This window comes from Copidosoma floridanum, unplaced genomic scaffold, assembly GCF_036245765.1.
Source record: "Copidosoma floridanum isolate Cflo_tuat_1 unplaced genomic scaffold, Cflo_Japanese_pri ptg000016l, whole genome shotgun sequence".
Classification (NCBI taxonomy): domain Eukaryota; kingdom Metazoa; phylum Arthropoda; class Insecta; order Hymenoptera; family Encyrtidae; genus Copidosoma; species Copidosoma floridanum.
The window spans coordinates 2,729,133-2,801,221 of NW_028321893.1; the positions used below are offsets into that span (position 1 = coordinate 2,729,133).

Consider the following 72,089-nt stretch of genomic DNA (forward strand, 5'->3'; position numbering starts at 1 on the left):
AACTTGTTTTCTTTTATTTATTTAATCAATAAACGAAGCAGCCAGTAAGCGCCCCAGGTGTGTGGGGATTGGTGCTTGTGATATTATATTTATTTTATTAATAAACGAAGCAACCAAAAAGTGCCCTGGGTTGTGTGTAAATTACCGCTTGTGTTATTTGATTTATTTTAAATAATTAAAGCGGCCAGTAAGCGCCTCAAGTTGTGCAGGGATTGGCGCTTGTGTTATTTAATTTATTATATTAATTGAAAAAGCAACCAAAAAGTACCCCGAATTGTGTGAGGATTGGCGCTTGTGTTATTTCATTTATTTAATTAATAAATAAAGCAACCAAGAAGTGACCTAAGTTGTGTGTGGATTATTGCTTGTGTTATTTAATTTATTTTAAATAATTAAAGCGGCCAGTAAGCGCCATGAGTTGTGTGGGGATTAGTGCTTGTGTTTTTGTATTTATTTAATTATTAAACGAACAAATTAAAAAGTGCCTCGGGTTGTGTAGTGATTGGCGCAGGTGTTATTTTATTTATTTAATCAATAAACAATGTCGCCAGAAAGCGCCCTGAATTGTGTGGGGATTGGTGCTTGTGATATTTTATTTATTCAATTAATAAACAAAGCGGCCAGTAAGCGCCCTGGGTTGTGTGGGGATTGGAGCTTGTGATATTTTATTTATTTTATTAATAAACGAAGCAACCAAAAAGTGCCTTGGGTTGTGTGTAGATTGCCGCTTGTGTTATTTTAATTATTTAAATAATAAACAAAGCGGCCAGTAAGCACTTTGGGTTGTGTGGGCATTGGTGCTTGTGTTATTTTATTAATTTCATAAATAATTCAAGCATCCAGAAAGCGCCCCGGGTTGTGTAGGGATTAGCGCTCGTGTTATTTTATTTATTTAATTAATAAACAAAGGGGCCAGTAAGCACCCTGAATTGAGTGGGGATTGGCGGTTGTAATATTTTATATATTTAATTAATAAACAAAGCGGCCAGTGAGAGCCACAGGTTGTGTTGGGATTGGCGCTTGTGTTATTTAATTAATTATAATAATTAAAAAAGCAACAAAAAAGTGCCCAAGGTTATGTGGTGATTGGCACTTGTGTTATTTTATTTATTTCATTAGTAAACAAAGCTGTCAGTAAGCGCCCCGAGTTTTGTTGGGATTATCGCTTGTGTTATTTAATTCATTTTAAATAATCAAAGCTGCTAGTAAGCGCCCCAAGTTGTGTGGGAATTGGCGCTTGTGTAAGTTTATTTATTTAATTAATAATCAAAGCGTTCAGTGAGCGCCACGGGTTGTGTAGGAATTGGCGCTTGTGATATTTTATTTATTTTATCAATAAACAAAGCAGCCAGTAAAAACCCTGAGTTTTGTTTGGATTATCGCTTGTGTTATTTAATTTACTTTAAATAATTAAAGCGGTCAGTAAGCGCCCTGAGTTGTGTGGGGATTGGTGCTTGTGTTAGTTTATTTATTTAATTAATAAACAAAGCAGCCAGTAAGCGCCACGGGTTGTGTTGGGATTGGCGCTTGTGTTATTAAATTTTTTATATTAATTGAAAAAGCAACTAAAAAGTGCATCCCCACACACCCGGGGCGCTTACTGGCTGCTTCGTTTATTGATTAAATAAATAAAATATCACAAGCGCCAATCTCCACACAAGTAGGGGCGCTTTCTGGCCACTTTGTTTATTGATTAAATAAATAAAATAACACAAGCGCCAATCACTACACAACCCGAGGCACTTTTTAATTGCTTCGTTTATTGATTAAATAAATAAAATAACACAAACGCCAATCTTAACACAACTCAAAGCGCTTACTTGCCGCTTTGTTTATTGATTAAATAAATAAAAGAAAACAAGCTCCAATCACTACACAACTGGTGTCACTTTTTGGGTCCTTTGTTTTTTACTTACATAAATAAAATAACACAACTCCGAGTTGTTTGGGGATTGGTGCTTGTGTTATTTTATTATCTTCATTAATAATTAAAGCATCCAGAAAGCACCCCAAGTTGTGTGGGGATTAGCGCTCGTGTTATTTTATTTATTTAATGAATAAACAAAGGGGCCAGTAAGCGCCCCCCAATTAAGTGGGGATTGGCGGTTGTGATATTTTATATATTTAATTAATAAACAAAGCGGCCATTGAGAGCCACAGGTTGTGTTAAGATTGGCGCTTGTGTTATTTAATTTATTATAATAAATAAAAAAGCAACTAAAAAGTGCCCTAGGTTATGTGGTGATTGGCGCTTCTGATATTTTATTTATTTAATTAATAAACAAAAAAACCAAAAAGTGCCCCAGGTTATGTGGGTATTGGCACTTGTGTTATTTCATTTATTTAATCAATAAACAAAGCAACTAAAACGTGCCCTGGGTTGTGTGTAAATTACCGCTTGTGTTATTTAATTTATTTTAAATAATTAAAGCGGCCAGTAAGCGCTCCGAGTTGTTTGGGGATTTGTGCTTGTGTTATTCTATTATCTGCATCAATAATTAAAGCATCCAGAAAGCACCCCAAGTTGTGTGGGGATTAGCACTCGTGTTATTTTATTTATTTAATGAATAAACAAAGGGGCCAGTAAGCGCCCCCAATTGAGTGGGAATTGGCGGTTGTGATATTTTATATATTTAATTAATAAACAAAGCGGCCATTGAGAGCCACAGGTTGTGTTGGGATTGGCGCTTGTGTTATTTAATTTATTATAATAAATAAAAAAGCAACTAAAAAGTGCCCTAGGTTATGTGGTGATTGGCGCTTCTGATATTTTATTTATTTAATTAATAAACAAAAAAACCAAAAAGAGCCCCAGGTTATGTGGGTATTGGCACTTGTGTTATTTTATTTATTTTATTAGTAAACAAAGCTACCAAAAAGTGCCCTGGGTTGCGTGTGGATTACCGCTTGTGTTATTTAATTTATTTTAAATAGTTAAAGCAGCCAGTAAGCGCCTCAAGTTGTGTGGGATTGGCGCTTGTGTTAGTTTATTAATTAAATTAATAAACAAAGTTGCCAGTGAGCGCCACGGGTTGTGTTGGGATTGGCCCTTGTGATATTTTATTTATTTTATTGATTAAAAAAGCAACCAAAAAGTGCCCCGGGTTATGTGGTGATTGGCGCTTGTGATATTTTATTTATTTAATTAATAAACAAAAAAACCAAAAAGTGCCCTAGGTTATGTGGTAATTGGCGCTTGTGTTATTTTATTTATTTCATTAGAAAACAAAGCTGTCAGTAAGCGCCCCGAGTTTTGTTGGGATTGGAGCTTGTGTTATTTTATTTATTTAATTAATATACAAAGCTACCAAAAAGTGCCCTGGGTTGCATGTGGATTACCGCTTGTGTTATTTAATTTATTTTAAATGATTAAAGCAGCCAGTAAGTGCCTCAAGTTGTGTGGGGATTGGCGCTTGTGTTATTTAATTTATTATATTTATTGAGAAAGCAACCAAAAAATGCCCCGGGTTGTGTGGGGATTGGCGCTTGTGATATTTTATTTATTTAATTAGTAAACAAAGCAACAAAAAAGTGCCCCGAGTTTTGTTGGGATTGGCACTTGTGTTATTTCATTTATTTATTTAATAAACAAAGCAATCAAAAAGTGCCCCGGGTTAAGTGTAGATTACCGCTTGTGTTATTTAATTTATTTTAAATAATTAAAGTGGCCAGTGAGCGCCCCGAAATGTGTGGGGATTGGCGCTTGTGTTATTTAATTTATTTATTTAATTACATAGCAACCAAAAAGTGCCCTGGGTTGTGTGTGGATTATCGCTTGTGTTATTTAATTTATTTTAAATAATCAAAGCGGCCAGTAAGTGCCCTGAGTTGTGTGGGGATTCGTGCTTGTGTTAGTTTATTTATTTAATTAATAAACATAGCAGCCAGTAAGCGCCACGGGTTGTGTTGGGATTGGCGCTTGTGTTATTAAATTTTTTATATTAATTGAAGAAGCAACTAAAAAGTGCCCCGGGTTGTGTGGTGATTGGTGCTTGTGTTATTTTATTTATGTAATAAAAAAACAAAGGACCCAAAAAGGAACACCAGTTGTGTAGTAATTGGAACTTGTTTTCTTTTATTTATTTAATCAATAAACAAAGCGGCAAGTAAGCGCTTAGAGTCGTGTGGGGATTGGCGTTTGTGTTATTTTATTTATTTAATCAATAAACGAAGCAATTAAAAAGTGCCTCGGGTTGTGTAGTGATTGGCGCTTGTGTTATTTTATTTATTTAATCAATAAACAAAGTGGCCAGAAAGTGCCCCTACTTGTGTGGAGATTGGCGCTTGTGATATTTTATTTATTTAATCAATAAACGAAGCAGCCAGTAAGCGCCCCAGGTGTGTGGGGATTGGTGCTTGTGATATTATATTTATTTTATTAATAAACGAAGCAACCAAAAAGTGCCCTGGGTTGTGTGTGGATTGCCGCTTGTGTTATTTTATTTATTTTAATAATAAACAAAGCGGCCAGTAAGCGCTTCGGGTTGTGTGGGCATTGGTGCTTGTGTTATTTTATTCTCTTCATCAATAATTAAAGCATCCAGAAAGCACTCCAAGTTGTGTGGGGATTAGCGCTCGTGTTATTTTATTTATTTAATGAATAAACAAAGGGGCCAGTAAGCGCTTCCAATTAAGTGGGGATTGGCGGTTGTGATATTTTATATATTTAATTAATAAACAAAGCGGCCATTGAGAGCCACAGGTTGTGTTGGGATTGGCGCTTGTGTTATTTAATTTATTATAATAAATAAAAAAGCAACTAAAAAGTGCCCTAGGTTATGTGGTGATTGGCGCTTGTGATATTTTATTTATTTAATTAATAAACAAAAAAACCAAAAAGTGCCCCAGGTTATGTGGGTATTGGCACTTGTGTTATTTTATTTATTTCATTAGTAAACAAAGCTACCAAAAAGTGCCCTGGGTTGCGTGTGGATTACCGCTTGTGTTATTTAATTTATTTTAAATAATTAAAGCAGCCATTAAGCGCCCCAAGTTGTGTGGGATTGGCGCTTGTGTTAGTTTATTAATTGAATTAATAAACAAAGTGGCCAGTGAGTGCCACGGGTTGTGTTGGGATTGGCGCTTGTGATATTTTATTTATTTTATTAATTAAAAAAGCAACCAAAAAGTGCCCCGGGTTATGTGGTGATTGGCGCTTGTGATATTTTATTTATTTAATTAATAAACAAGAAAACCAAAAAGTGCCCGAGGTTATGTGGTAATTGGCGCTTGTGTTATTTTATTTATTTCATTAGAAAACAAAGCTGTCAGTAAGCGCCCCGAGTTTTGTTAAGATTTGAGCTTGTGTTATTTCATTTATTTAATTATTAAACAAAGCTACCAAAAAGTGCCCTGGGTTGCATGTGGATTACCGCTTGTGTTATTTGATTTATTTCAAATGATTAAAGCAGCCAGTAAGCGCCTCAAGATGTGTTGGGATTGGCGCTTGTGTTATTTTATTTATCTATTTAATAAACAAAGCAATCAAAAAGTGCCCCGGGTTAAGTGTAGATTACCGCTTGTGTTATTTAATGTATTTTAAATAATTAAAGTGGCCAGTGAGCGCCCCGAGTTGTGTGGGGATTGGCGCTTGTGTTTTTGTATTTATTTAATTATTAAACGAACAAATTAAAAAGTGCCTCGGGTTGTGTAGTGATTGGCGCAGGTGTTATTTTATTTATTTAATCAATAAACAAAGTGGCCAGAAAGCGCCCTGAATTGTATGGGGATTGGCGCTTGTGATATTTTATTTATTCAATTAATAAACAAAGCGGCCAGTAAGCGCCCCGAGTTTTGTTGGGATTGGCACTTGTGTTATTTCATTTATTTATTTAATAAACAAAGCAATCAAAAAGTGCCCCGGGTTAAGTGTAGATTACCGCTTGTGTTATTTAATTTATTTTAAATAATTAAAGTGGCCAGTGAGCGCCCCGAGTTGTGTGGGGATTGGCGCTTGTGTTATTTAATTTATTTATTTAATTACATAGCAACCAAAAAGTGCCCTGGGTTGTGTGTGGATTATCGCTTGTGTTATTTAATTTATTTTAAATAATTAAAGCGGCCAGTAAGCGCCCTGAGTTGTGTGGGGATTGGTGCTTGTGTTAGTTTATTTATTTAATTAATAAACATAGCAGCCAGTAAGCGCCACGGGTTGTGTTGGGATTGGCGCTTGTGTTATTAAATTTTTTATATTAATTGAAAAAGCAACTAAAAAGTGCCCCGGGTTGTGTGGTGATTGGTGCTTGTGTTATTTTATTTATGTAATAAAAAAACAAAGGACCTAAAAAGTGACACCAGTTGTGTAGTAATTGGAACTTGTTTTCTTTTATTTATTTAATCAATAAACAAAGCGGCCAGTAAGCGCCCTGGGTTGTGTGGGGATTGGAGCTTGTGATATTTTATTTATTTTATTAATAAACGAAGCAACCAAAAAGTGCCCTGGGTTGTGTGTGGATTGCCGCTTGTGTTATTTTATTTATTTAAATAATAAACAAAGCGGCCAGTAAGCACTTTGGGTTGAGTGGGCATTGGTGCTTGTGTTATTTTATTAATTTCATCAATAATTAAAGCATCCAGAAAGCGCCCCGGGTTGTGTGGGGATTAACGCTCGTGTTATTTTATTTATTTAATTAATAAACAAAGGGGCCAGTAAGCACCCTGAATTGAGTGGGGATGGGCGGTTGTAATATTTTAAATATTTAATTAATAAACAAAGCGGCCAGTGAGAGCCACAGGTTGTGTTGGGATTGGCGCTGGTGTTATTTAATTTATTATAATAAATAAAAAAGCAACTAAAAAGTGCCCTAGGTTATGTGGTGATTGGCGCTTGTGATATTTTATTTATTTAATTAATAAACAAAAAAACCAAAAAGTGCCCCAGGTTATGTGGGTATTGGCACTTGTGTTATTTTATTTATTTCATTAGTAAACAAAGCTACCAAAAAGTGCCCTGGGTTGCGTGTGGATTACCGCTTGTGTTATTTAATTCATTTTAAATAATCAAAGCTGCTAGTAAGCGCCCCAAGTTGTGTGGGAATTGGCGCTTGTGTTAGTTTATTTATTTAATTAATAATCAAAGCGTTTAGTGAGCGCCACGGGTTGTGTAGGAATTGGCGCTTGTGATATTTTATTTATTTTATCAATAAACAAAGCAGCCAGTAAAAACCCCGAGTTTTGTTTGGATTATCGCTTGTGTTATTTAATTTACTTTAAATAATTAAAGCGGTCAGTAAGCGCCCTGAGTTGTGTGGGGATTGGTGCTTGTGTTAGTTTATTTATTTAATTAATAAACAAAGCAGCCAGTAAGCGCCACGGGTTTTGTTGGGATTGGCGCTTGTGTTATTAAATTTTTTATATTAATTGAAAAAGCAACTAAAAAGTGCATCCCCACACACCCGGGGCGCTTACTGGCTGCTTCGTTTATTGATTAAATAAATAAAATATTACAAGCGCCAATCTCCACACAAGTAGGGGCGCTTTCTGGCCACTTTGTTTATTGATTAAATAAATAAAATAACACAAGCGCCAATCACTACACAACCCGAGGCACTTTTTAATTGCTTCGTTTATTGATTAAATAAATAAAATAACACAAACGCCAATCTTCACACAACTCAAAGCGCTTACTTGCTCTTTTGTTTATTAATTAAATAAATAAAAGAAAACAAGCTCCAATCACTACACAACTGGTGTCACTTTTTGGGTCCTTTGTTTTTTAATTACATAAATAGAATAACACAACTCCGAGTTGTTTGGGGATTGGTGCTTGTGTTATTTTATTATCTTTATTAATAATTAAAGCATCCAGAAAGCACCCCAAGTTGTGTGGGGATTAGCGCTCGTGTTATTTTATTTATTTAATGAATAAACAAAGGGGCCAGTAAGCGCCCCCAATTAAGTGGGGATTGGCGGTTGTGATATTTTATATATTTAATTAATAAACAAAGCGGCCATTGAGAGCCACAGGTTGTGTTGGGATTGGCGCTTGTGTTATTTAATTTATTATAATAAATAAAAAAGCAACTAAAAAGTGCCCAAGGTTATGAGGTGATTGGCGCTTCTGATATTTTATTTATTTAATTAATAAACAAAAAAACCAAAAAGTGCCCCAGGTTATGTAAGGATTGGCACTTGTGTTATTTCATTTATTTAATCAATAAACAAAGCAACTAAAACGTGCCCTGGGTTGTGTGTAAATTACCGCTTGTGTTATTTAATTTATTTTAAATAATTAAAGCGGCCAGTAAGCGCTCCGAGTTGTTTGGGGATTGGTGCTTGTGTTATTTTATTATCCTTATCAATAATTAAAGCATCCAGAAAGCACTCCAAGTTGTGTGGGGATTAGCGCTCGTGTTATTTTATTTATTTAATGAATAAACAAAGGGGCCAGTAAGCGCCCCCAATTGAGTGGGGATTGGCGGTTGTGATATTTTATATATTTAATTAATAAACAAAGCGGCCATTAAGAGCCACAGGTTATGTGGGTATTGGCACTTGTGTTATTTTATTTATTTCATTAGTAATCAAAGCTACCAAAAAATGCCCTGGGTTGCGTGTGGATTACCGCTTGTGTTATTTAATTTATTTTAAATATTCAAAGCAGTCAGTAAGCGCCTCAAGTTGTGTGGGATTGGCGCTTGTGTTAGTTTATTAATTAAATTAATAAACAAAGTGGCCAGTGAGCGCTACGGGTTGCGTTGGGATTGGCGCTTGTGTTATTTTATTTATTTAATTAGTAAACAAAGCAACAAAAAAGTGCCCCGAGTTTTGTTGGTATTGGCGCTTGTGTTATTTCATTTATTTATTTAATAAACAAAGCAATCAAAAAGTGCCCCGGGTTAAGTGTAGATTACCGCTTGTGTTATTTAATTTATTTTAAATAATTGAAGTCGCCAGTGAGCGCCCCGAGTTGTGTGGGGATTGGCGCTTGTGTTATTTAATTTATTTATTTAATTACATAGCAACCAAAAAGTTCCTTGGGTTGTGTGTGGATTACCGCTTGTGTTATTGAATTTATTTTAAATAATCAAAGCAGCCAGTAAGCGCCTCAAGTTGTGCAGGGATTGGCGCTTGTGTTATTTAATTTATTATATTAATTAAAAAAGCAACCTAAAAGTACCCTGAATTGTGTGAGGATTGGCGCTTGTGTTATTTTATTAAATTATTTAGTAAACAAAGCAACCAAAAAGTTCCCCGAGTTTTGTTGGGATTGGCGCTTGTGTTATTTCATTTATTTAATTAATAAACAAAGCAACCAAGAAATGACCTAAGTTGTGTGTGGATTATTGCTTGTGTTATTTAATTTATTTTAAATAATTAAAGCGGCCAGTAAGCGCCATGAGTTGTGTGGGGATTAGTGCTTGTGTTTTTGTATTTATTTAATTATTAAACGAACAAATTAAAAAGTGCCTCGGGTTGTGTAGTGATTGGCACAGGTGTTATTTTATTTATATAATCAATAAACAAAGTGGCTAGAAAGCGCCCCGAATTATGTGGGGATTGGCGCTTGTGATATTTTATTTATTCAATTAATAAACAAAGCGGCCAGTAAGCGCCCTGGGTTGTGTGGGGATTGGAGCTTGTGATATTTTATTTATTTTATTAATAAACGAAGCAATCAAAAAGTGCTCTGGGTTGTGTGTGGATTGCCGCTTGTGTTATTTTATTTATTTAAATAATAAACAAAGCGGCCAGTAAGCGCTTCGGGTTGTGTGGGCATAGGTGCTTGTGTTATTTTATTAATTTCATCAATAATTAAAGCATCCAAAAAGCGCTCCGGGTTGTGTGGGGATTAGCGATCGTGTTATTTTATTTATTTAATTAATAAACAAAGGGGCCAGTAAGCACCCTGAATTGAGTGGGGATTGGCGGTTGTAATATTTTATATATTTAATTAATAAACAAAGCGGCCAGTGAGACCCACAGGTTGTGTGGGGATTAGCGATCGTGTTATTTTATTTATTTCATTAGTGAACAAAGCTGTCAGTAAGCGCCCCGAGTTTTGTTGGGATTATCGCTTGTGTTATTTAATTCATTTTAAATAATCAAAGCTGCTAGTAAGCGCCCCAAGTTGTGTAGGAATTGGCGATTGTGTTAGTTTATTTATTTAATTAATAAACAAAGCGTTCAGTGAGCGCCACGGGTTGTGTAGAAATTGGCGATTGTGATATTTTATTTATTTAATCAATAAACAAAGCAGCCAGTAAGAACCCTGGGTTGTGTTGGGATTGGCGCTTGTGATATTTTATTAATTTTATTAATAAACAAAGCAACCAAAAAGTTCCCTGGGTTGTGTGTGGATTGCCGCTTGTGTTATTTTATTTATTTAATCAATAAACAAAGCGGCCAATAAGCGCTCCAAATTGTGTGGGGATTGGCGCTTGTAGTATTTAGTTTATTATATTAATTGAAAAAGCAACCGAAATGTGCCCCGGGTTGTGTGGGGATTGGCGCTTGTGTTATTTTATTATTTTAATTAGTAAACAAAGCAACCAAAAAGAGCTCCGAGTTTTGTTGGGATTACCGCTTGTGTTATTTAATTTATTTTAAATAATAAGAGCAGCCAGTAAGCGCCCCAGATTGTGTAGAAATTCGCGCTTGTGTAAGTTTATTTATTTAATTAATAAACGAAGCGGCCAGTTAGCGCCACAGGTTGTGTGGGGATTGGAGTTTGTGATTTTTTATTTATTTAATCAATAAACAGAGCAGCCAGTAAGCGCCCCGAGTTGTGTGTAGATTGCCGCTTGTGTTATTTTATTGATTTAATCCATAAACAAAGCGGCCAGTAAGCGCTCCGGGTTGTGTGGGGATTGGCGCTTGTGTTATTTTATTATTTTAATTAGTAAACAAAGCAACCAAAAAGAGCTCCGAGTTTTGTTGGGATTACCGCTTGTGTTATTTGATTTATTTTAAATAATAAGAGCAGCCAGTAAGCGCCCCAGATTGTGTAGAAATTCGCGCTTGTGTAAGTTTATTTATTTAATTAATAAACGAAGCGGCCAGTTAGCGCCACAGGTTGTGTGGGGATTGGAGTTTGTGATTTTTTATTTATTTAATCAATAAACAGAGCAGCCAGTAAGCGCCCCGAGTTGTGTGTAGATTGCCGCTTGTGTTATTTTATTAATTTAATCAATAAACAAAGCATCCAGAAAGCGCCCCGGGTTGTGTGGGGATTAACGCTCGTGTTATTTTATTTATTTAATTAATAAACAAAGGGGCCAGTAAGCACCCTGAATTGAGTGGGGATGGGCGGTTGTAATATTTTAAATATTTAATTAATAAACAAAGCGGCCAGTGAGAGCCACAGGTTGTGTTGGGATTGGCGCTGGTGTTATTTAATTTATTATAATAAATAAAAAAGCAACTAAAAAGTGCCCTAGGTTATGTGGTGATTGGCGCTTGTGATATTTTATTTATTTAATTAATAAACAAAAAAACCAAAAAGTGCCCCAGGTTATGTGGGTATTGGCACTTGTGTTATTTTATTTATTTCATTAGTAAACAAAGCTACCAAAAAGTGCCCTGGGTTGCGTGTGGATTACCGCTTGTGTTATTTAATTCATTTTAAATAATCAAAGCTGCTAGTAAGCGCCCCAAGTTGTGTGGGAATTGGCGCTTGTGTTAGTTTATTTATTTAATTAATAATCAAAGCGTTCAGTGAGCGCCACGGGTTGTGTAGGAATTGGCGCTTGTGATATTTTATTTATTTTATCAATAAACAAAGCAGCCAGTAAAAACCCCGAGTTTTGTTTGGATTATCGCTTGTGTTATTTAATTTACTTTAAATAATTAAAGCGGTCAGTAAGCGCCCTGAGTTGTGTGGGGATTGGTGCTTGTGTTAGTTTATTTATTTAATTAATAAACAAAGCAGCCAGTAAATGCCACGGGTTTTGTTGGGATTGGCGCTTGTGTTATTAAATTTTTTATATTAATTGAAAAAGCAACTAAAAAGTGCATCCCCACACACCCGGGGCGCTTACTGGCTGCTTCGTTTATTGATTAAATAAATAAAATATTACAAGCGCCAATCTCCACACAAGTAGGGGCGCTTTCTGGCCACTTTGTTTATTGATTAAATAAATAAAATAACACAAGCGCCAATCACTACACAACCCGAGGCACTTTTTAATTGCTTCGTTTATTGATTAAATAAATAAAATAACACAAACGCCAATCTTCACACAACTCAAAGCGCTTACTTGCTCTTTTGTTTATTAATTAAATAAATAAAAGAAAACAAGCTCCAATCACTACACAACTGGTGTCACTTTTTGGGTCCTTTGTTTTTTAATTACATAAATAAAATAACACAACTCCGAGTTGTTTGGGGATTGGTGCTTGTGTTATTTTATTATCTTTATTAATAATTAAAGCATCCAGAAAGCACCCCAAGTTGTGTGGGGATTAGCGCTCGTGTTATTTTATTTATTTAATGAATAAACAAAGGGGCCAGTAAGCGCCCCCAATTAAGTGGGGATTGGCGGTTGTGATATTTTATATATTTAATTAATAAACAAAGCGGCCATTGAGAGCCAAAGGTTGTGTTGGGATTGGCGCTTGTGTTATTTAATTTATTATAATAAATAAAAAAGCAACTAAAAAGTGCCCAAGGTTATGAGGTGATTGGCGCTTCTGATATTTTATTTATTTAATTAATAAACAAAAAAACCAAAAAGTGCCCCAGGTTATGTAAGGATTGGCACTTGTGTTATTTCATTTATTTAATCAATAAACAAAGCAACTAAAACGTGCCCTGGGTTGTGTGTAAATTACCGCTTGTGTTATTTAATTTATTTTAAATAATTAAAGCGGCCAGTAAGCGCTCCGAGTTGTTTGGGGATTGGTGCTTGTGTTATTTTATTATCCTTATCAATAATTAAAGCATCCAGAAAGCACCCCAAGTTGTGTGGGGATTAGCGCTCGTGTTATTTTATTTATTTAATGAATAAACAAAGGGGCCAGTAAGCGCCCCCAATTGAGTGGGGATTGGCGGTTGTGATATTTTATATATTTAATTAATAAACAAAGCGGCCATTAAGAGCCACAGGTTATGTGGGTATTGGCACTTGTGTTATTTTATTTATTTCATTAGTAATCAAAGCTACCAAAAAGTGCCCTGGGTTGCGTGTGGATTACCGCTTGTGTTATTTAATTTATTTTAAATAATTAAAGCAGTCAGTAAGCGCCTCAAGTTGTGTGGGATTGGCGCTTGTGTTAGTTTATTAATTAAATTAATAAACAAAGTGGCCAGTGAGCGCTACGGGTTGCGTTGGGATTGGCGCTTGTGTTATTTTATTTATTTAATTAGTAAACAAAGCAACAAAAAAGTGCCCCGAGTTTTGTTGGTATTGGCGCTTGTGTTATTTCATTTATTTATTTAATAAACAAAGCAATCAAAAAGTGCCCCGGGTTAAGTGTAGATTACCGCTTGTGTTATTTAATTTATTTTAAATAATTGAAGTCGCCAGTGAGCGCCCCGAGTTGTGTGGGGATTGGCGCTTGTGTTATTTAATTTATTTATTTAATTACATAGCAACCAAAAAGTTCCTTGGGTTGTGTGTGGATTACCGCTTGTGTTATTGAATTTATTTTAAATAATCAAAGCAGCCAGTAAGCGCCTCAAGTTGTGCAGGGATTGGCGCTTGTGTTATTTAATTTATTATATTAATTAAAAAAGCAACCAAAAAGTACCCTGAATTGTGTGAGGATTGGCGCTTGTGTTATTTTATTAAATTATTTAGTAAACAAAGCAACCAAAAAGTTCCCCGAGTTTTGTTGGGATTGGCGCTTGTGTTATTTCATTTATTTAATTAATAAACAAAGCAACCAAGAAATGACCTAAGTTGTGTGTGGATTATTGCTTGTGTTATTTAATTTATTTTAAATAATTAAAGCGGCCAGTAAGCGCCATGAGTTGTGTGGGGATTAGTGCTTGTGTTTTTGTATTTATTTAATTATTAAACGAACAAATTAAAAAGTGCCTCGGGTTGTGTAGTGATTGGCACAGGTGTTATTTTATTTATATAATCAATAAACAAAGTGGCTAGAAAGCGCCCCGAATTATGTGGGGATTGGCGCTTGTGATATTTTATTTATTCAATCAATAAACAAAGCGGCCAGTAAGCGCCCTGGGTTGTGTGGGGATTGGAGCTTGTGATATTTTATTTATTTTATTAATAAACGAAGCAATCAAAAAGTGCTCTGGGTTGTGTGTGGATTGCCGCTTGTGTTATTTTATTTATTTAAATAATAAACAAAGCGGCCAGTAAGCGCTTCGGGTTGTGTGGGCATAGGTGCTTGTGTTATTTTATTAATTTCATCAATAATTAAAGCATCCAAAAAGCGCTCCGGGTTGTGTGGGGATTAGCGATCGTGTTATTTTATTTATTTAATTAATAAACAAAGGGGCCAGTAAGCACCCTGAATTGAGTGGGGATTGGCGGTTGTAATATTTTATATATTTAATTAATAAACAAAGCGGCCAGTGAGACCCACAGGTTGTGTGGGGATTAGCGATCGTGTTATTTTATTTATTTCATTAGTGAACAAAGCTGTCAGTAAGCGCCCCGAGTTTTGTTGGGATTATCGCTTGTGTTATTTAATTCATTTTAAATAATCAAAGCTGCTAGTAAGCGCCCCAAGTTGTGTAGGAATTGGCGATTGTGTTAGTTTATTTATTTAATTAATAAACAAAGCGTTCAGTGAGCACCACGGGTTGTGTAGAAATTGGCGCTTGTGATATTTTATTTATTTAATCAATAAACAAAGCAGCCAGTAAGAACCCTGGGTTGTGTTGGGATTGGCGCTTGTGATATTTTATTAATTTTATTAATAAACAAAGCAACCAAAAAGTTCCCTGGGTTGTGTGTGGATTGCCGCTTGTGTTATTTTATTTATTTAATCAATAAACAAAGCGGCCAATAAGCGCTCCAAATTGTGTGGGGATTGGCGCTTGTAGTATTTAGTTTATTATATTAATTGAAAAAGCAACCGAAATGTGCCCCGGGTTGTGTGGGGATTGGCGCTTGTGTTATTTTATTATTTTAATTAGTAAACAAAGCAACCAAAAAGAGCTCCGAGTTTTGTTGGGATTACCGCTTGTGTTATTTAATTTATTTTAAATAATAAGAGCAGCCAGTAAGCGCCCCAGATTGTGTAGAAATTCGCGCTTGTGTAAGTTTATTTATTTAATTAATAAACGAAGCGGCCAGTTAGCACCACAGGTTGTGTGGGGATTGGAGTTTGTGATTTTTTATTTATTTAATCAATAAACAGAGCAGCCAGTAAGCGCCCCGAGTTGTGTGTAGATTGCCGCTTGTGTTATTTTATTGATTTAATCCATAAACAAAGCGGCCAGTAAGCGCTCCGGGTTGTGTGGGGATTGGCGCTTGTGTTATTTTATTATTTTAATTAGTAAACAAAGCAACCAAAAAGAGCTCCGAGTTTTGTTGGGATTACCGCTTGTGTTATTTGATTTATTTTAAATAATAAGAGCAGCCAGTAAGCGCCCCAGATTGTGTAGAAATTCGCGCTTGTGTAAGTTTATTTATTTAATTAATAAACGAAGCGGCCAGTTAGCGCCACAGGTTGTGTGGGGATTGGAGTTTGTGATTTTTTATTTATTTAATCAATAAACAGAGCAGCCAGTAAGCGCCCCGAGTTGTGTGTAGATTGCCGCTTGTGTTATTTTATTTATTTAAATAATAAACAAAGCGGCCAGTAAGCGCTTCGGGTTGTGTGGGCATAGGTGCTTGTGTTATTTTATTAATTTCATCAATAATTAAAGCATCCAAAAAGCGCTCCGGGTTGTGTGGGGATTAGCGATCGTGTTATTTTATTTATTTAATTAATAAACAAAGGGGCCAGTAAGCACCCTGAATTGAGTGGGGATTGGCGGTTGTAATATTTTATATATTTAATTAATAAACAAAGCGGCCAGTGAGACCCACAGGTTGTGTGGGGATTAGCGATCGTGTTATTTTATTTATTTCATTAGTGAACAAAGCTGTCAGTAAGCGCCCCGAGTTTTGTTGGGATTATCGCTTGTGTTATTTAATTCATTTTAAATAATCAAAGCTGCTAGTAAGCGCCCCAAGTTGTGTAGGAATTGGCGATTGTGTTAGTTTATTTATTTAATTAATAAACAAAGCGTTCAGTGAGCGCCACGGGTTGTGTAGAAATTGGCGCTTGTGATATTTTATTTATTTAATCAATAAACAAAGCAGCCAGTAAGAACCCTGGGTTGTGTTGGGATTGGCGCTTGTGATATTTTATTAATTTTATTAATAAACAAAGCAACCAAAAAGTTCCCTGGGTTGTGTGTGGATTGCCGCTTGTGTTATTTTATTTATTTAATCAATAAACAAAGCGGCCAATAAGCGCTCCAAATTGTGTGGGGATTGGCGCTTGTAGTATTTAGTTTATTATATTAATTGAAAAAGCAACCGAAATGTGCCCCGGGTTGTGTGGGGATTGGCGCTTGTGTTATTTTATTATTTTAATTAGTAAACAAAGCAACCAAAAAGAGCTCCGAGTTTTGTTGGGATTACCGCTTGTGTTATTTAATTTATTTTAAATAATAAGAGCAGCCAGTAAGCGCCCCAGATTGTGTAGAAATTCGCGCTTGTGTAAGTTTATTTATTTAATTAATAAACGAAGCGGCCAGTTAGCGCCACAGGTTGTGTGGGGATTGGAGTTTGTGATTTTTTATTTATTTAATCAATAAACAGAGCAGCCAGTAAGCGCCCCGAGTTGTGTGTAGATTGCCGCTTGTGTTATTTTATTGATTTAATCCATAAACAAAGCGGCCAGTAAGCGCTCCGGGTTGTGTGGGGATTGGCGCTTGTGTTATTTTATTATTTTAATTAGTAAACAAAGCAACCAAAAAGAGCTCCGAGTTTTGTTGGGATTACCGCTTGTGTTATTTGATTTATTTTAAATAATAAGAGCAGCCAGTAAGCGCCCCAGATTGTGTAGAAATTCGCGCTTGTGTAAGTTTATTTATTTAATTAATAAACGAAGCGGCCAGTTAGCGCCACAGGTTGTGTGGGGATTGGAGTTTGTGATTTTTTATTTATTTAATCAATAAACAGAGCAGCCAGTAAGCGCCCCGAGTTGTGTGTAGATTGCCGCTTGTGTTATTTTATTAATTTAATCAATAAACAAAGCGGCCAGTAAGCGCTCCCGGTTGTGTTGGGATTGGCGCTTGTGATATTTTATTTATTTAATTAATAAACAAAGCGGCCAGTAAGCATCCCGGGTTGTGTGGGGATTTGCATTTGTGTTATTTTATTTATTTAATCAATAAACAAAGCGGCCAGTAAGCGCTCCGGGTTGTGTGGGGATTGGCGCTTGTGTTATTTAATTTATAATATTAATTGAATAAGCAACCAAAATGTGCCCCGGTATGTGTGGGGATTGGCGCTTGTGTTATTTTATTTATTTAATTAGTAAACAAAGCAACCAAAAAGAGCTTCGAGTTTTGTTGAGATTGGCGCTTGTGTTATTCCATTTATTTAATTAATAAACAAAGCGGCCAGTTAGCGCAACGCGCTGTGTAGTGATTGGCGCTTGTTTTATTATATTTATTTAATCAATAAACAAAGCGGCTAGTAAGCGCTCTGGGTCGTGTGGGGATTGGCATTTGTGTTATTTTATCTATTTAATTTATTAAACAAAGCAACTGAAAAGTGCCCTGTGTTGTGTGGTGATTAGCGCTTGTGTTATTTTATTTATTTAATTCATAATTAAAGCGGCCAGTAAGCGCCCCGGGTTGTTTGGGTATTGGTGCTTGTGTTATTTTATTAATTTTATCAATATCTAAAGCATCCAGAAAGCGCCCCGGGTTGTGTGGGGATAAGCGCTCGTGTTATTTTATTTATTTAATTAATAAACAAAGGGGCCAGTAAGCGCCCCGAATTGAGTGGGGATTGGCGGTCGTGATATTTTATATATTTAATTAATAAACAAAGCGGCCAGTGAGAGCCACAGGTTGTGTTGGGATTGGCGCTTGTGTTATTTCATTTATTTTAATAATTAAAAAGTAACCAAAAAGTGCCCCAGGTTATGTGGTGATAGGCGCTTGTGTTATTTTATTTATTTAATTAATAAACGAAGCAACCAAAAAGAGCTCCGAGTTTTGTTGGGATTGGCGCTTGTGTTATTTTATTTATTTCATTAGTAAATAAAGCTGTCAGTAAGCGAACCGAGTTTTGTGGGGATTATCGCTTGTGTTATTTTATTCATTTTAAATAATCAAAGCTGCTAGTAAGCGCCCCAAGTTGTGTGGGAATTGGCGCCTGTGTTAGTTTATTAATTCAATTAATCAACAAAGCGTTTAGTGAGCGCCATGGGTTGTGTAGGGATTGGCGCTTGTGATATTTTATTTATTTAATCAATAAACAAAGCGGCCAGTAAGCACCCCGGGTTGTGTTAAGATTGGTGCTTGTGATATTTTATCAATTTTATTAATTAACAAAGCAACCAATAAGTTCCCTGGGTTGTGTGTGGATTGCCGCTTGTGTTATTTTATTTATTTAATCAATAAACAAAGCGGCCAGTAAGCGCTCCGGGTTGTGTGGGGATTGGCGCTTGTGTTATTTAATTTATAATATTAATTGTATAAGCAACCAAAATGTGCCCCGGTATGTGTGGGGATTGGCGCTTGTGTTATTTTATTTTTTTAATTAGTAAACAAAGCAACCAAAAAGAGCTTCGAGTTTTGTTGAGATTGGCGCTTGTGTTATTCCATTTATTTAATTGATAAACAAAGCAACTAAAAAGTGCCCTGGGTTGTGTGTGGATTACCGCATGTGTTATTTAATTTATTTAAAATAATTAAAGCGGCCAGTAAGCGCCCTGAGTTGTGTGGGGATTGGCACTTGTATTAGTTTATTTATTTAATTCATAAACTAATCGGCCAGTAAGTGCTACGGGTTGTGTTGGGGTTGACGCTTGTGTTATTTAATTTATTATATTAATTGAAAAAGCAACCAAAAAGTGCCCCGGGTTATGTGGTGATTGGTGCTTGTGTTATTTGATTTATCTAATTAATAAAAAAAGCGGCCAGTGAGCGCCACGGGTTGTGTTGGGATTGGTGCTCGTGTTATTTTATTTATTTTATTAATAAACAAAGGGGCCAGTAAGTGCCCCGAATCGTGTGGGGATTGGCGCTTGTGATATTATATATATTTAATTAATAAACAAAGAGGCCAGTGAGAGCCACAGGTTGTGTGGGGATTGGCGCTTGTGATATTTTATTTATTCTATTAAAAAAAAAGCAACCAATAAGTGCCCTGGGTTGTGTGTGAATCGCCGCTTGTGTTATTCTACTTATTCAATTAGTAAACAAAGCAACCAAAAAGTGCCCCGAGTTTTGTTGGGATTGGCGCTTGTGTTATTTCATTTATTTAATTAATAAAGAAAGCAACTAAAAAGTGCCCTGGGTTTTTTGTGGATTACCGCTTGTGTTATTTAATTTATTTTAAATAATTAAAGCGGCCAGTAAGCGCCGCGAGTTGTGTGGGGATTGGCGCTATTGTTTTTTTATTTATTAACTTAATAAACAAAGCGGCCAGTCAGCGCCACGAGTTGTGTTGGGATTGGCGCTTGTGTTGTTTAATTTATTATATTAATTGAAAAAGCAACTAAAAAGTGCCCCGGGTTATGTGGTGATTGGTGCTTTTTTTATTTCATTTATTTAATTAATAAACAAAGCGGCCAGTAAGCGCTCCGGGTTGTGTGGGGATTGGCATTTGTGTTATTCTATTTATTTAATTAATAAACAAAGCAACCAAAAAGTGCCTTGGGATGCTAGTGATTGGCACTTGTGTTATTTTATTTATTTAATCAATAAACAAAGTGGCTAGAAAGCGCCCTGAATTGTGTGGGGATTGGCACTTGTGATATTTTATTTATTTAATTAATAAACTAAGTGGCCAGTGAGTGCCACGGGTTGTGTTGGGGTTGGCGCTTGTGTTATTTAATTTATCATATTAATTGAAAAAGCAACCAAAAAGTGCCCCGGGCTATGTGGTGATTGGTGCTTGTGTTATTTTATTTATTTAATCAATAATTCAAGCAGCCAGTTAGCGCTCCGGGTTGTGTGGGGATTGTCGCTCGTGTTATTTTATTTATCTAATTAATAAACAAAGGGGCCAGTAAGCGCCCCGAGTTGTGTTGGGATTGGCGTTTTTGTTAGCTTATTTATTTAATTAATAAAAAAAGCGGCTAGTGAGGACCACGGGTTGTGTTGGGATTGGCGCTCGTGTTATTTTATTTATTTAATTAATAAACAAAGGGGCCAGTAAGCGCCCCGAATTGTGTGGGAATTGGCGCTTGTGATATTATATATATTTAATTAATAAACAAAGAGGCCAGTGAGAGCCACAGGTTGTGTGGGGATTGGAGCTTGTGATATTTTATTTATTTTATTAATAAAAAAAGCAACCCAACAGTTCTCCGGGTTATGTGGTGATTGGCGCTTGTGATATTCTATTTATTTGATTAATAAACAAAGAAACCAAAAAGTGCCCCAGGTTGTGTGGGTATTGGCGCTTGTGTTATTTTATTTATTTTATTAGTAAACAAAGCTGTCAGTAAGCGCCCCGAGTTTTGTTGGGATTACCGCCTGTGTTATTTAATTTATTTTAAATAATTAAAGCAGCCAGTAAGCGCCCCAAGTTGTGTAGGAATTGGCGCTTGTGTGATCTTATTTATTCAATTAATCAACGAAGCGGCCAGTTAGCGCCACGAGTTGTGTGGGGATTGGAGTTTGTGATATTTTAATTATTTAATCGATAAACAAAGCAGCCAGTAAGTGCCCCGGGTTGTGTGGGGATTGGCGCTTGTAATATTTTATTTATTTCATCAATAAACAAAGCAACCAAAAGGTGCCCTGGGTTGTGTGTGGATTGTTGCTTGTGTTATTTTATTTATTTAATCAATAAATAAAGCGGCCAGTAAGCGCTCTGGGTTGTGTGGGGGTTGGCGGTTGTGTTACTTAATTTATTATATTCATTGAAAAAGCAACTAAAAAGTGCCTCGGGTTATGTGGTGATTGGCGCTTGTGTTATTTTATTTATGTAATTAATAAACAAAGCAACCAAAAAGTGCCCCGTGTTCTGAGGGGATCGGCGCTTGTGTTATTTTACTTATTCAATTAGTAAACAAAGCAACCAAAAAGTACCCCGAGTTTTGTTGGGATTGGCGCTTGTGTTATTTCATTCATTTAATTAATAAACAAAGCAACTAAAAAGTGCCCTGGGTTTTTTGTGGATTACCGCTTGTGTTATTTAATTTATTTTAAACAATTAAAGCGGCCAGTAAGCGCCGCGAGTTGTGTGGGGATTCGCGCTTGTGTTATTTTATTTATTTAATCAATAAACAAAGCGGCCAGTTAGCGCCACGGGTTGTGTTGGGATTGGCGCTTGTGTCACTTAATTTATAGATTAATCGAAAAAGCAACTAAAAAGTGCCCTGGGTTATATGGTGATTGGTGCTTGTGTTATTTTATTTATGTAATTAATAAACAAAGCACCCCAAAAGTGCCCCGCGTTGTGTGGTGATTGGCGCTTGTTTTATTTTATTTATTAAATCAATAAACAAAGCGGCCAGTAAGCGCTCCGGGTTGTGTGGGGATTGGCATTTGTGTTATTTTATTTATTTAATTAATAAACAAAGCAACCAAAAAGTGCCTCGGGTTGTGTAGTGATTGGCGCTTGTGTTATTTTATTTATTTAATCAATAAACAAAGTGGCCAGAAAGCGCTCTGAATTGTGTGGGGATTGGCGCTTGTGATATTTTATTTATTTAATCAATAAACAAAGCGGCCAGTAAGCGCCCCGGGTTGTTCGGGGATTGGCGCTTGTGATATTTTATTTATTTTATTAATAAAAAAAGCAACCAAAGAGTGCCCTGGGTTGTGTGTGGATTGCCGCTTGTGTTATTTTATTTATTTAATCAATAAACAAAGCGGCCAGTAAGCGCTCCGGGTTGTGTGGGGATTGGCGTTTGTGTTATTTTATCTATTTAATTTATTAAACAAAGCAACTGAAAAGTGCCCCATGTTGTGTGGTGATTGGCGCTTGTGTTATTTTATTTATTTAATTAATAATTAAAGCGGCCAGTAAGCGCCCCGGGTTGTGTGGGGATTGGCGCTCGTGTTATTTTATTTATTTAATTAATAAACAAAGGGGCCAGTAAGCGCCCCTTGTTGTGTGGTGATTGACGCTTGTGTTATTTTATTTATTTAATCAATAAACAAAGCGGCCAGTAAGCGCCCCGGGTTGTGTGGGGATTGGCGCTTGCATTATTGTTTCATATAATTTAACAATTATTAAAGCTTGTGATACTGCTTTTAGGTGTGTTGGGTTAGTGTGTGAAATAGCTTAGGATTAATTTATTAAGTTATGGTTCATGAAATGTTGTCGAGTTATCTATGGTTTTGCGTCTTGCTCCATATATCCAATTTGAATTTCACGCAAGTTTTCCAGTCTCATTGTATGGTACGGACCCAGAGGCACTTGCCCGAAAAGTTGCATCGGTCGGAAATCAAACCACGGTCTCCCTCGTGCCGATCCACGAGCCGTGGTGGATAAGTTACCTGAGCCCGAGTGGAAATATTTATCTGCATCAAACTGATCGAAATTGCGCCAAAGTAAGCCTAATTAAGCCTTATTAAGCCAAATCGAGCCAAACTGAGTCAAACTGATCCAAACTGAGCTATACTACTGCCGATTCGAACAATTGGCTCAGTATGGCTCAGTTTGGCTTAATTTGGCTCAATTTAGCTTAATTTGGCTCAGTTTGGCTCAGTTTGGCACATTTTGGCTCAGTTTTGCTCAGTATGGCTTACTTAGGATATGTAGTATAAAATGAATATTAATTACTATAGTGCCCTTATTACCTTATTTTTGTAGTTAAATGTTTTAAGAATAAAAGCATTTATTCGTTATAAACGTACATTTTATTCTTTGTAGATCGAAGCACATTAGACAGTGCATGAATGTGTCTAATTACAGTATCGCCCCAACGCACCTCGTGGAATTGTTACAATAAAATATTTATCCTTTGCTACACTTAGTATACATGGTTTATATAAATCTGAACAATTTATAATTGATACAAATGGTTTCTGCTGTGTATCGACACACTTTATATAATCCATAGACGTCTGCTTAACTGTATATGCATGACTTATAGTAATATTGATGAAAAAAATTATAATTCTGGTTACATTGGATATTGTACATTTGTATATACTTTTTATAAGTCCATATTTGCCATCCACAGTAACTGCTACACAATCTTTGCGCTTTTTGTTTCTCAAATACGATTGAGTCGTATAACGTAAATCATTGCATATTATTTTCGTGTATTTATAACAGCTTTCAATTTTATTTATATCAATAATATCTTTAGCAATCTTACATTCCAAATCATTAAAAAACTTTTTTTTTCCCTTACCAATTAGTATACATTTATCGACTATACTGAAATATTTTAAGTTTTTTCTTTCTTTGCTTAAAAAATTTTTAACTGGATCATGCACAAGGCCAGAATGTTCTAGGTATGGCAATTGCTGATAAACTTGTAACCTGTTCACAATTTGTTCTATAATTTTAAAATTACAGTGCTTCAATAAAAATAAATTTTTATTTTCTGTTTCGAAAGCAAAAGTATTAATTGAATGTACTGGTCCCCAATTTTTAACTGTTTTGCATAAATGTAATAATAAGTGAACGTTATAATGAGCGTAGTTTCTACCGTATAAGTTTTCAAATTCAACACAAAAAATAATAAGCAGTTTTTGAGCTGTTTCGATCATTTCAGAACTTATCGAATCTCGTGATAATATTTCCATTGCTGTTGAGAACATAACTAAATTGCTATAATACTTTTTTAAAAATATTTTTCGTAAGCATAATGGAGCATAAAAAATTATCCAAGCAAGCCATTCCGAGGCCTTCCACATGTTTCTTTCCTTTACACTTCGAGCAATTTTTGCTACACAAGATGGACTCTTCATACTTAATAGTCTTTTGTCAATAATTGCTATTTTATCAGGTGATCCTACGTTATAACTTTCCGTTGCATTGGAAAAAATTATATTAGTGTATAATTGTGCTACACCTAACAGACAGCAGTGCAAGTAATCTAAAATCATCCCATTTACTAAGTCGAAATATCGTAAATTCATGAGACTCGACAGACCCTTTACGCCTTTAATATCTTTTGCATTGCTCTCATAAGCCATAACCATTTGATTCTTGATTGATGAATCACTTCTTTCTGGAGGGGGAGACTGTTGAATGGGATACTTCCGAACTCCATTGACAGCTTCGGTAGGATGTTCGCAATACGTGCAGCCATACAATCCATTAAACTGTTTCATGTTAAGCATACCACATCTTGCAACTGAATCGACGCATACACTAAAAAATGAGAACAAATATACCTTTAACAGTACAAGAAAAACTTTGCCTCACTGGGAAACAGTTGGGTGGACTGTCTGCTTAATTTTACTGTGAACAGCGCCCCCAACTGCTGGTGCTCTCACTCGCCCGAGTTGGGTGCAATGTTCACCCAGTGGGAGAGCCGCTGCACCAAGATATTGGTGGAGCAGTCTACCCACTTATCAGTTAGACTGTGTTTTAATGATTGGTGCAAATACTAAGATAAGAATTTAACTTTAAGAGTTACGTATTACACCGTTAACACTTGGAAAAGATCGATTCAAGTCGATTCAAGATGATTGACTTGGAACAATAACGTTCTTTTTTGTATTTTTGAATAAGAAGTACATATATAAATACATATTGGCAAATTTACGTACCCCAAAGGAAAAAGTTTACTAGTAATCGTTTGACCTTGAAATGTCCATTGAAACCCCTTTGTGGATAACTTGTTAGCTTGATCTATAAAAGGTTGTAGATAAACATTCATCTCTGGTTAGACTTTGGCTACCCATAAGCCAGCAAGCAACATATATTTTTTTCTAATACTTTCTGGTAGCTCATTGATCATAATATAAATCGGCCATACAGATAGTTTTAAAGCATCTGCAGCTTGACATCCATCAGTATTTATAGTGTATGAAAAATTTAATTTATTTCCCAATAACTGAGGATCGTTTTCAAACGATGTATACACGCGTCCATCGTACAAGTCTTCAAGTCCATTTTCATCTACTTTTATGCGGGAATGACGAAAAAACAGGTTAGTGTATATCACATTATCAGCAAATAATTTTTTCATCTGGTACTCCAGATCAATTTCTACGAAATAGGAGCCAGATGATGTGACGTTTATTAGGGCTCCACAGCCACATGTAACTGTAAGATCCAGGTTATTCTGTTTCCCAATGTACCTTCGACAAGCACTACAAATAACATGATATGCTACTAAACTTTTGTCAACGCCTAACAATTTCATTAACATGTACTTGGTTCGAGGAAAGACATCATTTTTGAAAATAATATTCATCATATTAAACATATCTAGAGCTGCTACCCATGACAGCGCATGTGTTTTCACCAGCTTTAAGCACATGAAAATTACTTCAGCAACATTAGTGTTCGAACACTTACATAAATATTTACTTAGTTTTTCTTCTGTATTGTCTGCGTTGGATCTTGTTTTCTACGTAAATAAATATAATTATTGGTTTTGACTGATACTTGAAGTTTACAATTAAAATTAACAGTACAATAAACCTGTTTTTGCATTGGAGGTATGAGTGCACAGAAAGTACCCAAGTCCTAGTTGCAATACATGTATTTACGCAACAACGTAGGAATTGTGTAACAAATGGCAATTTTTAATGCAATTTGAACAGTAAAAATAGCCATAACTTGCTTGAAATATTATATATTTTGTTCAAAAATGCAACCGTGCACTTATACACTTCGCCAATTGCTTGAACTACCTGATCAACTACGCTGTAGGAGGTCAATCCAGGCTCATCGATGTCCGACTCTGGAGATATATTTCTATGCGCATCGTTCATCTTTGTTGGGACAAGCTTGTGTTTTTTATAAACAAGAATAGCATCATTCTGTAACATAAGGAAATGTTATTCTCTATTTAATTAATTAATTTGTGCCAATCATACACTAAAGTATTCATACAGTCATGATCTACTTTTGAACTATTTAATATTATTTTTAATATTATAAGGAAATAGGTCAAGCTTATTTTAGTTGGATGAATAATTACGGGAAAGTCGCAGTATTCTTATATATCTTGGATGTTACTACAAAATTAACGTACACAAAAAGAGATTATTTACTTACAGTCTGATAACAACCAAACTTTGTTGTCTTAAACCTCAAAATACTGCTTTGCCTTTTATTTCGGGTACATACTGTACTTCTGGGCACTGTTTTCCGGGTAAAACGATCTAAATACGACTTGTAGGAGCCTCGCTTACTCATTATGTAAAATATTTTTTCAATATATTTATTGACACAAGCAATATTTATGATGCGATTCTTATGCAAGAATCACACGATCTTTAAATACTTCGCAAGTTATGACTATCTTATGCAATACCTAGTATTAAAAGCCAACCACATCTCTGATTTTTTATCAACTATATTTGGTTCCACCTTCCTTATGCCGCGGTTATATGTGGTCATAGAGATATAAGGATAGAGTGCCATAGAGATAATATAATATTATCTCTATGTAGAGTGCGCTAGAGGCTGAATACAGCGATACGGTAAAAGAAAGAGATGGTTGCCGAGTGTCTTCTCTGTTTCTTTCTATCCGAGCGCTGTGATTGGCTGCTGCTCAAGGGAGTGTTCTGGTCGTCAGCGGCAGTTACTGACATAGGTTATTACCTCTTGAGCATGTCTTGGTGGACAATTGATGAATGTAACGGCACACCAGAAAAAACGAAAATTTCCCCCACCACTATTAGTATGAGTTACGCGTTTCGCTCACGCTGGGGTTGTAGTGCGCATCTGACCTTCATTTTCCATTACGCAGTCGAGCACGCTAGGTTCGTTCAAGCCCGTTCGTTCAAACCCTATATGTAGCGGACCAAACAGAACCGGTTCCATATAAATAGGTATACTTCGTTAAGAGAACCAGACTTGACCAAAACGGGCTTGAACGAACCTACTGATTCCGTCAACCAAATCAAGGGTGTATTCCGTAAGGTCTGACCAGTTGTTAAATGGCAACACTGTTACTAGTGTGCTGCGTTTTGCAACCCAAAACACCAGCAAACAGCTGACCGAAGTAAACAAAAATGTAGGTGTCAGTCGTCAAATAATGTTACTTTTTTCCGAATGTTGCTCTGCATGATCTCGTGTCTTCAAACACTATAAGATACGGACTTTATTTACTTTTGTCGCTTTCTCCTAAATTACAACTGACTTATACGTTTGTTTACTTCAGTCAGCTGTTTGCTGTTGTTTTGGGTTGCGGAACGCAGCACCAGTAACAGTGTTGCCATTTAACAACTGGTCAGATCTTACGGAATATACCCCAAATCTTGAAGTCTTATGTATAGGGCCATCAGATGGTCCAATCCTTTGAACTGACGTACTAAGCCGATCAGACCTATGTCCATCGGACGTGTGATCATTCGAACAGACTTATCACACCTACCATCCCTGGCCTCTGAGTAGTGCTTAATGATGTACCGTATGTAATCCTTATACAGTTTTTTCGATATGACCTTTACTTGACATCGTTGCACTGTTCATTATGTAAAACAAGCTTTTATTGTGCTAAAGATTTTTGAAAGAAAATATTAGTTGCAATGACGGACTACCATGCATACATTTACATTCCGGCGGTGACAGCTGGTACGCAACCTATCAAAAAGATAGTCCCTGTTGGTTGCATAAAAAAGTTTGATCTTGATAAATACTTAGCAGGAGAAATAGTGTACAAAAACAAACCGATGAAGTACAAAGAGGTGGGCGCCAACAACTCACGTATTTGTGCAATACTTCATGTTGGAGGTAATATGTTTGTGTCCTTACTTGGAATTTTTAGTATGTCACTTTTTGTAGTAAAATGTGTTATTCTTTTAGAGACTCTGGATGCTGTTGAAACGTATTTGTCAGAGAATCCAAAAATAACAAGAAGAAAGCCTAAAATAAATTTGTCAGCAGCCTCAGATTCAGTATTGGATAGTAACAATCATGATCAATCTAACGACGATGGTATTTCAGAAGAAATAGTCACAGCCAAACGAGTTGCAAAGGTAAATATCAAATATCAAACTATACAAATCAATGTAGTGATACAATGACAATTTTTTTTTTTTATGCAATAAGTAAAACTTTTCAGCCATTTATTTCAACTTTTTTAGTTTTAGTCAAATTAGTCGAGCTATTATTGACTTAAGCACATTTTTCGAAACCTAAACACTGTCAGTGTAGAACCGTATTTCTTGCAGTATAAATTAATGTTGCATGAATGCAGAACCTTTCTCATGCAATAAAAAAACTTTCTGCTTTCTAGGATCAAATAGCCGCCAAGAAAAAAAGCAAGAATGATGCCTCAAAAAATATTCTGAATAGTTATCTAAATGCTGCAGAACAAGTAAGTCACAGAAGCAGTTTTAGTTTACAAATAGTAAATTAAAAAAATTATAAACAAAGAATAGATAAGAAATAATTAGAAGAATTCAAAAGTAGTTAATAAATTTAATAATTATATCGTGATTGTAGGAGGATGGACTATTTAATCTTAATTTAGATATTCACTCATCTACATTGCAAGAAGGTTCAGAAAGACTTAACCGGAGTGTATCAAACACTCATCGACAACCGCTTACAGATCTGCATAATAACGGTGCACCTGGGAATGGGACTATCAGAAAAGGACATGCAGTTTTAAGGGAACGTAATGAAAAGGTTGATTTATGTATTTGTCACAGATACACTTAATAATAATCACATTTTGAGTGCAAAATATTTTGTGCGACAAGAAAGTTTTTTAAATATTGAACCCATGTGCATTTAAAATGTACAAGTGCTTGTTAATTATGAAAGTGGAAAATTTTTTAGGAGCTTGAAGCTTCGTGCAGAGCATACAAAATGCAAGCTGAATATTTTGAAAATCAATCAAAAAAAGCAGAATTGGAAGTCGAGTATTGGAAAAAGCTTGCTCAACAAAAACAGCAGGAAAAATCTACTTACAATCCGACTGGTAAGAGCTTGATTTATATTAAAGCAGACAATTGTAACTTTAATATACTTTTTATTTATTTATAATTTTTTGGTACGTTGTAAATCTTTTAGAGGAACAGTTGCGAATCTACAATAATGTTTTTGAGTCACCTGAGCAAGAAGATTCAAGTACAATTGATTTGAACTTGCGAACGATAAGAAAAGGCGTTAAGTACAACTCTTTGGCTTATAAAGATGCGTATAAAACCAAGAATTGTCAAACTTTTTTCACACTCATGGATATAGGTATTTTTGGAGTAGACGATCTCGCAAGCCGCTCCGTGAAGTCTCGACGTGGCACGAGCAACAATCCATTATCACCCATAAAGAAAGAAGCCATAGAAGATGAATTTGTGCAATAGTTAAAGTCAAGAGGGTTCACCCCACAACTTATTTCAGACGAATTAAATAAGTGCAATGGGTATCATCATGGTGCAATTTGCACAGCTAGAAAAAAACTCATCCGAGGCCAACGAAACCAAATTAATAATGAAGATGACTTTGAAGAAGTTCGTTTTAGTGATTAATGTATTTATTTAATTTGAACATTTAGAATTGAAAAAATCTTACTTTATAATATATGTCAAACGTGATTATAAAATTGTAACTAAACAAGACTGCCTACGAGTATAATGAAAATTATCATTTAAGTGTTTGTATAGACGTTAAGATTATTTAAGATAAATCATTAAAAGCCTTGTATTTAAATATAATAAATAAAAGGTAATTAACGCCATGAAACAGTCACAACGCATTAAATTTATTTTTTTTTCGGAAATTTAGCATGCGACGCATAACAACTCCAAAAGCTAGAATAAAATAGATAATCCACATGGATTGCCGCATCTACGTTAATTTTCTAGAAAATCAATCGAGAATGCCTTGAATCAAAATAACAATTAATTCGCATTGCCTCAGAAATCTTTTTAAATTAACTTAAGAACCGTTAATTTCCAGGTTCCATTTTGCAGCTGAGCATGACCCACACATCAAAATAATGTACTGGAACCACTGAGCTTCACTTTGTCAGACTGACCTTCATTAAGCTAATCTGATAGCCTTACTAATCAAGATAAGCCTATACGATTCAGACAGATCTTTATTATGCCAAACTAAGCTATACTATGCCCTACATATGAAAAAAAATTAATTTTCTGTTGAATATGTATACTTTGGTGCTGCAGTCTAGGCCAAACTGAGCTAAACTGAGCCAAACTAAGCTGAATTGAGTCAAATTGAGCCGAACTGAGCCAAACTGAGCCAATCGTTTGAATCGGCCATAGTTTGGCTCAGTTTGGCTCAGTGTGACTCAGTTCGGCTCAGTTTGATTCAATTAGACACAGTTTTGCTGAAAACCATTTCCACTCGGGAGGTAACTTACTTACTATGTTACATGTAAAATATTTGTTTCACGACCTAGCCGACTGACTCACTGCCCTGCTCACCGGGCGCTTATTCCTGTAGCTGCTACGTTCTTACCTATAGTGCGTAGAAAGTGCCCGAGAAGTGTTTGCTACGTTTAACGTAAGAAAAAGGTAATCTAACCTGATGTCTGACTACGTGATCTGAGTAGTCTGTTTACTTTCTAGCTGATTGTAATTATTTGTTTATAAATGAACTGCACTCACCACTGGTACGTAGCACGGTTACAGGAAACCACTTTTTTTCCCATCTAGCGGATGTTGTAGAGCCTTCAACTCTTATATTAGTTGCTTGATGATTTTGTCTGTGTCTCCCAATAAACTAATGTAAACATAACTTCACTTTGCACCTTTTTTATGATAGAAGTTCTATTTGTTTATGTATTTTGGTTTTATTACTTTCTTATTTTGTGTACGTCGTAATAAATTTTTTATTGTAACTCCGTCAGTTTGTGTTGATGGATAATAATTAACTGAAGGCAGGTACATTAACCAAACATTTAATTACCATGACATTTTCAAGTTTCTTTTTCGATACACTGTTGAGTATATGAATATTTAAAATGGATTTTCAACAATATTAGATAAAATAATTGTATAGTACTTGTAGCATTATTAATTTTATTATTGTAAAGCATGCAAGTGTGTATGATAAATTAATGGTTTTTAGTTACATGAGCAGTGTCTGCTGTAATATACTTAGGTTGTTGTAATTTATGTTTGGAAGTAGTTTCCAATAATTAAGGATTTTTTAAATCTACATGAACAAAACTAAAAATCATATACAAATTATAATATGCAAATATAATCGTCATTCAGAATATAAGTAAAAAGAGTCATAAATTGAAATTGTTACTTGAAGGAACTTAAAACTTTTTATATTATTTCTAATGGAGTTGTTATGATCTTACACCTTCTTATACTTACAGATGTTAAAGGTGATAAGACTTTCTTCTGCACTGCTCAGCGGTTAAAAAAATAATTGATTCTGTTCATACAGTTTTCAACATCAGACTAGAAGAATTGTTTATTTTTTGACGAAGCAAATACTTCTGTGTTTTCTTTGAGTACATTGATAATGCATCAAAATTATCTAGTGATTATTGAAAATACAACGAGTATTATCAATTGAAACTATTAAGGCGGATGTGGAAGTTGTCAAAGTTTCACAAATATTTGTGATATAAAGAAGATTATGTGAAATGGTAATACATGTAAAATTCTATTTGTGCGATTTTTATAATGATTCTTGTGAAATGAGTAGTTTAAAATTGTGTATTTTGTTTATAGGCTTGCTGTAAAGTGAATTGGGTAGTGATATAAATGGCAGAAATTTTGCAGTTGGAGTGTGGAAAAACTTTGCTGAGCGATACAGACAAATTTGAATTAGATACAAGAAAAAATGACACAAATGTCTGCTTACAAAAAACATCTTGTACAAAAGAGTTATATGACATGGCTGACAATATTTCATCCGTCGTTTCTGTTGCTAAAGTCTTATTACCAGTTTTAAACAACGACACCCAATGTACAAATAGTGATTTAATTCCTGTGCCAGCAATGGAAGAAAACTTGTGCAGTTTGGCTCTTGGAGTAGCTTGAAGAAAATGCATTTGCCTGCAAGGTGCAGTTGGCTGCGGTTAAACAGCCATCGTTGAATACTTGGCCAAAATAACTGGACACTGGCCATCCAATTTCATTAAAGTACAGTTTGGGGATAAAAGTGACTCATAAATGTTGCTGGGAACTTACAGATGCACCGATATATCTGGAGAATGTGAGTGGCAGGCTGGTGTGCTCACGTAGGCAGTAGCAAGTGGAAATTGGCTCCTTCTGGATGTTATATACAGTGCTGCACGAGACGTTGCTAGCATTTTGAGTAATGTCATGCAAACTGGAACTCTGTCTGTTCCTGGATGCAAAGACACTTTTCACGTTAACAGTGGATTTCAGCTGTTTTTCACGCAGAGATTGATCCCCATGATGTCCGGCTTCCAACTTCAGTCATCCGGAGCCAGTAGTCTGTTTGAAAAACACTTGCTGTGCATTAACATGGAGTCGCTGTCGAAAAAAGAATTGAGTACAATTGTCCAAACTCTGTTCCCAGTATGAAATACTGTTACTTCTAAGTTCGTTGATGTTTTCTTTTTTTTTGTAGGCAATCATAATACCGATAGTGATGAAGACGACGAACTGTTTTTTTTAAAAACATGAAGATTAATTTCCACTAGAGATCTATTAAATTGGTGTTACAGAGCTGTTAACGGCTTAAACGTTTCCTCCAAAGATTCTGCTCTTAAATTACTTCAAGACGCCATCGACATATTCTGTTGCTCTGTGCTATTTCAAGGTGAAAATATATTCGTTAACAAAATGCAATTTAATTATTTTTTAGCAAAGCGAGAGCGCTGACCTGCTCGGTGGCTACAAGCCTGTCGACTTGAAGATCCTCATTTCTCCCATTCGCGAGGAATTCGAGATCTTGTTTCGCTCATTCTTCGCGGTCGAGCCCAACAAAAAATTCCTGGAACACATTGACACTTGCCTCACGAAAAGCAAATGAAAGACCCTCGTTGCGCTGATGAATACCAGTACGGGTGCTGCTTTGAAGCGACTCCGGTCAAACCATCAGCGAGCCGGAAGACAAGAGCCGCGAGACTGTAAGAAAGTGAGACCAGCTGGCTGCCAAGCTGAGAAAGCTGGCCGCTCAAGTGAAGAGGCAGCTCTCGTTGGCCTTCGCCTTTATGTAAGGGAGCTTAATTAAGGCTTTGAAAGAAGGTCAGTGGGTCCTGCTCGACGAGATCAATCTCGCTAACGCGGAGACTCCGGAGTGCCTTTCCAGTCTACTCGAAGGCTCGTCGGGCTCCCTGTCTCTTCTGGAACGTGGCGATCAAGAAGCCATAGCACGCCATCCCGATTTCACCTTAATCACCTGCATGAACCCGGCGACCGATGTTGGCAAGAAAGAACTGCCCGTCGGCTTGCGTAAACGATTCACCGAGTTCTACGTGGTCGAGCTGACCAAGCACGTGGACTTGCAACTCCTCGTCGGCTCGTACCTAGAATAGTTGAACCTACCTGCCGTCAAACAGTAGGCCATCGTCAAGTTCTACCTAAACGTGCGCCAAGAAGCCACGTGGACTCTGTTCGAAGGTACCGCGCACAAGTCGCACTACAGATTGTGGTGAATCCTTTTCTTTCGTCTTTCTGTTTGATCTCTTTTGTGCCCTTTTCACAAGTATGATTTGAGCATACCATTTTTTTCGCTTTATTCAAGAAGTTTCGTGTAATAACTATTATCTAATATAATTAAAGTTAAAGATCCCATATTCATATAGTATTTGTACATCAGCATATAAGGCATTATAAGAAGCTCCATTTTTTATATTTCTTGGAGGTCAATTCCTTAACTCATAATTATAATATTATGATTTGGCTCTTGAAATATTTTAAAATAAATTTTGTTATGAGGAAAAAGGTATTACTTATTTTTTCATCACCTATACTAAGATATGTTCTTGCTGTTACATGATTTGACATGTTAAAAATCAATTTGAGGGGATTTTAAAACACCTGTAAACATAAAGAAACTATTATTAGGGTACGCTATTTTCCCGTGCAAGCCAATCGAACTTAGACTGAGCGGCTGCAGTATAGTTCGACACTTATTTATTAATTGTAGGTGATACATTTATCCCATTATACTCTTGTATTACATGATTTGAATGTTTATTCATGCAGTTACATCTGTGGCATGGCTTCAAAACATGACAGCATAAGGAGCAGACAATGTTTACCTTGTAACATCCAACCTTCAATTTAACAGCAGTATAGTGTAGCAGACGCTCGTGCGTGCGCACATGAAGTTATCTATGTATACTTACCAAATAAGCTCAATTACAATGTGGCAACGTCGCGAGTTCATGTGCGCACGCCATACCCTTCCAACCCCATTTAGGGGTAGTTTGGAACGTATTTTCAATCGCCTCTCATTTAAAAGCTATTTGCCCTAAAAAATTCATTCAAACGGGATTCGGTTCAGAAAAATTTGCTCTACACGCTGTTCCCGGAAAATGCCACCGTTACATATCATGCTGTATACTAACTTGCTGTCACATTTGTTTTATTTCAACGCCAATACTAACTTATAGTTTTATTTTTGGAATCCACGAAAAAATTCACTCTATTTGTGGCGTCTCACATCTCTCGCGCTTCAGGCTCTACTCGCCAGGTGGCCAAGCCCCTAATAGCCCGTTCACGTCAAGCGGCGAAATTCCCGCACGATTACTATATAAGCGCGATCGAGTCAATCTGAGCCCACACCTCTCCTGTGTCTAAGGCAGAGAGCACGTCATCAGCCTTACTGATGAGTCCTGGCGTGCTCTCGGGACGAAACACCTTTTTCTCTCTCAAGTAGGCAATAACAAATCGCTACATATTTACCTTAGTAAAAAATTAAGAAGTTAAAAGAAAATTTTTTAAATTAAAACGTTTTGAGCTGATAAGTTATTTATTTTACTCTATCACATTTATTACTTATTATGGCAGTATTATTTCACTGTAGAGAGAATTTCAATAACCATGAGATAGAAGACGAGTTATCCAAAGCTAAGAATGACTACGAGAAAATTGAATAAACGAAAATCAATCTTCCAACATTAATGTAAACATGTGACTGTTATTTAGTTAACAGAAAAAAATACTATCTATTAAAGCCAAAAATTAAAAACTAAACTTTGTGAGAAATGTATATTATGACGTAGCTGTAAATAACAAAAACCTATTGCTTAAAATCAGAATTTTTGAATCATGTATGTATGAATACAATAAAATGTTGAAGTGAAAGTGTTACAAGTTTTTTAACTAAATCTGTTACATATCTATGCTTTTACATTCTAAACTCATAGAGTTGTTTAGCTAATCCGTAATCTATTTAACGAGCAGTGTTTGTTAGATTACATAGGTACGTAACTAATTGTTTTTATTTAATAGTAGAAAATAATTTTTCGGTAAACAATGTTATTCTTTAATAATAAATTGCTCTAGAGTAGGTAAACCATGGCGATTCTGGCACCCCCTCAGCCCCCCCCCTGAGTTAGTGGTGGGGAAGAGGCTGATCGGGCGGTAGAGGAGAGGCGGTGGTGGGGAGGAGGCTGATCGGGCTGTAGAAGAGAGGCGGTGGTGGAGGAGAGGCTGATCGGGCGGTGGGAGGAGGGGCACGGGGGGTATAGGTAGTAGGGGCGGTGGGTGGTGCGGACCACTCGGATGGTAACGTCAGGGGAAGGGGGCCTCTCCCAGATGCTGTGACGTCGGATGGTACTGACGGCTCTCTTCTCTGACGCAGTACCTTGCCAAGGAATTCAGCCAGCTTACAAATTTAAGTTAGAGATTCTTAGGATAGTATGTAAATGGGTTTCAATAATAACAAAACTTTAAATCTAATACACATATATTTTTGGTAGCTTCAAAAAAAGTACACAAGAATTTCATGGTTATTGATTTTTTTTTTCAATATATTATATCCATCTTTATTTGGATAAGAGCGAATGTTTTCGTAATGATAATTTCCCCTTACTTTTGGTTGAGATGCCTCAACGTGCTTTTCTAAAAGAGGTTTTTGGCTATTTTTATCTTCCTCCTCCTCCTCCTTCCTACTGAGGCTCTCATATTTGGGTTTGCTCAAGATCAAACCCATGTTGTTGATGTTGCCTGATCAATCGTCACAGGATAACTGAAGCTATACGCAAATTCTCATCAGCTTATAAGACGGCCCTAATTTCTTCGTACTACCACAAGGCAAGATTTACTTTAATTTTTTGATCTCTAATTTTATGCTTACTTTACTCTTTTTTTTTTTTTTTGCCTACACACAGTTATCGTTTCTTAAACACCAACATTAGTATCAGTTTCAGCGTCGCTATCAGTATCAGTATCATTAGAATTAATTCCATCAACAGTATCCCAACTGGGAAGCGTTCTAGAAAATTTCTTTTTATAACTATTAAGCGCGTCTAAAAAAAATTTTGAGTCTGGTTCAATGCTACTTCCCACCAAAGAGCCAAGCCACAATTTTATTTGATGAGCTTAACTAAGTGCGCAATATTGCTTTCTACGTAGACTTTTTTTTACATCATGAGTACCACACATCAACACCTTTGTTGAATGTCCCATAGTAATAATGTGACACGATGGCACCATATACTGCTGAATGTTAATCACAGTACACCGCATGTTCGATTTTAAAAAAGTGGCTGTATTATCTTCATAACCGTAAATTCGATGTGCATTTTTTGCTACAGTGTACACATGTTGCTGTAACTTTCTAATGGAACAATCACCCTTAAACCAGCGATGTTTATGCACTCGCTTCGACTGAAAGTCGTTGTTTTGGCGCACATCCATAGGTAAGGTGGAAAAATTGCACAGGGGCCGCACAATCCAATGACTGATCGCTGGTCTCATAAGCGACACCACAGCTACTTCTTTTGGTGAAAACTGTTGAGAAGCGTCCAGAAAACCTGTAATCTCAATAACATAATCCTCGTAAAACTCCATTTTTATTTTGCAGCTTAAAAGCGTCCTACTAACTACGATATAAACGCGTATCCGTCGCGTTTGATGCTACGTGATGAACTAAGCAGCACTCTGCACCTAAATTAGTTTATATACACGTTAGTGTAGGCACTGCACAAGTGTGTGATTCATCAGAATGAATCATTGGTTCTTAATATTTTAATCTTAAACTCGTTTTGAGGAAAAGGCTACATGAATAATAACAACAATATAATTCAATACACTTATTTATGACTTTATTTAAAAAAAAAATACAGTTTCATTGAGTTTTTTTATTATGCATCTTCTTCACAATCAGTAACATCTTCCCATTCCATATGAAAGTAGAATTTTTTCATTCGTTTGACATTGTGGGTGGCACACATAGCTCTACACGCACCATTATGGTGAGGACATGCAGTAGCGAATGTTGGGAGTTCAAATTCTGGATAATCAACCATATCATTAACTTGAAAATTAAACCTTTCGAGCCACCTTTTCTTCACTTCTCCAATCACGAAAATCTTCTTAGCATTTTTGAGATTCTCCCAAAGAACATTACCAATTTCTGTGTAGTCGATAACACCTGATTGCCAATCTAATCCATAATAGGATAGCTCAAGCCATAAATTTTCACGTTTGCATTTATCATTTAGTTTGCGCCAAGGAAATGCCGGCTTGAAGAGAGATACTTGAGGCTCATCATCTGCATGGAGTGGAAGAATCGCCAACTCTTTAAGAAAATAATTGTTGCCAGGCTTCTTAAAGCCCTGCATGTCCACCATGTACTCCATCATGATACAGACTGCTTTTACTGCTAGTAATTTTTTTTTTTTTTTAATTGTATGTACGTGTCTACACAAGTTTTCTCACGTCACCACTAATGAGATTGTACTCTACGATGCGATCATGTAGAATGAGACAGTAAGCAGATACATTTTCATCAACAACATTAAGTTATTGACCTAACCTTTGGTAATTTTCTTTTATTGCCTTGTTCAACTTTTATATTGTTGTACAGTTTTGCCATTTTAGTTGAGTTGTTTCAAGTATAACCGTATATTTATAACTCCTCCACGAAAATTAATTAAGTTACCTTCCTGATCAACAATATGCGCTTGAAGATGATATATAATTTTAACAGCAATGGGTTAATTAATTATTTGCGATGAAACTTTAACAATTTTGTATGTTAGAGATACAGCAGAAAAAATTTCGTCAATGGTGTGAACTTTTTTTTCCGTTTATATAGGCTTCATTAGTGATATTACACTTAACTCTCAATGTGTTGACCTAGAGATTAGCAACCAGTAAATCTGAGTTGTGAGTACTGGTGTCTTTAAGAATTTGTTCAGTAAAGCCTAAAAGACGGCCTATAAAATCTTTTGGTCTGAAGTTAATAGTATGACTACACATTATCACACGGTGAAGAGTATTGTTATTTGATTTGATGCTGATAGGTATATCGTCGGATTGTGATGCGTCGATAAAAAATGACTCAATATCTTTAATTTTTCAGTTGCTGGTTGTAAAAACAACTACTTTATCGCCTACGTAAATGTATTATTACCTTCATCGGTATTTGGAATTGATTTAAAAGTTAGAAGTTCTACTAGATCAAGAACGTAGTTATATTCTGGTGATAATTCGATAGGTGTAAAATATTGTGTTTCGAGAATAGATGATATTTCTGATAAACTCAATGTCAATGATTCATTTATGTTGGCTTAATAATGACTTATGTTACTTGAATATTGGAATACATTTATATAGGCTAAATGGAGTTTTTTCTACAAAGAAAGCTGAAGCAAAGATGACTGCAGTTTGCAACGGAGTCGCAGCGTCGAGCACATGCATGCAAGTGCCTGGCTGAAGTAAATCTCTAAGATTTATATGTATGTGCTTGTATGTCGATCTCGTAAGACCTCTCAAGCCAAAAGTCATGCGTGCGGTCTCGGTGAGCTGCGCTGACATGACTCAGGTATGGGAGGTGTGGCTTGCTAGTTGAAGGCAGGTGTGTTGTTTATAACAGCGCCTCCACTCTTGAGGGAGTGGAACGGTCTGAAACTTCTGGATCAAACTGGTGAAGGCGCCGGTACGATTTTTTGGTGAACTTTTTATGCCAATAGGGATAACGAGATGACTAAATAAATAAAAGAGGGTGCTGGTGATTAATCAGTCAATCAGCAATCGTTGATCGACGGTGGGCGATTGATTAAGGATTGTTAGTAGGAACTTTTTCGAGGTCTTAAGTAAGGAGAAGTAGCTGGAAAGGGCAGTTTGATTTTGCGCTATCTCCCGTAACGTTGTTTTATCTTGGTTCAACAATACGAGTGATTCGAAGTATAATAAAAGCTTACTGTGGGGCTTGCGACTTTGTCTAAGCTTTTTTTTAAGGGTCTTGTGACCGAAGAGAAAGCTTGAGAGTCTTCGCTGGCTGGGTGTGATTGGGTGGTGGGATGAGTTGGTGAGAGGACTGAAGCCAGAGCCAACATCCAGAACCAGGAGTCCCTTGACATCGAAGGTCAAGAGTAAGCCATTGAGTATGTTTTGGCTGGTTATAGTGCAGTGGCTGTAGTGTGCGTAGGGTACGTGATATAGCGAGGACGACGCATTTCCGTGTCCCTCACTCCGGGGTAGTGGCTTCTTGGGGCGGGGTGTGAGTGGCTATACGTGACGCGTGGCTTCTGATAACATGGATTGCGAGGCCGTACTTTATGCCCTCCGCCAGTAAAGCTTGCAGTAGGTGCGGGTTCGTGGTTAGTAACTACGGGGTTCACGAGCAGTGGTTTCACAGGGGCTATTATAGTGGCTCTGTAGAGGAAATCATAGTGGCTCTTTGTAGGTTAGTCACCGGCAGTTATTTGATCAGGGTTAACAAAAAAAAGTATTAACTACTGCGCGGGGTGCTTCGGGTTGCGACGCCAGAGTACGATGATCGCATCAAACAGGCTAGAGGCGCACAGTTGTACTCACAAAGCATTGTACCCAGGCTAGTGGTGATCGTGTGCTAAGCTGGCAGAGTAAAACGTTACAAGTTGTAGGTACCAAAATCTTGGAACCCTTTATGATTATATTTATCATAATTATCACTAAGACATGGCATTAAATTAATCGGTCGCTGTAAGTTACCATAACTGTCCAAGTACGTCAAGTTGTTGCCTCGTTTTTTATAGGCGATTGAGTGAGTACCCGGACCATCTTTATAATCGAGAATAACTGTTGCTGATTCATAGAAACGGGGGCAATCAGCTGGCAAAGCATTTTTTATGAAGACACCACAGAAGTGTTGTGTTTTCAAAACTTTTGCATACTCAATGAGTTTATAAATGGTGAGAGCTTGGTGAGGCAGTTTTATAGTAATTTTTTTTTTTTCGTCTTTGAAGCCTTTCCAGGCCTTGGAAGTAGACCTAAGCCGTTCTTATATGGTTTCAAAAATATCCCCTTTCCAAGTTAAAGTGCTTCCATTTTGTTATTATGCCTCTCACTCTCCTCTAGCTGTTTTCGAGCTTCTTCAGCATCGTTAATAGCCTTGACAACTCCACGTACACCGTTAGTGATAGCACCCATAGCACTTGAGCCAGCAAATGCAGGAATAATGTATGGTATGAGTGTTTCAGTTTTTTGTGGGATGGGCAAAATCGAGGCATTACAATTTTTTTTTTGCCACCAGCTTTTTTCACAGCATCCTGCGCTTTCTGTGAAGGTAAACTTATAACATTTTAAGCACTACTACTAGGTACCATAGCCTTTTCAGCAAGAATCTTGTCAGCGGTGTTTTTTGTCGAAATGTTTTCTTGATTCTGAGAATAGGCTTTATCGTGTTTGCAAGCCTGATTCAATGGATGGATACCTGGATCTCGACAAGCTAATCTCTTGGCTAGTTAAATGCCCAGCCCGCAATATTAATATCCTGGTATGTGCAGTTCTATACGCAGTTTATTAATAAGTGTGTTTATAAGTGCACAACCTTTGTGACTGTAAATAATCATTACTTTTTAAGGGTTTAACGATGAATAAGCTGAAAAATATAAGTAGAGCACTATTTATAGTCTCATATGTCAGCAAACAGTTATCATGAGCTCCGAGAACAGAACATTTTACTTCCTGTCATAAATCTTAACAAACTGATAAGCAAGATTAGAAAATATAATGAAAGAGCTTGAAAGAGTTCAAGCATACTATTTACAGCATAATATTTCAGTCTCACTTGAGTTAGCAAACCATAAACATGAGCTACGTAGAACGGGATACACAACTTCCTGTCGTAAATTTCGATGAAATCGTTTAGCAAAATAAGATAATTGTTACAGCCAGAAGGCTTAAAGTTTAAAATAATAAGAAAATAAAACACAACGTAGGCTAGTAACAGAGAGAGACGACGAAAGTTGGAAGGGCAGATGTCACGAGACGGCGACCGCTCGTCGCTTGTCGGCGGCGATCGGGCGTTCTCGGCTCTATCGACAGGCCCGCTCATTTTTTGAAGCAGTTCTCGTAGCGCTGCGAAAAAGAGAGCATCTCGAAGGAGCTCTGACCTTGCATGGATTTATCGTGCCGAGAAATCACGCGAGTGAGTAGGTTCTCGTTGTCGTGTCGCTGAATGCACCTGGGTTCACAGCTCGAAACGTGACTTACGTTGAGTGTGGGCTACGTGAGACGAGAGGTCAACAGTGATTATGAATTAATCACTGGTTAAATTAAGATCTTGGGGCCCCGTCGTGCGTTTATTTGCGTCTTTATTAACTGTGTATTCGGTCAAAATCGTTATTGAAAAATTGTAAAAGTTAACGTTTCTTAATGCTTGTATTTTGAATCAAATAAAAACCAATTACTGTTTGTACGTACTGGAAAGTGAATTTCATTTGAACTGTGAATTAACCAGCATTTATTTGGACTATAAAAACCAATATTAATAATAATTTTACATTAATTTGGGACTATACATTTTGGTGCCGTGACCTGGATTGTTGGGTGTGAAGGTCATCATCATCTTCGAGCTGGCCCTCTGGCCGCGCTGTCGACCGCCGGTCTCGCCATCCTCTGCTCTGGTTCGACGGTTGGAGAGAAGTTGAGTATTTTTTATTGACATCCACGTAATACCTGCTTGCCTTGTCGCTTTTGTTAAAATTCGTTTGTTCTGCGGTAAATGCATGCATGCATATAAAGACGCGTGATTGAGATATTTTCTATAAAGAAGTTGAAATCAGTGTATGGTTGTCTGGCTAACCGCTTTTCTCGAAAGAGGGAGAGGAGAGTGTTGTTTACTCGATTCGCTGGTGGCACGAGCGTTGTTGATCCGAGCGATTTCGCGAATTAGCCTGGCCTATAGAAAAAAGTTAAAGCGCGCTCACGCGTAGTCGGATTGCCAGGCGACGGTGCTTGTTTTGTTTCGCTGGCGTTTGTCGGTTGTTTACGTTTAAATGGAATTTCCTTGATTGCTCTTTCGTTACGAGATCTTGTCTCTTTCAGTTTTTTTTTTAACTTTTATTTTGTTTTTTCACTACATCAAAATGAGTAATAGAGTGATGATTATAAACCAAAAGCGCACCACTCTTAAAACTTATATTACGAAACTTGAAAAGATTGTCGCCGACGAACAGACAATTCCTCCGGAGCCGACAGATGCGGCTATAGCTAGAGGTCGACTCGAGCGCGTAAGGGAACTGTTTACAGCGTACGAGGAGCTACATGATGAGCTCGCGTTGCTTGTTGAACCGAACGACGCTAGTCTCACTGATTTTGACCAAGTCGGAGATAGATACTACTTAATTATCGCGCGAATTAACGCCTTGTATCCCCCACCTTCACCTCCGGTGCCTCACGCCAATTTAGACACCACGTCGATAACCATCGCGAATAATACGCAACCTCTAAAGCTACCCGTGGTTGAACTGCCTAAATTTGACGGCGACTTGTCGAAATGGCTGTCATTTAAAAACGGTTTTACAGATATAGTTGAGGCTGAAAAGATGTCGGAACTGCAGAAGTTCATGCTTCTTCGAAACTCCCTACAGGGGAACGCGCTCGCAAAGATCTCAGTGTACGGACTGCACGAAGACAATTTCGAGGCCGCTTGGGCGTTACTTTTCGAGTCGTACGATCGAAAGAGGATCATGATAACAACCCACTTGGACGCATTACTAGATACGTCTACGCCTACTGAGATGTCACATAGTAGTTTAACTAAACTAGTCGATCATGTACGACAACATATCGATATGCTCGCGACGTTAGACGTAAAACCCGATGAACACTTGATAGTAAGAATTGTCGAGCGCGCCCTTCCATCTGAGATGCGGTCGGAGTGGGAGAGATCGCTCACTCTTGACAAGATACCGACGTTGAAGGAAATTTTTGCGTTCGTAAACGAGGCCGCGTTTAGATGTGGGTCAATCGAACAAGAAAATTTAAACAACAAACGCGACAGCAAGGGAAAAAGGGCGTTTACTAGCGGGATTTAAGGGGCAAACAAAAGAGGTAAATTTGAAGGAGGAGTCCGTTCTTTCGTGACTAGCGCTTCAATCGACTGCCTCGAGTGTAAGGGTGGTAAGCATCCGTTGTGCCTTTGCAAAGCATTTATAAGGGCTGACATTAATTTACGTTGAAAAATAGTCGGTAAAAGTGCGGTTTGTAGAAATTGCTTAGTCAAACATTTCGGTGAATGCAAATTTTACAAATGTAAAAAATGTGGGAAATTTCATAACACTTTGTTACATCGTGAGGTGAAGGAGTCGTCGACAGTCTCGACTGGCTAAAGCGCACCTAAACAAGAATGACTCGTACAGTCGACTGTTCTCAGTCTTGCGTCGCGCGCGCTTCAATCCAAACTAATGTTGACAGCTCAAGTAAGAATAAAGAATTCGAGTGCAAAATTTTTAATGTGTAGAGCTATAATGGATACGTGCGCAACTATACATTTAGTAACTGAGAGTTTAGTTAAGCGATTGGGATTGAAAAAGAAGCCGTGCGCGGCTACGATTGGGGCAGTCGACGACTTGAACACGACGTCGAGTGGGGCGGTAGAGGTGACCCTTCACTCGATTAACACTCTATATAGTAAGACTCTCGCGTGTTTGGTAACTCTAAAAATAGCAAATCAGATCCCGAGCGAACCATTTCGTCGCGATTTAGTGAAATTACCTAAGAACTTAAGGTTAGCCAATCCCAATTTTCATTTGCCCAGAGAGGTCGATATCGTAATCGGATCTGGGGCTACGTTGTCAATGCTTTCTCCGGGAAAAGTCGATTTATCTAAGGGCGGAGTCGATTTCATTCTGCAAAAATCTGAATTAGGCTGGGTAGCTGCGGGAGGTATTGCAGACGAGTGTAGCCAGACAGTTGCTTGTCATTTAACTGGGCTAAGAAAAATCCTTGAAAAGTTTTGGGTGATTGATGCCGCCGAATCAGAGGCACCAAAACTATCCGGAGAAGATCCCTGCGAATTACATTTTATTCAGAACGTAACACGAGAGTCCTCCGGACGATATATCGTCAAGTTGCCTTTCAAAACCTCGGTAGTCGATCTAGGTGAATCGCGAGTAGCGGCATACCGTCGGTTTACGAATTTATTGAAAAAACAAAATCAAAACCCGATTCTTAAAGAACAGTATGACCTGGTCATGAATGATTATATTAGCCTAGGTCACATGACATTAATCGAAAACGAGCCATTGGAAGCTCATTATTATTTGCCGCATCGCGCCGTCGTCAAGCCAACGAGTTCTACGACGAAAACTCGAGTTGTATTTGATGCGTTGGCAAAAACTGAAGCCGGAGTTTCATTAAATGATGTCCTCTTGATAGGACCCACGATTTAGCCCAAGCTCTTTGAGCACTTCATACGATTTAGAACGTACAAATATGCCGTTGTGGCCGACATCGCGCAGATGTACCGGCAAATCTGGATTCATCCCGACGACCGTCGCTACCAAAGAATATTTTGGTTACATGAAAATAAAATAAGAACTTACGAACTAAACATGGTTACTTTCGGCGTTTCTTCGTCTCCTTTCTTTGCGATAAGAACACTGCATAAACTCACGAGTGACGAGTGCTCGGCATTTCCGATCGGCGCTAGGGCTCTGACGCAAAACTTTTACGTGGATGATTTTATCGCTGGAGCAGATAGCCTTAAAGAACTTTTAAGGCTCCGAGATGAAGTTATAACAATCTTGAGGAAGGGAGGATTTGAAATTCGAAAATGGGCGTCCAACGAGGCGGCGGTTTTGAACGGCTTAGTAGGGGGAATAGAGAATTTAGAATTTCTCACAAAGAACGATTCGGTTCACAAGACGCTAGGAGTTTCCTGGAGTACTTCGAGCGACGAGTTCTCATTTGCCGTAAAATCAGATCGGACAGTAGAAAGGATTACTAAACGATTAATTTTATCTGAGTTAGCCAGAATATTTAATCCATTAGGACTCTTAGGCCCAGTTAAACTCGCTGCAAAAGGTATCATGCAAACTTGTTGGAAAGACGATCTCGCGTGGGACGAATCGGTACCCCAGACCTTAGAAAATACGTGGCGCATTTTCTCAAGAGAACTTAAAGCAGTGAATAGTTTGAGAATGTCGCATTATTTGCTTGTTGAAAATTTCTCGAATGTACACCTTCACGGTTTTTCAGACGCATGCAAGACAGGCTATGGAGCGTGCATCTATGTGCGTTCGACGAGTAGCCACGGAAATGCTCGAGTTGTCTTACTCTGTTCAAGGTCGCGGGTCGCTCCGATAAAAGAGAGGACCATTCTACAATTAGAGTTGTGCGGCGCGTTAACTCTCGCTCGATTATACCAAGACGTAATTTCGTGGCTGTCTTTCCGTCCCGATAAGGTCATTTTTTGGGTAAATTCAACGATCGTGCTTCATTGGATAAGGAAACCACCAAAAGCCTTGAAGGTTTTCGAGGCAAATCGCGTCTCGGAAATTCAAAAATTGGCAAAGAATATCGAATGGCGGCACGTACGCTCTGAAGACAATCCGGCAGATGCACTGTCAAGAGGGCAGTTTGGTAGTGACTTTGTAAAAAATAGAACGTGGTTCGAGGGACCCAACTGGCTCTCGTGGACGGAGGAGCAGTGGCCTTGTTCGTTTGAACTTTCGACCGTTGATCTGCCAGGGTTAAAAAAGGTCGCGTGTTTAGTAACGGACGTGCGGGACGAGGAGTTCTTAAAAAACGTAATAACGCGCATTTTAAGTTATGCAAAATTAACGCGAATATTTTGCTTACTGTTTACGTTTTATTAATAAAATCAGAGTAAAAATTGAAGAAAAGAATAAAATCATAAAGCTGAAGGAAATCAGAGAGGTATCTCGTCTTGTGATATCGGAGCTAGATGCGTCGGAAAAATGCATTATTAAACTCGTACAAAAGACTTGTTTCAAAGAGGAAATCAAGCGCGTCTCAGCATCCGCGGAACTAAAAAGCGTTAAATTGGGGGCATTAAGTCCATTTCTTGATCAGCACGGTATTTCACGGGTTGGAGGCCGAATATCAAAGGCTAGCACGACTTACGATCAAAAACATCCGTTTCTTCTTCCCTCTCGAAATCGTATTACCGATTTATTAATTCGGTACTATCATGAAAAGTTTTATCACACTGGGATTCAATCTACGTTATATAATATCAGGCAGCGATATTGGATTATCGACGGAAAGAATTAAGTCCAATATATTATTCGCAAATGTGTAAAATGTCGACGTTTCAGGGCGAAAACGGTAAATTATAAGATGTCGGAATTGCCCGAATCGAGATTGAGTGCCGCGTTTCCCTTTTTTCATACAGGCATCGATTTTTTCGGTCCATTATTTATAAAAGAAAAGAAGATTCGGAATAGAGGAAAAATCAAAGCATATGGGTGCATTTTCGTTTGTATGACCGTTAGAGCGGTTCATATTGAGTTAGTGAGCGATCTTAGTACCGAAGCATTCTTAGCCGCGTTAAGTCGTTTTAGGAGTTGCCGAGGAACGCCAGCGCATGTATATTCAGACAACGGGACGAATTTCGTCGGAGCGAATAACAAGCTCCGGGAGTTGTACGCTTTATTCGAATCGAATGATTTTAAGTCGCGGGTTTTTGATGTTACTTCGAAAGAAAGAATTGAATGGCATTTCAATCCGCCGCTCTCGCCTCATTTTGGAGGTTTGTGGAAGGCGGCGGTAAAATCTGCGAAACACCATCTCAAGAGAGTCGTAGGCGACCGGCTATACACTTTCGAAAATCTTCAGACTCTGTTATATGAGATTGCCGCAATCATGAATTCGCGACCGATCTGCTCCGGGTCGCCTAACGCTAATGACCCTCCGGTATTAACACCAGCGCATTTTTTAATAGGGTGCTCTTTCACGATGTTACCTGAAAGAGATGGTAGCGGGGTGTCAGACAACCGATTGTCGTGCTGGAAGGCCATAACGAAGGCAAAACAAGAGTTTTGGAGGAGATGGCAAATCGAATATTTGACTGAGTTACAGAAGCGACAAAAATGGCACAGGTCGGATGTTAATATGGAAGAGAACATGATTGTTCTTTTAATAGATAAGAACCAGCCGTGTACGCAGTGGCGGATGGGGCGAGTGGTAAAAGTACACCCCGGTGGCGATGGCGTGGTCAGAGTGGTGACAGTGAAAACGGAGCATGGAATTTACCAAAGAAATGCAAGATCACTGTGTCCATTGTTTTCAAGAGACTTTGAAGTCGAAAATTCATGACAATATTTATGTATTTAATTACTTACATGTATTTATTTTTATTACTCTTATGTAATTCGAATTCAAAAATTTTATTTATTAATGTTGTTTGTACTTACTTCCAACGGGGGGAGTGTGTTACAGCCAGAAGGCTTAAAGTTTAAAATAATAAGAAAATAAAACACAACGTAGGCTAGTAACAGAGAGAGACGACGAAAATCGGAAGGACAGATGTCACGAGACGGCGACCGCTCGTCACTTGTCGGCGGCGATCGGGCTTTCTCGGCTCTATCGACAGGCCCGCTCATTTTTTGAAGCAGTTCTTGTAGCGCTGCGAAAAAGAGAGCATCTCGAAGGAGCTCCGACCTTGCATGGATTTATCGTGCCGAGAAATCATGCGAGTGAGTAGGTTCTCGTCGTCGTGTCGCTGAATGCGCCCGGGTTCACAGCTCGAAACGTGACTTACGTTGAGTGTGGGCTACGTGAGACGAGAGGTCAACAGTGATTATGAATTAATCACTGGTTAAATTAAGATCTTGGGGCCCCGTCGTGCGTTTATTTGTGTCTTTATTAACTGTGTATTCGGTCAAAATCATTATTGAAAAATTGTAAAAGTTAACGTTTCTTAATGCTTGTATTTTGAATCAAATAAAAACCAATTACTGTTTGTACGTACTGGAAAGTGAATTTCATTTAAACTGTGAATTAACCAGCATTTATTTGGATTATAAAAACCAATATTAATTATAATTTTACATCAATTTGGGACTATACAATAATCTAACAACATGGTGATTTGCTACCTGATACGATAAGAGCTGTTCTTTGTGGTTTGTCAAACTGGAAAAACAAACAGCTTATTCGATTTCACAACTCACCCCAACGGATTGAGATTTAATAATGATTATCTATACTCAAAGTCGCTGAATCAGCCAATATATAAGTTTCTAGAACAACTGTTGAAGCCCATAGATGGTGGAAAGTATTTTTCGTCGAGCAATCATGAATCAGTCATATATCCAGATAAGGCACTTTCCAACTCTATAATAATACTTGATGACATTGCTTGTAAAACGCAAGATAATGTAAAAGCCTTATTATGCATGGGACGTCATAAAAGCGTTGACTGCTTTTGTGTATGCCAATCCTATGCTCAAGCTCCAAAACATTTGATCAGAGATAATTTCAACCTCTTAGTAATATTCTCACAAGATGATTTGAATTTAAAGCACATTTATAATGATTATGTTCATACTGACATGACTAACAGTGAATTCAAACAAATTATGTGTAAACTATTTAAAAGTTTGGAAACATTGATTTGCCGAGATGGATAAGGAAAGGGATAACGATGATGGTAGACATAGAAGAAAATTTGATTCTTTTGCTATAAATATTACTCATACTTATTAAGAGTTTATTTACCCCTTGTTTACCATTAAATGGTCAACATAGACGCTTTCTTTCAGAAAAAAGACGTTCTTCAGCAAGTTGGAGAAGCTAGAGAAGCTGTGAGACGTAAGCATCGTTTGTCAAAGTCAGGAAGAAAATATTTTGAAAAGCAGATTAGGGAAACTTTCAAGCTAATTACTTACCCGTGTTACGTGGGAGTCTAAGGGTTTGGGGTGCTTAATAACAACGTGGCAGTTAAACTTACTTAATTACTTTATTGTTATATTCCTTGAGGGAAGGCGCTTTGCGGTTCCAAGTTACTTATTGCGACTATCCTCCTTCTAGTCCCAACGTTCAAGAGCCCTGTGGCCACTGCTGCGGGCCTTTTATGCTCTTTTCTCCCCCACTTGTGCTCCTTTTTGATACTAATAGCTGAGGCCCATTCCACGTAGTATGTGTTATACTGTACGTGACACGTCCGAGGCCGCTTCGTTGTAGTCCTCGACAACGTTCTTTTCTGTACCATCTTGAAAATGATTGTTTAATTCATGTCTGTATTATGTTGTTCGTGTTAAAATGTATACTAATCATATAAGAAAAATTAATGATGTGTTTCTATGAACATCCTCGCTTCTTTTTCTTTTTTAGGCTTTGATTAGTTTTCCGCAAGTTTATAATTGTGTTATTGTTATTGAACACATATTGTTCAGGTTTGCGTTCTTCCTTCTTACGTAATAAATTGATAAATATGCGCTTGTGGGTCTTACTATTATTAACAATTATTTAATTACCATTTATTTCTTATTATCTTATTCAATACTTACTTATTTACTTACATATTTTTTTTTGAGTTGTTTCATACACAATCATTTTCATCATTATGATTATTATTTTCCTTCTTTCGGTTTTATTTTACTTACAACTTTTGTTTTGTATGTTCATTTCCTTTTTTTTTCATTTCCCTTTCTGTTTTATACTATATTTATAACATTTTACGCAGCGTCTTCCACACAACATGACAAAAATCTTTTTTTTAATTTTTTTTTATTTTACTATCATCATCATTACGTACGTATTCTTTTTTTTATTTATCCATTTAACGCATCATTGATCTAAAAGGTATATTAACCGTTTTTATTTACGTATCTCCTTACTATTTACTTTGTCTATTTATTTACTTAGATTGTTTCTTACCTATGCATTCTATTTTTTTTTTTTTTTTTTTTTTTTTTTTTTTTTTTTTTTTTTTTCTCTTTTTTTTACTAGACATCGTTAATGCTTAGATATTTAGGCTCTACCTTAAACTGAGCTGGAGTCTGTTTGTTTTTTCTGGTAACTGTTTGTTACTTCCCGTCGGTTGATCTCCTTGCCGCTGCTCACCCCGTACTTGGATAAGTATTGGCTGTAGTGCCGTAGAATTCCCCAGATTTTCATTTCTTGCGACATTGTTTCAGGTTCTTCTTCCTGACAACATTCTAGATAAGTTTAGTATAAGTGGAGCCCCCCATTTTAAAATCCCGACCGATCCTGCAGCCGCCACCAACGCTATTTCAGCTGCCAACCATGCATATTCCTACCAGTAAAAAAATTCCTCTTTGGTCTGTACTAATTCACGTATATGTTGTACTCTGTCTATCAGCTTAGTACCTGTCGTCAACCTATCCTCCGGTCCATGTTCTTGCTTACCAAGCTCATGTAACCCATCCCTCTCTACTACCATCTTTGTTTGTTTTAATATCTCATCTACTTTTACCCTTTTTATTTTCTGCGCTATTTCTTTCAGATTTAAATTGGAGCTCTTAAACTTAATTATCTGGTTCTCGCCCTCCTCCTGAGTCAGGTCCAATCTCGTCTCTGATGTTTGGGCTGTGCAATCTTTCGCTAGATCTATTACTCCTGCCTTTATTACTTTTAATGTTTTGTGCTTGGTGTGATCGCATTGTACGTGTTTCTTTTTCTTTTCAATGGTGCTGAACGCATGTTGATTCTTCGCGTAAAGACGTGTTCAATATGTGCCCTTTAATTTTGCTAGTACTATCGGGCACCCTTCCAGTCTTTTTACAGTCTCTTTTAATATTAGCCGTATCTCACAAAGGTGGTCCTCCTCCACTTCCTGTGTCAGCTCCGTTTGTGTACACACACTTACCTTTTTCCACTTTTTGCATTATTCCACTATCTCCCACGCTACTGGTGCAAATCTTTTTTCGCTCGTGTTACCCGCAATGTACTCATATGTCAGTTGGAGATGAGCGACGACGTTTGTCATATTCAATTCCTCCTGTTCTACCGGTGATGGCAATATTCTGAGAAGGTCTAGACTCTGTCTTGTTACCAGCGGTATTTCGATATAATAGATAATTTTTCTATCAAGCGCTATCGTTGCTATCTTTAATATTTTTGCTATTTCTTCCCCCGTCGTGTTTCTTTTTCCTGGAAATCTAAGGTCCGGTCTTAATTGTTCTGCTAATATATTGCTTCTGTTATTACCTCTAGCGCTGCTTTCGGCAGGTGTGACACGCCTCGACCCGCTTAATATATGATTTCCGTCGCTGTCTCAAATTTAGTTACGAGTTCTTTGGTCAATTTTTTGAATCTTTCTACCATTTCTAATACTCTGTCGTATTCGTCTATAAGTTTCATGAATATTTTCAATCCTTCTTCTGTTACCTTTTCTGCTTCGTCTTCAAATCTCTTTATAGCTTGGAGACCCTTCTCGTGATTACCGTTGAAATCCTCATTTGTTCTTTCAAGTACCTTGTATTGTCAATCGTGTGCGTCGGGTTTGACTTCACTAGCACCTGTATTTTCTCCTTATCTGCTCCTGCTACTTGTCCCTGGAGTGTCTGTACCGTTTCAATCTGGTTATCATTTACTTTTTGGCCTACTTCTGCCGTGTACGCCGTTTTTATTTTTTGTATGGCTCCTGGGACTGTTTTAGTAGCCCGTTTTACCTGCTCTTCACATTCATCCCTCTTTCTTATAGTTACCCTGCATTTCTATTTCGTTTGTCGACTTGCTTGTAGAAATGCCTCTGTCTGTTTGGCCATTTGATTCCAATTGACAAACCATATTATCTTCCATGTCGACGCGACTGAATGAATAGGGCCCAGATTTTCTACTAGTATCCCCGGATTTCTTTCGATTTGCTCTATCTTCCACGGCTGTCCTCCTATTAGTGTGGTTTTACTTCTATAAAATAAAATAGTTATCCTATTTTTCCCTTGTCACTTCACTTTATCGTAAGCTCCTAGGTCCCTAGGTTACCCTTGATCAAGGAAAGAGAAAACAACTACGAGAGAGAGAGAAAAAATTCTACCTTCCTTCTAATTTTATTTTTATTTCTTTATTTTTATTTTGTTTTAACGTTCTGTGTAAAAACCAATGCCCATGCCATACAATTCATTACACATACTTTCTTAATTATTATTAAATGCAATCAAGTATAAGGGCTTGACTGGTTATTACGGTATGTAGTGAGTGTGGCTCCGTCTTTACATTCAAGGTATATCGTTGCATATAATATTAATGTTATACTTATGTACATCTATATTTGTTACACCATGTATGAGTATGCTATAAACATAAGGTACATAATAGTCTTATTTCTAAGAAATTTCCTTTTTCGCTAAAAATTCTGTTTTCTTTCTCACGTCACGTGTTAGTTACATGCCTGTCTGTATGTTAACAGCGTTGTTTCCGCTGATTCTCGCGACATTTGTATATGTATTCGTTTATTGTACCTTTGGAAGGTACTGCGTTGTTTTACAGTTTGTCCCTATTTTGGTTGGGATAAGCTTGGAGGAGTAGATGATTATATGATCGCGCCTTTCCGTAGTGAGCAGTATGTCACGTCAGGTCCAACACTTTACTCATTTCCCCTTATTTATACCTTATCTCCTTTCGTCCCTTTTTTTTCATTACTGTATATATATATATATATATATATATATATATTTATATACCTTATACTTTATTTTTTCTTTTCATATGTAACAAAATTCAAGGAGGGAATGCCAAAGGGGTTCTGTTGGGTCTTTTTTTTTCTCATTGCTGCTCTTCCGTCAGTGTTCTCAATGATTTTGTTTGGTACTTTTTCTTGTTGTTCCCTCACGTCGCAAAAAAAAAAATTTTACTATGTTTTTTGCAAGTGCGATTTTAAATATTTCCGTGCGGTTGCCCGAGTTTCTGAAGTTGGGCTTTACCCATCTAAGTGAGCCGGTAGATTTTTTTTCGGCTGGAGGATTGCCTTGTGCAATTCTTTTAAGCTCCATCCTGCTAGAGGATCTCACGTGCAACGTGTCCCAATGTCGTCACGTAAGTAGCGGCTTACATAATTACCAGCACGCTTCACTTTCTATTGGCTTGTCGCATAGTCATTCTTCGTTTCTCTTATTTTTTTTTTTATTTATTTACTTATTTTATTTTTAATTTATTTATTATTTCATTCCATTGCAGGTTACACACCTCTACGTGAGTTGGTAGGTGCCCACCACCGGGCGACCTTCTTCCGTCACCGTTATTGTGGTCGAGGGTCCTACAGCCCTCGCGGCCGACTACTGTCCCTTACACGGTTTGGTGAGGCTATTAGATTATTGGATTTCGTGGTCCTGAAGTTTAAGAAAAAAATTTGTTTTAGTTGGGTACACGGCTCGTTGTTGATCCGTACGCTTATTTCGGCTTACCAAGGCCTTTGTGTAAGCAAAGGTGGTCTCACAACGTGGCCCCTATGCCCTTGCGGCGTTACCCATGTTGTTAGGGTTGTTAAAACCTATGAGGTTTAGTGCCTCTGAGGGGTACCGTTTCTCCTTGTTTTCCAGGACTACGAGGAAGTAGTGGTGCGCACGTCATTCGACGGCCGCGTGCTGAATAAATACTGTCGAAGTCTTGAGTCCAGGGTTACTTATACTATTGTTATCGGGTATACTTTCCACCGGGCCATCATGGTGGTGGTAGTCGACATGTAGTTTGACGCTGCTTCCTATCCTCTCGACAGCCGACCAATAATCCAGGTGTGCTATCAGTTGATTTGATTCTCGTCATAGTTGCCAGTTATATGCTTTTGTGAAAAAAAATTACCTTAGGTGGACGATCCAGTAGACGGTCTGTTCGTCACCAAGGACGTGGCTGCCGATCCAGTGTTGTCTCATGACGACTGCGTGCGCCGTTTACGGGCGCTGTTATTATTCGGGAGTGACCATGATGGGGACAGGATAGTCCCCGATGGCGGGCGGAAGAAGGAGGGAGGAAGAGAAAGATCTGTCTTGGTCTGCGAACTCGTGGCCCACGATAAAAGTGTGATAAAAATTTTTCCCTGAGGTTACCCCTTATTATTTTTATATACTCTTCCTCCATGCTCCTCTCGGCCATACAAATATGTAACTCAAAAAAAATTTTTTTTTTTTTTTTTTTTTTTTTCTTACATACACATATATATGCCTATTTTCGGCGTATGTCTTCTAAGTGTACACTTATGTGTTAATTGTATTAACATGGTTTTAACGCTAGTTACATAGAGCCACACGCACTTTTTACCCACCTCTCATACATTGTTCATGTAAAGAGTAACAAAAGAAATAAAACTAGAATATGACTTTATTATACACTTTATTTATTCATTCCCTCTTATTGTTATGATTGTTATTATTATTTTTATATTGCATGTTTCTCTCTTCCCCTTAATTCCTCAGTCTGTGCTAATTTTGAACGTAATAAATTTCCTTTCGTTATATGTCCCCTCCTGTATGCCTGCATTTAATGAATCTTCGCGGCGCGTCCGGGGGCCGCAAAACAAAAAGAGTTCCCGAGAGAAGTGGTATTTATTTTCACATCTATTTTTACCCACTATCCGTCTATAATGCTATTATTTGTAAGTAACTATTGGGGAGGGGAGCAAGTTGCCTCTTGGTCCCTTTCACTTTTCTTCTTCTCCTCTCCTCATAATCTCATCCCTCGGACACGGAGATTTCAACACACAAGCTTTTTTTATTTTGTCTAAATGTGAGACCCGTATTTCTTCATTTCTCTGTAACTTCACATTATGGTTCCTGTAATCAATGCCGACTATTTCGTAAGAGCCCTCGTATTGGTCATCAAATTTTTCTTTGGCTCTTTTAGTACATACACCATCTCACCTTTCATAAAAAAATTCGTGTTTAGCGCCCTATGATAATAGGACTTTGATCTGTATTTCATCTATGTTTGGATCATTGCTGCCAATAATCGTAATTGCGCGAGTGTCCCTGTTGTTTGCAGCAGTAACTCTGTATATGTTCGACCCACCTCTGGCTTCTTGAAGCTTGACGGGAGTTTTACCTGTTAACCAAATATAAGCTCGTAGGGTGTGTAGCCTGTACTCTCGTGTTCCGACGTATTGTAAGCGAGCATACAGAATAGCAATAGTTCGTCCCATTATTTAGTCTCACTAATGTAGGCTTTTTATTATTCTGTTAGAACGTGGTGCATGTGTTTGATTGCCCCGTTTCTCTGAGGATGAATTGCCGTGCTCCCAAGTTTTTCAATTTTAAATAATCGCGTAAACTCGTCCATAGTTTTGTTCATAAAATGCGTTCATCGGTCTGATCATAACTTTTCTGGCACTCCAAAGTATGCTAAAAATTTATTCGTTAAAGCTCTCACCGTTTCTTTAGCTGTTGCTCTTTGTACCGGTATAAATACAATAAACTTGGTTAGCAAATCCTATGTTGACAGGATTTGTGTATAGCTGTTTGTTAAAGGCTTATTAATTGGTCCGTAATAGTTAATCCAGATTTTTTCAAACGGTCTGCTGGGCGTATCTGTAACGAGCATAGCTTGCTTTGTTTTGACACGCACTTGTTTTTTAGTCTGACATGACCTGCATCCAAGTATAAATTGCCTTACATCGGCCCTCATGTTCCTCCAATAATAGTCCCTTGATATCTTATTGTAAGTTTCATTTATTTCTTTATGACCCCCGATTGTAGATTTGTGATACTCCGTAACAACCTCATATCTTTGATCCACTGGTGGTATAACTTAGTTGTTTATGTAAATGGTCGCTGCGACCTTGAGGTTCTTGAAAGTTTCCTTAAATTGTTTCACGAAGTAGATCCATTGGCTCATGTTGAGTATTGCCAAGTCACGTATTACGCCTAGAGACTTTATTTCATTTATCATTACTAGTGCCTTGAGTGACGTAATGCATTTTTTGATGTCCCATTTTAGCGCCGTATCTTTAAAATGCAATTGAATGAACATTTGCATTACCACGACTTTTTTCACATCTGTTCTAATGACGTCACCAACCATCTTTTTTTACTATTAAGGGCTATTACATCTATGTATCCGCGCTCATATAGGGCGTCTATTGTTTTCGTATCAGGCACGCTTTCTGTTACTGTTGCGAATACTAAGTTATCTAGATAATGAAATTGATGATCCTTTGCCCGTTGCATTCTTTGGAATAGCTGTACGTCCATTTCTTTTCCTGGTAGACACGGTGGTTCTTCATGTGGTAACTGTGTCCTGCATACTTTGTACTTTTTCAGCTGTGAGAGGTTTGATATTACTTTTTTTTTAAACGTATGCTTCCTCTGGTTCACTTTCCGACTTTAGTCTGGCCTTGTTTAAACCAGCCCCCTCTTCACTCTCATTGTTTAGTAAGTCTGAGCTACTTGAAGAGTCGAGGGGTGGTGGTGGATCTAGTGGGGGCGTGTCACAATCTTCATAAACGTCCTCATTCATGGAGTCACTTTTATTACGCTCTACGTGTTTCTTTAACTCCTACCTCATTTTCTTTCCATGATTTGTTTACTTCACTTTTCAAATTTATATTAGAACCCAATTCGTCACTAATCTGCAATTCCCTTTTTACCGGGCTTTGTTCCTCCTCGCTATGCTGGGTTGCGGCAATGAGTGGCCTGAAGTGGTTGTTGAGGAGATGTGAGTCTACATATTTCTCATTAGCAGTAATCTTGAAACATTTGAAAATTTAACACTTTTTTCTCCTCTTAGTGCCCTGTAAATGTATACAAATATTTTTCCCAAACTCTTGTGTGAACAACAATATGCAATTATCATTACCATATTCTGTATTGGACTGCAGGATTTTTTCTACCTCCTCCGGGTCAACACATATATTTTTTCACTTCGAACATTGTAGTACATCGCAGAATTCTCACGCCGTCAATTGCAAGTCACAGGAAAAAATAAGAGAGTCGAATAAGCAATAACCTGGTATTTCTACCGGAAGTTCTTCGATAAGTTTTAAATTTTTATTCGATTCCATGCAGTTTTGTTCTAAATTTCATTTGGCTACATTTCCGCCTCCCGTTTTACTCTCAAGCTTATTACCTTCATCGGTATAATTCGTTTATTCTTTTATTCTCCGATGGGTTTTCATTTAAATGTAGTGATCCACGCGGGGTATCTTCCTTGCTAAAAAACTTATCTCTATTCCCTGAGCCCGTTCTCTCCTTCGAGGGCTCTTGAGATATGTGTGTATTAGTATTTGTCCTTTACGTCGGATCACTCAGAAGTCGATCGGTGATACTATCGGATTCCCAATTATCTATTTTAAATTCCGGCTTGTCTTTAAAGTCTCGGCGCTTAATATCTAGTCTAACTTTCGCTTGGAAGTTATCTATTGAGTCATTAAGTAACGCTCCGATCTTTTTGTTTACTTTTGTCCCTTTTTCTGGACTTTCTTCAGTCTGTGTACCCCGTCGTAATTCATTCATTTGATTCTCGCTTACACTCTCACTAGACGGTCTGCTTTGTGCCCCTTCCTTCGGCGTTGGTCGGTCCCCTTCGACCGTATTCGATATTTTCTGTTGCTGCTTGTTACTCTCTTGAAGCACACTTTGCGCGTGAGCTTGGGCCCGTGGGTCATTCTCCTTCTCTCCTTTATTCGCTTTTCTGCTTGACATACCTGCGTCCGAACTTATCACCTCTATGGTATCTAGAGGGTCAAGCATTCTTTTTCTCTTTCTGATCAACTCTGTAACCAGGCCTTCCTGTGCCTACTGTTGTCCCCCGTGATTATCATTATTCGCATTTATGACTATGATCTCTGTATCTTCAGTTTTTTCTTCCTCTTTACCCTGCTCATTCGCTAGGCTAGCTGCGGCTAGTTGGAATCGCCAATGTTTAACCGGCTCGGATTTTCCTTTTAAAGCCACCGGTGAGTCACAGATTGCTATAATAATCTCCTTTGACACAGTTTCTATTTGCGGTATTACTGAAAAATTTGGCGGATGCCTATGCAGCGTATCCAGTTGTCTTTTGCGATTTTTTCGTTGCATCTTCGGTTGTATTTCTAGTTCTAATTACGGTGTGCTTGTCATTCCCACCTCTTTTTTCAAATTTTCTTTTTTGTACGTGTAAGCTAATTTATCCTCAGTCGGACCCTGTGATAGGATTTGTTCTTTACCATTGTTTACGGATCCTATTTAAAGATTTTTTCCCTCATTCTCTTCTGCGATCTGTACTATCTGTTTACGCAGCCTGCCTCTTTTTCCTTGTTTCTTACATGGATCTGCTTCTTTACTCTCTATATTTTAACTCACCACCAGCCACTCTGATTCTGAGTCTGCGTCGCTGTGTTCATTGACCGTTCACTCATCTGAGATATTCGTCTTGCAAGGCTTTTTTCTTTCTACCTTTTTGTTCGACTCATCTGAATCAGATATTTCTATCTGCCATTTCTTATCCTTTCGTATTATGTTTTTCTCTCTTCTAGTCCGCATTTCGAATGTTTGTGCGGGTGGCGCATTTATGTTACCATGACTATCTCTCTCCTGCTCTTCAGGAAGTTCATATAACTCTCGTCACGGTAGTTCAGGATTTTTCTCTCTATTCTCTATAATTGGATTTCGGAACAGTGCGTCCGGTGCCTTATTGGATATTCCTGGTCTATAAACAACGTCAAATCCATAGCCCCTTAATTCAGCTTTAAGCCTATTAAATCTTTTATCTGGCTTCTTTGATAAGTGAAAATGTTTAAGAGGCATGGTCCGTAAGCACTGTAAACTTTCTGCCAAATAGATAGGGTCGAAACTGCTCTTTTGCATATACTGTTGCAACCAATTCTTTATCGCACGTAGGGTATCGAATTCCGCTGCCCTTAAAGCATCTAGAGGCATACTTGAACGGATTGTCTTTTTCTATTTCTCCCTGACTTAATATTGCCCCAATGGCACAGTCAGATGCATCCGTTTTCACCACAAATGGTTTTTCTCGATCGGGTGCTTTAAGTACAGGCTCGCTGCAAAGTGCATCTACGAGCGTTTGGAATGCTTTTTTTATGCTGCTCTTCCCATTTAAACTCTGTGCCTTTCTTCAGAAGCTTTAACAGTGGTTGAGCAATTTTAGCGTATCTTTTAAAAAATCTCCTATAATATCCAAAAAATACAAGAAATTGCTTGATTTTCTTTGCATTTGTAGGCCTTGGATATTTTCTTGCAGCCTCAATTTTTTTGGATCTGTTTTCATCTCACCATTTCCTACAATATGGCCTAACAATTTCGCTTCACGTTTTAGGAATTTGCACTACTTAGGCTGAATTGTAAGATTTGCCTTCGACAATCGCTCTAACAATCTTATAAAGCATTTGTGATGTTCTTTAAGATTCGACGTGAACACCATTATATCGTCTAAATATACCTTTACCTCATGGCCCTGCAGCCCTGCCAGTACAAGCGTTATTGCTCTTAGAAACGTGTTTGGAGAATTCTTGCAACCTATTGGCATTATTTTGTACTAGTAATGCCCATCCGGTCCCGAAAACAGTTTTTCATGAGCATTGTCTTCATGTATTTTGACTTGAAAAAATCCCTACTTTAAGTCTACCACCGTAATATCGCGTGCTGTCACCAGATGTTTCAGTATATCACTCTGGAAGGGAAGTGGATGACAACTGCACATTGTTATCTCGTTAAATTGCCTAAAATCTGTTACTACCCGCCAGCGCTTTTTGCCATCTGGTCCTGCGTTTTTAGGTACGATCCACATGTTTAAGCTATACCGTGACTCTGAAAGCTCTATTTTGCCTTGACCGAGTAATTTCCTATTTTCAACTTTTATTTGCTCTCTTACAGCTGGCGAATATCTATGCCGCTCCGTTACTATCAGTTTACCCGTAGTCGTGTTTATTTTATGTTTTAAATGATTTGTCGCTTTTAGTTGTTCCCTATCGAGTCTAAAAACGTACGTGTCAACCTCTATAAGCCCTCGCACATGTTTTTTCTCTTTTTCGTTGCACCCTGATATGTCGACTAACTCCATTATTTTGTCGACTCGCGCTTTTCTGCAACTTGGGACGTCTGTTTTTATGTTTTTTTTAAGTATTTGAGTATTCTTGTGGTCACGGCCGTCCTTGTGACAACCCACGCTCCCACGGTATTTTTTTTCGAACATGTGCAGCTGGCATCGTTTCTTATCTCATTGCCTAGTTTTCCATTCTCTTCAGGATTTTTAGTTCCTCGAAGCATCCATACACAGGCTTTTTCTAATGCTTCTACGTCATCCCCATTGACGTTCGATGAGTCAGCTTTCTTCGTCGTCTCACACTCTAAAAGGTCTACTACTGGGACTGGTATATTTATTATTTTATTTGATATATTTAGACATTTGGCATACACCTTACAATTGTTTTTCGTTGCGATAAAATTACCGAACAAAATACCTTCTGTAAGCTTTTGTAGTGGGACCCAGATCACTTTCATTTTCCTGTGTGACTTTTTTATATACGCATATGTAACTTGCCTCGTTTTCGGCACAATTTGAATACTTTCTGATTTTCGTAGCGGAATTTTTTTTCCATTCAACTTAAGTGTGTTGTCCTAGGCATTTATCTGACCGTTATAAAACTAAAAAATATCCCATCCTATGATTCCTTCCACCTCTATGGGAAAGTCTTAGGGGACTACGTGTATGGTACACATAAAGTTCCCTAGGGGTAATTTTATGGATAGCAAAGTTTGGCGAGCTCCGTGCGTTACGCCTTTTATTTTAAATCTTTTCCTACCATCTACTGCTACTCCAATATCGAGACAACTCTCAAAAATTATTGAAATTTTCGCGCCTGTATCGGCATAAAATGTCGCACCTTTGTTCATATAAGGGCTTTTTAGAATAACTGTGGGTGGTGTGTATCCTATTTTCAATAAATTCATTTTCACTATGCGAGATAGCTGCTGCTCAACTCATTCTTCAGCCTTAGAATTTTTACGCGTCGTGGCATAAGTCTCCGATACCTTATGCTTGTCATTATCCATACCCTCCTCTTACACTCCTAACTTCCTCTCATAATTTTCTTTATTTATTGCTTTGTTATGCCCGACGATTGGGGATCGCGTTGAACATCCTGCGAGTTTAAATGTCCTGTTTTCGAGCTGTTTACCCTCGCACTTTATCTATTAAGATTATCTCTCTTATAATCATCCTGGATATCCTGATTATCCTGATTTGAGTATTGGTTATTTCGCCTGTCCCGATAATCGTCCTTCCTGTGGTCATATCTATTATACTTATGACCTACTTTCCTGTCATTGTAACTATTTCCATCATAATTATTACCGTTATTATTATTGTTATAATAATTATTACTATCGCAGTTATATTTTCTTTCCTGGTAGCAATTCCCTTGGTTGTAAGGCCTTTTATCATTATTCCTTTGTTGTCGAGTAAAAATCCTATCGTTTCCATACCGACGGTGATAATCATCATACGCCACTTTCCTATCATACCATCCTTCTTTTCCTGTTGTTTTCTTTTTTTGGTTCTTTATCAACGTTAGGATTTTTTATTATTCCTTTTTTTGCATCTTGCCACAATTTTTTACATCCACTAGTAAAATGGGCGCCGTGCTCTCGACAATACGAACAGTACCTTACATCAGCCACACCGTCCCACTCGTCCGTATCTGACTTCCCCACGGGTGCGTTTCTACCGATAAGGCCCACTATGGCGTTATACCGGCTCTCGGCGTTATTTGCTCTAAATCTGCTCTTTTGCACTATTATTAAGTGGCGGAGACTTAATTCCTTATCTACAGTAATGGCAGCTTCAATAGCCTCCTCTAGCGTTTTTGGTTGGAACCCTGCAACGTTCCAGTTGTACGGTGCCTTTAATATGTACAGGAACTGCCTCACTGCTTCACCGTCTCATCTTTTTTTCGACTCGTTTTTCTCGGCCTGCGTCAAGTATGAATTCGCCTCATGTGCCATCATGATCCCATTGTGTAATCGCTGGACTCGCCCGCAATATTTCATAATTAATTCGTTATTCCATTGCCTGACCATTTGCTCAAATAAGGGAAACTGCACGGGGTCTCCATTATACAGTGGTATACCATTTACTGCGTTGTTTAGGTAGCCTAATATATTAAGATTCTAGCCTTAGACTAACGGTATCCCTGTTTGTTGCCTATTACGAGAAGAAAATTGCCTGGTTTGATGCTAAGGGTTATACCATTTGTTACTTTGTGTCCTTTGAATAAATTCTGATTGATTATTTATCGGCAGCTCGGATGGTCGGTCAAATGCAGGGAAAACGTATTCTGTATTTGCATACATGTCATAATGATTTTCTTCGTATCCAAACCTCAGCCTATCTGTCCTCTTGTTTGATGTATATTAGTTATAGTTTTTGTCATTTGAATACAGAGGTGGCCAATCGCATAATGGTATAAAAGGTTGTTCACTGTTTGTATATCTTGTTCTCGCCGTTTGGTATACTTTTTCTGCCAACTCGTTTTGCCTAGCCCTTCTACGCCTAATTGATCACGTTTTCTGTCTACCCTTATGTTCTCCTTAATCGCATTCTCTTTTAATTCTGATTTTTTTGGTACAATGTCCAACATCTGTATTTTTGCTGTTTCATTCGTTGGCTCTGCTAATTTTGTATAAGGATTTTTTTTAAATGAAATTTTTGGTTTTATATTTTTAAATATCTTTAACAAAAAAAATTAATTCTTCTTATTTATCTTCTCATAGAGTGCATACGATTCGGGGTCGTGTTTAAGCATAACCATTATTGTATCTTCCTGTGTCATGGAAAAAGTTTCGTTTAAACCATCCCTACCGTTATCAACCTCTTCCCCGTAGTCGGACATCATTATTCTTTTCCTTTTTTTTTTTTTTTATATAAGAGTGATGCGAGCTTGTTGAATGATATTAGTTGATTAAAGTCCACGCACCAAGAAATAATAAAGAAAAAAGGATTCCTATTTTATTTCAAATTCTGTATTTTTATTTTACTGGCTTCTAAAACAAGCGGAGCTAGCCGTATTCAGGTCAAGTATTATTTTATTTCGTACGTCGTTTCCTTAGCTAAACAACCCCAAGGAACAATTAGTATGTACAGCATGATATGGAACGGTGGCATTTTCCGAGAACCATGTATAGAGCGATTTTTTCTAACGCGAACCCCGTTTGAATGAATTTTTTAGGGCAAATAGCTTTTAAATGGTAGCTGAATGAATATACGTTTCAAACTACCCCTTAATAGGGTTGAAAAGCTATACCGCGCCCGCATGAGCTAGCGACGTTGCGCCATTGTTATTGGAGCTTAGTCAATAAGCAGTGATAACTATATCCACCTGCACACGCAAGAGCCTTAGCTACTACTCGTAACTTGAAGGTTGGATGTAAAAATTTTTACCTTAAGGTAAATATTGTCTGTTCCTTATGTTGTCAGTTTCTTATCCACGCGCTTACTGTCTTTCTCACTCTCATATTGGACAAAAACATCTTAAAATATTTATACTTAAGTAATGTTACCTCAAATAAAAGTAAAATGATATATCAGTAGGGTTTTCTCTACTCTACACGATAGTATTTTTGCAAAAATAGTCGACCTCTCGGTCAAAAATATTGTTGTTAGGTATGTCTTCCTTACGTTCCCGGGTATGTCGTCTGTACACGATTTAGAACGAGTCCATTCATAAATTGCAATAATCAAAGTATATTAAAGTTGATATTGTCTATAAAAATCATTCATTAATGATCAAAGTTTACATACTCAAAAATAATACGTTTAAAAATGCTCTAAATACTATCTTATTATTTCAATAAAAAATACAGAACATCTATTCAAAAAAATTATAAACCTTACAGTGTATTGAATAATAGTTTTAAAATGTCAGGTTCATAAAATGTTAGTTTGATGAACATCTTTATTTAGTTAAAACGTAATTATCAATATAAACTAACACATTGAGGATAAGAAATAGCTTACAACATCCAAAAAATAAATTAAATCGAACTAAGTCTCCACCAAGTGCCCGGGAAGTACCCGCCAAGTGCCCGGGAAGTTCCTGCCAAATACCCAGGAAGTACCCGCCAAGTTCCGGGAAAGTACCCGAGGAAGTGCCCAGAAAGTACCCGTCAAGTGCCCGGGAAGTACTGGCCAAGTACCCGAAAAGTTCCCAGGAAGTACATTCCACGTACCCGGCAGGTGCCCACTAAGTACCCGGGAAGTGCCCGGGAAGTACCCACCAAGTGCCCGGGAAGTACCTGAGGAAGTGCCCAGCAAGGGCCCGGGAAGTACCCGGTAAGTACCTAGAAAGCGCCCGAGAATATACCCGAGGAAGTGCCCGGGAAGTTCTCAGGAAGTACATGCCAATTACCCGGAAAGTTCCCGAGGAAGTGCCTAGCAAGTGCACGCCAAGTACCCGGGAAGTACCCAAGGAAGTGCCCAGAATTATTGTTTCTGAATCTTCCTGTGTCATGAAAAAAGTTTCATTTAAACCATCCCTACCGTTATTAATCTTTTCCCTGTAGTCGGACATCATCATTCTTTCCTTTTATTTTTCTTATGTTAGAGTGATGCAAGCCTAATAATATTAGTTAATTTGAGTTCACGCACATAGAAATAATTAAAAAAAAATTATTCCTATTTTATTTCCAATTCTGTATTCCCATTTTACTGGCTTCTAAAACGAGCGGAGCTAGCCGTATTCGGGTTAGGTATTATTTTATTTTGCACGTTGATTCCTTAGCTAAAAAACCCCAAGGGACAATAAGTATATTCAGCATGATATGTAATGGTGGCATTTCCCGAGAACCGCGTGTAGAGCGATTTTTTCTGACGCGAACCCCGTTAGAACTAATTTTTTAGGGGCAAATAGCTTTTAAATGGGAGCTGATTAAAAATACATTTCAAACTACCCCTAAATTGGGTTGGAAGGCTATAGCGTGCCCGCATGAACTCGTGACGTTGCCACATTGTTATTGGAGCTTAGTAAATAAGCAGTGATAACTATATCCACCTGCACACGCAAGAGCCTTAGCTTCTACTCGTAACTTGAAGGTTGGATGTAAAAATTTTTACCTTAAGGTAAATATTATCTGCTCCTTATGTTGTCAGTTTCTTATCCACGCGCTTACTGTCTTTCTCATTCACATATTGGACAAAAACATCTTAAAATATTTATAGTTAAGTAATGTTCCCTCAAATAAAAGTAAAATACCATATCAGTAGGGATTTTTCTACTCTAGACGATCGTATTTTTGTAAAAATAGTCGACAACTCGGTTAAAAATATTGTTGTGAGGTGTGTCTTGCCGTCTGTACACGATTTAGAACGAGTCCATTTATAAATTACAATAATCGAAGTATATTACAGTTGATATTGCTCATAAACATCATTTATTTATAATCAAAATTTACATACATTCAAATAATACGTTTAAAAATGCTCTAAATACTATCTAATTATTTAAAAAAAAAATACAAAACATCTATTCAAAAAAATCATAAACCTTATAGTGTAATGAATAATAATTTAAAAATGTCACGTTAATAAAATGTTTGTTTGATGAACATCTTTATTCAGTTAAAACGTAATTATCAATATAAACTGACACATTGAGGATAAAAAATAGCTTACAACATCCAAAAAATAAATTAAATCGAACTAAGTCTCTACCAAGTGCCCGGGAAGTACTCGCCAAGTGCCCGGGAAGTTCCTGCCAAATACCCAGGAAGTACCCAAGGAAGTACCCGCCAAGTGCCAGGGAAGTACCGGCCAAGTACCTGGAAAGTTCATAGGAAGTACATGCCACGTACCTGGCAGGTGCCCACCAAGTACCCGAGGAAGGGCCCAAGGAAGTGCCCAGGGAGTACCCGCGCAGTGCCCGGGAAGTACCCGAAGAAGTGTCTGGGAAGTACCTATCAAGTGCCCGGAAATTACCCGCCAAGTGCCTGGGAAGTACCCACTAAGTGTCTAGGAAGTACCCGGAAAGTTCCCAGGAAGTACCTACCAAGTACCTGAGAAGTTCCCACCAAGTACCCGGGAATTGCCCAGGAAGTACCCGCCAAGTGCCCCGGAAGTCCCCACCAAGTAAAATACAGTCGGGTACTTCCCGGGTACTTGGCGGGTACATTCCGGGCACTTCCTCGGGTACTTCCCGGGTACTTGGCGTGCACTTGCTGGGCACTTCCTCGGAAACTTTCTGGGTAATTGGCGGGTTTTCCGGGCACTTCCTCGGGCCCTTCCTCGGGCACTTCCCGGGTACTTACCGGGTTCTTCCGGGGCACTTGGCGGGCACTTCCTCGGGTACTTTCTGGGCACTTGGCGGTTACTTCCCGGGCTCTTCCTCGGGTACTTCCCGGGTACTTGGCAGGTTCTTGGTGTGCACTTGCCAGGTACTTCCCGGGCAATTGGCTGGTACTTCCCGGGCACTTGGCGGGTACTTCCTTGGGTACTTCCTGGGTATTTGGCAGGAAATTCCCGGGCTCTTGGCGGGTACTTCCCAGGCACTTGGTGGAGACTTAGTTCGATTAAATTTATTTTCTGTATGTTGTAAACTATTTCTTTTTCTCAATGTGTCAGTTTATATTGATGGTTAAGTTTAAACTGAATAAAGATGTACATCAAACAAACGTTTTATTTACGTGACATTTTTAAATTATCATTCAATACTTTGTAAAGATTATGATTTTTTTTAATAGATGTTCTATGTTTTTTTTTGAAATAATTAGATAGTGTTTAGAGCATTTTTAAACGTATTATTTTAAAGTATGTAAATTTGGATGATAAATAAATTATTTTTATGAGCAATATCAACTGTAATAAACTTTGATTATTGCAATTCAGGAATGGACTTGTTCTAAATTGTATACAGACGACATACCCTGAAAGGTAAGCAAGACATACCTAACAACAATATTTTTTACTAAGAGGTTGACTATTTTTGCAAAAATACTATCGTGTAGAGTGGAAAAATCCCTACTGATATAGTATTCTACTTTTATTTGAGGTAACATTACTTAAGTATAAAAATTTAAAGATGTTTTTGTCCAACATGAGAGTAAGAAAGGCAGTAAGCAAGTGGATAAACAACTGACAACATAAGGAGCAGACAATATTTACCCTAAGGTTGAAATTTTTACATCCAACCTTTAAGTTACCAGCAGTAGCTGACGCTTTTGCGTGCGCACATGGATATAGTTCTCACTGCTTACTGACTAAGCTCCAATAACAATGGCGCAACGTCGCGAGTCTATGCGAGCGCGCTATAGCTTTTTAACCTCATTTAGGGGTAGTTTGGAACGTATTTTTAATCGGCTCCAATTTAAAAGCTATTTGCTCTAAAAAATTAATTCTAACGGGGTTCGCGTCAGAAAAAATCGCTCTCCACGCAGTTTTTAGGGAATGCCACCGTTACATATCATGCTGTATATTTGGGAGCATAAAAGGAATTATTACTTACTCTGACAGACGGCACGAAACGATGAGCGCCAATGTACTCCAAGTCATCCTCTTTACGATGGATCCTTTTGAAACTGGATGTTGACTCTTGTTCTTCCTTACTTGAGAGCAGTTGCAGATGACTGCCTTGAATTTTCTGCGCCTGTTGTTGCACTGCACTATGTGTACTTCCCAATTGTTGCCCGAAAATTCTGAAATATCACGTGTAAAAAAAAAATTTTATTTCGTGACAAAACCTACCCCACACTTAGCACGAAAACTGTTACGTGGAATTCTAAAGGTTGGGGGTGCCTAATAACAACGTGGCAGTTATACTTAATCAATCACTTTATTGCTATATTCCTTGAGGGAAGGCGCTTTGCGGTCCCGAGTTAGTTATTGCGACTATCCTCCTCCTAGTCCCGACGTTCAAGAGCTCTGTGGCCACTGCTGCGGGCCTTTGAATGCTTTTTCTTCCCCCACTTGTGCTTCTTCCTAATACTAATAGCTGAGGCCTATCCCACGTAGTATGTTCCATACTGTACGTGACACCCACTTCATAAAATTATCAATGATACAAAAAAAGTAAAGAACGTGGCACTACGCTCTGAGTCTTTACCTGAAAAATTCTTCAAATCTTTGAAGCCAAAAATTAAAAAAATTGACACGTTAATATTTCAATCAGTTAATAGTAACAGTAATGATGAAAAACATGCTTTCTTACCGAATGATTTCATTAAAAACTATGATACGGTTCTTGAAAATAGTGAAGATAGTAGTTTAGCCCATGATATTGATAATAATGTATCCATCAATCCATATTTACAAGTACTTGATATAAATGAGCCATAACTAAATTGAATTTATGGGACAAGAAAAGGAAACAACGGACAACATACACTTGGTGATTCGCTTATACATTTCAAAAATAAGCAAAGTCAAATAAAGGATCGAAGATATTCAATGCCTGATTGATTGGTAGAGTTGCTTGTAAAAAAGCATCCTGATAAAAAGCACATTACACCAGATAATTTAGTTTAATAGAAACAAATCTTGGAAACTTGAAATACGCATAAAAGAAAATTTGACGAAAATGAGAAAATTTATTTATATACCAGTAATAAATTTAATAATGTTACTGCTCCATTATGTTATCTCACACAAATAAAGAAGAAAGGTGGGTCAATACATACATTTAAAATTGCTAGGATGAATACACAAATGCATTATTTTTACTGGGACGACCCTAACGAGCTGGTCAATCAGCTAAAAATACTAGTGGCAGAAAAATCAGCCGGTAATCCTAGTCACACTCATTAAATAAATTAGGTCGTTGAAGAGCTTAGTAAAGCTTATATTATTTACTGCGCCTCGTTATTAATTTCCGTTTAGTGTCAAAATAAGCATCAACATATTTGGACGTGGATCAGCTAAGTTGGAAGGTGGTAGTCGAGGTCCTCGAGGAATCGGATATAAGCTCACCACAGATGGCCAATTTGACTTGGAAAATAAACGATTGTGCAATGTTGCATAAGCTATTCAATCTGACGATGCTCTAAATCTCACTGCCTTACAGAATGAGAAAAGTTACGTTTTGGATAAACAGGAGAAAATATATGCACTATTAAATGATTAAAGTGATGTATTCTTAGAAACAATAATAAATTTGCAGAGTGAAATAAATACAGTGAAAGATATTGTAGCCTGCATATCTAATAGAACTCAAGAGAATAGTAAGGAGAGATGGAAACAGTAGTGCAAGAGCTTTATGTACCTGTGAGACGCAACTATCTCCGTCGAAAAATTGATGTTTAGGGCTTTGATGAAACGTGGCAAGCTAATCTTGTGAAGATGATACCTTGCGCTCGTAAAAATAGAGGTTATAGATACTTGTTTACAGCTATAGATGTCTTTTTCAAGTAGCATGGGCTGTACCCATAAATAATAAGACCAAAAAAGATGTGACTGCAGCTATAAATTCAATATTAACAGAGTACCAAGAAATTTGCAAACAGATTATGGCAAAGAATTTGGCAACGTAAATTTTTAAAGTCTCATAAGAAATAACAAAATTAACTTGTACTCGACGTACAGTAACCTTAAAGCATCTATATGAGAGCAACGCAATCGTACACTAAAGCATGACATGTGGGAAAATTTTCGCTGGCGTGACAGATATAAGTTGATTGACATTTGACCTAACTTACTAATAGCTTATAATAATCGAAAACATCGGACGATATCTATGAAACCAAACTATGTGTCAGCTCCTAATGTAAATGAAAGTTCTCTAATCTAAAAAAAATTCTTGTACAAGAATAATGGGGATGAAAAAATAACTGAAATATAAAGTGAGTGATAAGGTGCGAATGAGCAATGCTAAGCAAGTATTTGAAAAAGGATACACATTTAACTGGTTTACTGAGGTATTCGCTATAGCACAAGTAGCTCCAACCAACCTACCAACTTATCATTTGAAGGATTATTAAAATTAGCCAATTTCTGGAGGCTTCTACGAGCAGGAATCACAGAAAACCAAGTATCATGTTACTGATCTTGTTGAAAAAACTCTTTGTCGACGAGGAAATAGAATATTCGTCAAGTGGTTGGATTTTGGGATTACCCATAACAGTTGAATTGATGATAACGAAAAATTAAAATGATATGTACAGTAAAATTATTAAAATTGAGAGGTTGGAATAAATTTGTATAAAACTTATTATAGTCTCCTAATGTTATCCACTATGTGTGCAACTGCAATTTTTTTCATTACACGTGTAAATGTTATATCTTACAGAAGGTTTATTAAGATAAATAAAACTTTGAACATGTAATGGATTGTGTCATTTATTTTTCTCACGTCAAACTTGTTCCACAGAGTAAATTTTTTCTTGAATTTGTATAATGAAATATTTATGGCGTATTTAGTGTTAGCTTAAGACAAACCAAGACAGCTTCGTGGCCACATGACTTTGCCCCTTGATTATCTTCTTTGTTAGAAGGCATCTCCCTCAGGCCTGTCCATTAAGTGCTGCTAACTCAGCCATCCAAAACATAAGAAAATTACATGAGTTTTAAAATAGTGAAAAAAAAATATGTGAATAAAAAACCCGATCACAAACCTTCTTTGCTGTCTTATTCAAATCTACTTATTCCTGTAGAAATTTTTCGATTCCAAATCGGTTCCTTTGAGAGTTTGTAATTGACCTGCGCTGCCTGCTTTGAATAATGAAGTAGTCAATACTCTTAGCTGCTCACTACAATTCTGACTAAGCTCTGCTGGTTGATGGTGCTGGAGATATATGTTTTTCTTTCACTACTGGAGAAATCTCTCTCTCTACATTGGCTGCTTGTTCATTGGTTTCTGGCTTACCATGATTTTCCACACACTCTCTAGCTCTTTGTTCTTGTATTTTTTAAATTCTATAATAGCCCTAAGGCAGCATATTTGTAGTATTTGACAAAAAGTATCGTTTATTATCCCAGGAACTAAGAATTTAGTGCAGTCACTGAATTCGATAGTTGTTTTTATGACGTTAGTTTTCACACCCTTCGTTTTCTTAATCACATTTTTATTTTCAACGAGAATACTATATATCTTACTTCTGAACTCAACGGATTTTAGTATAATATTGCCGGAATAATTTTATGTGTCTAATTCATTAATGTCAGATTCTATTATTTTATAAATATCATGATTCGTTATGTAATGTATCTGTCTGTATCAGAGTATAAAATTTAACAATAATTCTTCAGTTTGGTAAGTATATAATCTTAGTAAAAGTGATACACAAGTGTCTTACATAAGTCTCAGACACTAAGCCCAATGCATATTGGATTTTTGATAACTACTTTTGTACGTTTCAGCTGTATGGCTACAAAATTTGCATCAAAAATATCACAGCTATGAAAATTTGGTCTTGCAATGTATGCTGCCACACTATAGCGTCCATTCCAATGATAAAGAACTTTGATATCGATACGCTTTCTCTCGTTTTACATTGTTGTTCAGAAGAAAGCATTATTAAATAGTTTGAAAATCATTATTAAAAGCTTATTCCTAGCCTTATTTCTTTTATTGTTATGGAGATAAATTAAGATGATCCTTTAAGCCATCTACTTTGATAGAGTTTTAATGTTCGGTAAATTTTTGTTAGTCGTAATTCATGACTTATGG

General features: G+C 37.4%; 3 protein-coding genes, 1 long non-coding RNA gene and 1 pseudogene across 4 annotated transcripts; 4 read left to right on the plus strand and 1 right to left on the minus strand.

Moving 5' to 3' along the window:
• Positions 1 to 23,540: 23,540 nt before the first annotated feature.
• Positions 23,541 to 25,023, minus strand: LOC111643284 (uncharacterized; annotated as a pseudogene).
• A 2,746-nt stretch (positions 25,024 to 27,769) lies between these two features.
• On the plus strand, positions 27,770 to 29,551 carry LOC149374647 (uncharacterized). Its single transcript, XM_089592395.1, has 6 exons — positions 27,770 to 27,974; positions 28,047 to 28,219; positions 28,480 to 28,560; positions 28,689 to 28,874; positions 29,028 to 29,169; positions 29,262 to 29,551. The coding sequence occupies exons 1-6, from the start codon at positions 27,770 to 27,772 to the stop codon at positions 29,549 to 29,551; spliced, it is 1,077 nt and encodes a 358-aa protein (XP_089448521.1).
• A 2,062-nt stretch (positions 29,552 to 31,613) lies between these two features.
• Positions 31,614 to 32,974, plus strand: LOC149374648 (uncharacterized). The gene is made up of 4 exons (XR_016293060.1): positions 31,614 to 31,815; positions 31,901 to 32,234; positions 32,365 to 32,690; positions 32,769 to 32,974. It is a non-coding gene; the product is annotated as an uncharacterized LOC149374648 (long non-coding RNA).
• A 9,698-nt stretch (positions 32,975 to 42,672) lies between these two features.
• On the plus strand, positions 42,673 to 43,623 carry LOC149374649 (uncharacterized). Its single transcript, XM_089592396.1, has one exon. The coding sequence runs from the start codon at positions 42,673 to 42,675 to the stop codon at positions 43,621 to 43,623; it is 951 nt and encodes a 316-aa protein (XP_089448522.1).
• Positions 43,624 to 44,055: 432 nt separating this feature from the next.
• Positions 44,056 to 47,869, plus strand: LOC149374650 (uncharacterized). Its single transcript, XM_089592397.1, has 4 exons — positions 44,056 to 44,915; positions 45,012 to 46,338; positions 46,457 to 46,734; positions 46,870 to 47,869. The coding sequence occupies exons 1-4, from the start codon at positions 44,056 to 44,058 to the stop codon at positions 47,867 to 47,869; spliced, it is 3,465 nt and encodes a 1,154-aa protein (XP_089448523.1).
• Positions 47,870 to 72,089: the final 24,220 nt, after the last annotated feature.

Excerpts from the sequence above, each read along its gene's own strand:
- LOC149374647 (XM_089592395.1), top strand. The coding sequence starts at position 27,770 with ATGACGGACTACCATGCATACATTTACATTCCGGCGGTGACAGCTGGT. Across the intron at positions 28,561-28,688 it reads ATCTAAATGCTGCAGAACAA|GAGGATGGACTATTTAATCT; the intron begins GTAAGTCACAGA and ends TCGTGATTGTAG. Across the intron at positions 29,170-29,261 it reads ATCTACTTACAATCCGACTG|AGGAACAGTTGCGAATCTAC; the intron begins GTAAGAGCTTGA and ends TAAATCTTTTAG.
- LOC149374650 (XM_089592397.1), top strand. The coding sequence starts at position 44,056 with ATGGATACGTGCGCAACTATACATTTAGTAACTGAGAGTTTAGTTAAG. Across the intron at positions 44,916-45,011 it reads ACTCGAGTTGTATTTGATGC|AACGTACAAATATGCCGTTG; the intron begins GTTGGCAAAAAC and ends CATACGATTTAG. Across the intron at positions 46,735-46,869 it reads ATTACCGATTTATTAATTCG|GGCGAAAACGGTAAATTATA; the intron begins GTACTATCATGA and ends TCGACGTTTCAG.
- LOC149374649 (XM_089592396.1), top strand. The coding sequence starts at position 42,673 with ATGAGTAATAGAGTGATGATTATAAACCAAAAGCGCACCACTCTTAAA.